Raw genomic sequence first — 72,089 nt, 5'->3', positions numbered from 1 at the left:
TGTGGACAACTAAATATCACAATATCGTAGACACAATCCGTATCACATTCATTTAAACTTTGTTCTTGTACAATTATTGTAATCTACGCCGTAGACACAATTTGTATCACACTGATTTGAATTTGCCCTTGTACAATTATTGTAAACAATAAACAAACCGTGTAATCTTGGTTCTTACCGTAGAAATTGATCAAGCCGACACAATTTCTCCTTCCATAAGCCTATGCTGGAATGATGATCGTCGCGTACTCTTTCTGACGTCTTCATCCGTATTTGTTATTACGAAGAATCACCAAGAATATCCTGTATGACTGTGCCATAGATGTAAGCCTTATTGTTGTGTGTGTGATTTCTTATCTATACATGCACAAGACATACAAAATACGTATGTTCAAATTAAACAACATAACTTGAATGCATGGAAGCAAAAAATTATAAATGTACCAGCAGAGATTAAAAATTTACACACATATCCAAGCAATGAAAACATTCACCCAATATATTATTCTTATTTCACTTTTTGTGGAAAAAGATAAATTTTCTTAACTTTTAAATCAACTTCTTTGAAATATTTATGTATGTGAGATAAATTAACGTGAAATATATTAGCAATAATTTAATACTGCTGCTTCTAACATAACTTTAAATATTTTACTAATGAGGTACTCTCAATTACAGATCAAAAATTTGTACCCCCTGTAGGTAAATTTTAATTGATTGATTTGCTGTTTCAAGTCCACTTTAAGCACAATAAGGCTAATCGGGACTGGACCTACAGTTTAAAGTTTGATCCGAACCACTATGTGCCTCCACCGGCTATCGAACCCCGGACCCCTTGAATACAAAGCGACGACTCTACAACTGCGCCATCGGGGAGGTCCAGGTAAATTTTCAAACAACTATCTACACCATCTTAACAAGTACAAACAGCGCTGGAATCGAATCATTGAATTAGTGCAATGCAAGCTGTCGGAGAATCGTGCTGATCAAATCACTTCCACAAAATGGCCGTGGTCGTGAATGCATGATTCCCTACCTGCACCCTGCCGACCCCATGAGTCGACATCGAGTATCGGCTAGACATTTTGAGCATAGGCGTGCGCACGGAAGGGAGGAGGGGGTAATAATCATGGACGTCCGGAGATTTTTCCAGGGAGGGACAAGCAAGGTAGTTTTCCATGGAGCATAGTACCCCGATAATAGTGTTGCTCCCTCAACAAACACCACTTGAATTTGAAATTGTCGGATTAATGTAAATTACGATGACTGAAATCAAATTATACCTGCGAAATGTATCCTTTTATTTGACATACAATTTCTAAGAAGGAGGTGTGACCATTCTTGACCCACTCCCTTTCCAGACGCCCATGTCCCTATATTATTATAGTCCTTTCACCTAGAAATTTAGTGTAGAGGAATCTTATCGCCGGTATTAAACGATATTATTCTCTTAAAGAATATCAAGTATTTTCAAGCCGATTAAAATTCAATGCAATTACGGGGAAGGGGGTGCATTGGCGCAACCACAGTGGGCATAGACATTGCCCCTACCCAACCTTGGACGGAAATCAATTCTAGGGGGCAAACATTGATGCAAAGAAGGCAAGACTTGTATAATCTAAGAGTAGCAGGTAAAAAGGATACTCAAGATGGAATTGCTTTTCACGTCTTTCTTGCATTATGTCTTCCAGACGATCAAAAGCACCTACAGGGGACACAAAGGGGCAATTACACCCCTCGATATAAAATTTTATTGAAATAAAAAAGAAACGTAACATTTTATTTCTCGCTTATCTGCTTTTCTTACAGTGTTGTCGAGTTCAGAGACGCCAAAGGATTTAATTTTTTTTAAAAAAATGTAAAATCTAATACCATGTCGCCCTGTGAATTATTTTGTGACATATTAAATCAATATTATTCTTAGTTTGCAAAAATTTGGATCTAAAAAATGTCTTGCTCTCTTCGCTCGCAATTTTCTTCGTTTATATAATGCATTGTAAATTACCAGAGAAATAATTTATAACTTCTAAGTACTTCAGATTCTTGCTGCTAAACAGTTTTGGGGTCTTTAATGCAGGGACACAATTGTTTGGAGAAAAAGGAGCGCTGCACATTTCAGAGACAATTTACTTATCCGTTATAGTGCCTGTATGTTGCTACATTATATCTATGCATATACACATCAATGCAATGAAATCCAAACAGTGAGATAAAATGTCCTGCGCACGCGTATGATTTTGAGGGTTACGAAAGGAGCCCACGTAGAAGTGCACTATATTAAAATAAAGGAAAGAAACTATCTGCATAAACGTTGAAGAGTTTCCTCACAATTGTAATTCAAAATCAAGGATGTGTCATGTGGACAACCTATAAATTATCCAAATGTGAAGGATAAGAAGATATGATGAAAGAGGGAAAAAGATCCAAAGAGGGATTCATATAAAAAATAATCGATAGACAATTTTCACTAGTTTTGTATCATGAATTACAATAAATGTGTGCTTTTTGTCTTTGAAATAATACAATTTAATACTGCTGCAACCTTCAGGGAGTGATTTGCACGTCGCGCTACGACGCCATGGATTCCGAGTTCGGATCCTGGTCTGGACATGGAAGTTTGTGAGTGTCCACTCATAATTTTCAACATGTCGTCACTCATCCCCATTTTCGAAAATTTGCTAATTGTAGCACATAAGCAAAGTAAAATAAAGCAAATCAATCAAACCTACCTCCACCCCACCCCCACCCCCTACTTCAAGTTCGTGTTGCACTGCGCAGAGGAGTGCTTTACGTTTACAGCTGTGCTGAGTGTACCCTTTCATCATAAATATTAAAATTATCATCATCATTATATTACTCTCTTTCGTATGTGAACACCATACTAGTTGTAACTTGGAATAGCAGAAAAAATCATTTTCTTCAAATTGCCATAAAAATAGAAACCCAGCAAGAGTTCCACTTTTTCCAAACAATTAGCAGTCGAATGCTATTTGCGAAGCTCACTGTGAGCACCGCAATTTGCTTGAACAATTTCCCGTTAGCCCTGCTAGCATTAATGGAGATATAAGCTTTTCATCGATTGTTGCGTTGAACATGGAGACAAAATATATATACAGAAAAAGAATGAAAGCGTCAAAGAGAAAGGGTTGGGGGGAGAGAGGGTAGAGAGGTAGAGAGATGCAAGAAAAAATAGTGAATACGATATAGAGACAGATACAGACAGAGAGGGAAGGGAATTAGTAAGGAATTTAAAGACTATAAAGGAGACAGGGAAATATAAAATTGGTTAGGAGAGACGAATAGAGAAAGCGTACAAAAGAGAGAGAGAGAGAGAGAGAGAGAGAGAGAGACAGGCATAAGAGAAGAATAGTTTGAGAGGGAGAAATTGTAACAGAGGGAGAGATAAATTATTGTATTGTAAGAAAGAGTTTATCAGAAAAGAGAGACAAGTGCAAGAAAGGGAAAGAGTTTAATGGAGATAGAGAGCATACAAGAGGCAAGTAAATGAATACAGAGAGATTGTTGAAGTTCAAAGAGTGAAATTAATAACAAAGAAGGTGGACATAGTTGAAACTAATAAAGAGATAAGATGCAGAGAAGTAATAGTATAAGACAGAAAGAGAGAGATTCAATGAGAGGGAGCCAGAAATAAAACAAAGAGAAAATACGAAGATAGGGATAGAAATGAAGAGAAATGGAGAGCTAGAGAGAGACAGAGAGTTAGAGAGAGAGAGAAGGGGGGGAGAGGGTGACATGAAAAAAGAGATAGACTTTTGAAGAGAGGGAAGACATATAAAGAAGACAGAAATTGTAAGAGGGAGAATGTAAAAGGAGACAGCAAACATTTGAAAACAGAGAGAGAGAGAGAGAAAAAAATATTGAGTTGTATATAAGAGAAACAAGAAACGTGAGACTTAAAATTAAAAGAGCGTTTGAGATAGGTGAAACAAGTAGGAGAGATAAGGGAAGAACAGAGAGACAACCAGAGAAATGGTGAAAAAAGAAAGAGCAAATGATGGGTTAAGAACAAAAAAGGGAAATTGGTTAGATAGTAGGAGAGAGATAGAAAGAGTTTAAATCACTAAAAGAAAAGCAGATAGGTTAAAGTATTAGACATGCCTTGATACGAGAACAGTATTTTGTAAAAGTAAGCGGATAGATGGCGGTTTCAGCTCAATTTGTTAAAAGGTTTATGTATATATTCTATGTAAAATACATGCTTTATTAACCTACGAAATTAAACCACCTACATTCCATACGTTTTTCGCGAGAATTTTCAAACGAGAACATTGAATATATAGGAGCATGCTTGTACGCAAGTGTTACCTTTAGTTGTATGGCATTGCATTATTCACCTTAATCTCAAAGAAATATTTGGGCATTTTACCTTGAAAGTATATATTAAAAACGAAAGCATATAATGGTGAAATGTGTGAAATCCCATAACTCTCAGTACAATTATTTTTCACATAATATGCACACAACATCTGAAGATATATGAAAAATATCAAACATGTTTCTGTGATATTGGTTGTCAAATCGCACACGAAGATATAATTAAAAGAATTTAACTTTGAAGAATTGTATGTCATTAAACTTACATTTTCTACGTTTTCAATTAAACCACTTGCTTCCTCTTTCTTCAATAGCTAAAAGAACATCGATAGATCATAGAAATGTATATTTATATTCCTATGCCCAACAATGTGGCACATAGATATAAGTAGTCATTATTAACCTTTATTTGGTAGGCCTTGGTTCTCGAAAAGAATGTTTCTCATCAAACTCTATTACTTGCTGAGTAATAGATGAAATTTAAAAGACTGAATTAACAATCGGATTAATTTATACTACATTAGTCTTAAATGCCCTTGACTTTATTTGCCACAATGTGTCAATGCTTTTCGTAAATTTTGAATTATCTAGAAGCACAAAAAAGGACTGATAGAAACTGCGTGTTCAAAGGTTTCTGAGAGGGTGGTATGTTGGCCTCAAAGGCGGCAGAGACGGTAATATGGGATCGAATCCAGGATGCCGGTATAGAATTTAGACATCTTCTGTACGAATCATCGTTGCTGTTAACTATAGCTCTTGTCCTCTCTTACCGCGGGCGACCTACATGTTTCCAAGGGAAGTGGGGAGCAAAGAACACGCCGTCGACCAAGCAGACAACAGCGGTGGAGCCGGGAGTTATGACGCCGCTGCGCGTACCTCGTTCTATAGGCTGCTGCTTCTTTTATCGAACTGGATTGGTCGCTTCCCAGCTCCCCACTTTCCCGGTCCCAACTTCCCTTGTCAGCATGTAGGGCGCCCGTCATAAGACTGGACAAGAGCTGCAGACGGTATCTGAACTGGCAAATGTTATGCAAAGGACGGGTATAGTTTGATACTTCTCCGCGTACTGGAACTGTATCTCCCTGAATATTACAACTAGGATTAAGATTTAGATTATTTTTTTCAAAACTTAATTTCTATTCTGTCATTTGAAGTGACCAGTTTCCTTTCCGATCTTGAACACTTCTTGTTCAAGCATGCCTTATTGAAAGTAAATGTATATATTTTTTGGCGTTATGATCATTGAAATTCTCAGAAAATATTGCATTGTGAAAATATAAAAGTAACGACACAAATCCTTGCCCATTTGTAGCTGAAGTGAGCTAAAGTACATTGAACTGCTTACTAAGAATGTGAATGTTATAATAATAATGTTAATAATAGTAATTTTATTTGAAATCCGTTATGCAAAATGCTGACCTCCATGGGAGAGTTTTTTGCACAACGAGTTACGACGCCAGGGGTCTTGGTTTCGAATCTCATCATGGACATGGGTGTCACCCATCCTCACCTTCGCTTTTAGTCAAAAGTTACAGAAAATAAAAATAAAATGTCAGTTGATCAATCAATCCATTATGGAATTCCAAGGGCAACCTTGGAGACGGTGGTACTGCCATGCTGAAGATTCGGGTTTGATTCCGCGCTGGGTAACTTCACTTTTGAATTTTTCCGGCAATATCACTGCATGGAGTGGCTCTGAGATTCACCCAGCCTCTAATGGGTAACACTTGAGAGTAAAAGAAGCCGGATTTTGCTCCGAGATTGTGAGAGAGAGCTTGTACTTCCACAGTCCCCATGTAACTTCACAGCATGTTTCAATGTGCACGGTAAAACTTTATATTTAACTTGCGCCGTATTTACAGTAAATATTGCCTTCTCTACATTTCAAAGTAACTCACTAAATGGAGCGTAATATGTTCCTTTTAGACTTTTATAGAACGACACCAAGAATTCACTTTCTTTCCAAAGCGTTAGGGAAAGTATTAAAAATGTATGAAAAGAGTGCACCAGGAATCGGAAATCTCTGAATTCTCTGGATTCAAAGCGAGGCATAAACTTGCAGCTTCCCCTGGATGCATTTTCTCAATATCCCGGCCACCTCCAAAGAAAAACGCGAGGAGGAAAAGGAATGTTGGAATTCCTGTCAGGCCAGGAAAGTACGATCAACTTCGGACAAAGAGGATTACGGTTGAAGAGAGAGGGATGGAGCAAAGGCGTGAAAAAGCTGAGTGGACCTGAATGGCTCGAGAGGAAGTCAAAGCAAAATACCAATTCCGGACCACTTTTGGGTTGGGAACTCACATTGAGGCCGAGGACGTCGAATGTCAACGGGATATAATTGATGAATTGCAGCCCCGCTGAGCACGTACGGTCGCCTGCCAAATGTGGGTCGATGTTTCCGGGGCAAATATTTCTGCCACTGGCGTCGTTGTTCCCTAGGATTACAAGTCAGCTGTATCGAACTAAACACATACCGAATAAATTTCTCCTGTGATATTTATTTCTCTGTCTCTTGCTTATTCTCTTGCCATTCCTCAATTTCAATACTTTTCTCTCTATCTCCTCTCTCTTTACCACTCTTTTTCAATTTTACCTCTCAATGTTCTTGTCTCACTCCTACAGATACTGTCTTATTTTACTCTTCCCATAAGTAGTATTTCATTTCTAACCTCTGTCTTTTCCTTATACACTATACCCTTCTCTCTAAACCTCACAAATTCTACTTGCATTTTATGTATTTTTCTTCTTGCTGTGTTTCCCTCTTTCTAATGCTTTATCCTATCTACTTCTCTTTGAGTGATTTAAATTCTTTCTTTCTCTCTCCCACTACCTCCCCAATTTCCCTTTTTTATTCTTAACCCATCTTTTGCTCTTTTTTTCACCATTTCTCTGTTTGTCTCTCTGTTCTTCCCTTATCTCTCATTCTTGTTTCACCTATCTCTAACGCTCGTCAGCGATTTGACAACCAATCTCACAGAAACAAATTTTCTATTTTTCATATATCTTCAGATGTTTTGTGCATATTATTTTAAAAATAATTATACTGAGAGATATGGGATTCCACACATTTCAGCATTAATATATGACTTTCAAGGTAAAATGCCAAAATATTTCTTTGAAATTAAGGTGAATAATGCAATGCCATACAACTAAAGGTAACACTTGCTTACAAGCATGCTCCTATATGTTCAATGTTCTCGTTTGAAAATTCTCGCGATTCGTAAATCGGAAAACGTATGGAATGTAGATGGTTTTATTTCGTAGGTTAATAAAGCATGTATTTTACTTAGAATACTTCGTTAAAACTTTTAACAAACTGAGCTGAAACCGCCATCTATACGCTTAGTTTTACAAAATACTGTTCTCGTCTCAAGGCATGTATAATTATACATATCATTGGATTTAGGATGCTTCTATTTGTATTTTGTATACAATATAAGCTTGTTCGCCTCTAAACAGGAACTAAAATATTATTTCAATTTACTTGTTATACTCAAATAATCTTTAATGTAACATACTTTGAAGACATTTTACCAAAATTGGTGTAAGGTGTTTAGGATTCATGCCTAATTGGCACAAGAACAAGATTATCAAAATTAAATTCCATATACCTAGGTACATATACATGTGCGATTTATTTTTTGCTTATAACATTGTTTGTCATAAGACTCAACTTTGCGGAGGAGAATAATATACTTTTTGGACCTATGAAAGTGCCCTTTCAGATAATTTAACAATTTTAACTGAATAATACAATATACAGTATTTATAGAAAACATTTGTGAGTTCTTCTTCTTTTAGCAGATTACCTCAGCTAGGTTTTTCATGCAAACGAAACGGGTGATTAGAATTGAATACCTCACGAGGCAGGAGGTGCCAACAAAAGTATTAGTAAACAGAACGGATATCTTCACCTCCCGAATTTATTTTTAAATACTTTCCTTATACTTGAAGTTAATATACAGTTACTATATGAAAATATTTGAATCCACTGAAATGTTTTTTATTAAAGTTTTGGTTTGTCATCGCACGCACGCATACAAATGCATGATGTATGCATATTCAAATCCTTTTAGAAGTGTTTCACTACAAATAACAACACCTGAAGCGCAGTGTTGATCCCATTACAACCATTAAAACTTTACATGAATCCAAATCCAGCATTTCTTTACTATAAGTGTAAAGTCATTTTATTTTACAGGAAGAACGTAACTATAGAAAATCAGTTTTCAGTTGTGCTTAAATAAACTCCTCTGAAGAGCTCTATTTGGAACATCTCCACATCTAATCCTTAGCACTCAGGTGGAGTCATGTATCTCAAGTTTACTGACTGGCTCCTTTTAAGTCAAGCATATTAATAAGAGTACTTTCTCTCTCCTGTAAATTTGATAAATTTCAGTTACGTCCCTCTGGTTCTCACACGGCGATTTAGGAATGGAAGGAAGGGTGAAGGGTGTAAATTGAACCAGTCATCGTTGATCAAGATTGATAAAATGCTATTATCACTAAACTGCTTAAGTTAACCATTTGTTATTTTAATGCAATTGTCGCTCGGAAAAACTCTCGTCGTTGCTCGCACGGATCACTATTAGGATCCATGGAATATTTTCTTTTGTACTCATTACTTGTAAAACGTTCTTAGGTTTTATTGCGAGAATGTGCTTTTCGAAGTATTCTGCTTCACGTAACAAAAACATATGAGTTATTTCATTCAATGATTTACAGGATGGAGAAAATTCTAAATCTATTGCATTACATTTGGATGTGATGGAACCAAACAAAGTCATTCTTTTGTTATTATCTTTCCGAATAATTAAAAAAATGGTGGTATGGGCTGCTTACATATATAACAGATTCTAGAAACATGTACTTATTTATATTTAAATATTACATATTAATTATTAAGGCTCCCCTCAATAGACGCGACGATAAATGTTGTGCTCCACAGAAACATGAGCTCAAATAACAAGTCTATAATTGATATACGTATTTCAAATAACAACTAAAAGAAAATAGTTCCTAGTCTGTTCCAGGAAGGTATACTGGAAGCTAACTAAGATCAAGAGTGTTGCCGAACGGCAGTAGTACATGAAACTATACTAGTGGTTCACTTTTGAGACCCACGCGACAAGTGTACTTTTCGTTTTTTTTACAAGAACTCGTAGTTTAACTAATGGTAAATGGTCGCTACTTTGCTTTTCTACAGCACATATTGTGACGGACGAGTCAATGCTTGCCAGTGGTTCTTGCGTTCAATCGAAAGAAAATTAATTAGATCGGATTACTAGGTGAATTAATTTATAAGCTTTCGCAATTGTGTGTGGAAGAAACCGTGAATGCAAATCACTCTGGGTTCATTTTATTCTGTCTCAATCGATTAGCGGGAGGACCTGAAAGGCCAATGGATTCGTTTGCTTTGTGACGTTCAGGCAAACACTTCCTAACGTTAGCAAATTCTGGAGGTGAAGTCTGTTGACGAAAAGTGATGGAGAATTATTTTTATGTTCTTTATTTATCTGTGGTCGAAGATGAATCAAATTTCATGCTCGTACACATACGTTCGTTCGAGCTGATTCGTTTAATATAAATCATGGGATTACAATATCCAGTGACCTGATAGTACAGTCACCGGAAATAAAAATGGGACACCTAGATCCTGAAATAATCGTTACTCTGCAAGGCGTTATGCGTGTTGCCTACATCTACGACGCTGGTAGGAGTTGAATTGAAATTTTGGTATTGAAATACACTTGCTACTGCAGAGTTAGGTAATACATAAAGTCTTGCAGGGAAGAAAATAAAGGATCTAAGTGTCCCATTTTTATTGCCGGTCACTGTACTTCATTGAGTGATTTAATTAGTTTACTTTTACGTCGCTTCTCTGCCACTTTCGGTTAAAGTTGAATGTTGATACGATGGGAAGGATGAAAGGAAAATCACAAACACATATGGACGACAGAACACGATCCCTACAGAGAATTATTCTGGCCGCAGGTCCAGGCGCCAGAGTCTCGTTAGTCTGCACCAGTGGCGCCAGCTTTTTAAATTCATTGGTTTTGCTCAAACACTTAAACTATAAGTTCACAAAAATCTCATATAAACTCCCTTCCATGTATTACTATATTAAATCTTACTGACAATGTATCTGTACGTATATGCTATGTATTATCAGAAATTATTTTATTTACAGATTTTAATAACTACTCCGCCATGCGCCACGATAACAAATAAAACTAATAATAATAACAACAACAACAACAATGAAAGCTAGAGAAATTATTTGCTGGTCACTGGTCCTGCGGTAAGTCGGTGCTACTGGTCAACAATGCACTCCAAGGTGTACTACGAGGGAATGAGGGTGACATTTTGGTGTCTTACATCTCCGCTTTTACGTGCTCTCGCTTGTCCCTCAAAATGGTTTATGTGTAATTTCTACCAATCGAAAATAATATTTTCTAAACATCTAAACGAAACGCCAAAAGTTTCAACGATTTTAAAATTATGTTTTTTTTCTTATAAGAAAAGATATTTTTTTTCAGAGTTCATTGGAATATGGTCAAAAACAATGAGTTTCTTTGTCACGAACAAATCTCATCGCTTTGCATAAATACCTAAATGTTAATGAACTGAACACGAATGCACATCATCCCTGTATTACTTTTTCTATTATCGACATGCGAACAAAAACAACCAGCAGTCGGAAACCACAGATAAAAAACTTTCCTTTCGCAAACTCACAGATTATCTTCACCTGGGCCAAACTTTGCTTTGATTCGCTTTTCCACAGAATCCATTCCAGGAAAGCCAGTTGCAATTAAAACGTTGAATATTCCTCAAAAACCAGTCAAGCAGCCAGCCCGGCGGCCATGATTTCCACCCAAATAGCCTGTTCGGCGTCAACTAGGTCATTCATACTGCAAATCCAGTACCTTGTGCTTCGGCATTTACATAGGTCTTTCTACGTGCACATCCTGTATTCCGATTCAGTTCTGCTTTTTACACCTGAAGTAATTGTGTTATACTTTTTTTGAGTACTTGGGATGATATTCCCCTGTTTAGTTTATACCAATGTATACACTTTTGTACACCAACTCTGTTAGAAGTGTTCATTTCCAAATCTCTATGAAGAGTGGAATCTATCCTTAACAACCTATCTCACTTGCGCCACACCCTGCATGTCCATGCTTCCAAAGCCATCATACGTTTGCTCTCATTTGGGGTTTCTCCACCAAAACACACCCCTGAACCAAAATTTTCCTTATTAGCACAACAGCATCATTATGGACGGCAGACACAGGATCGTCACAATCACAAGAGTGACGTCAGAGGCGCATCAGATGCAACTGAATCGACGATCAAAGTTTCATCAGGCTTTTTTTCGCCAGGCGCCATGTTAAACGCCCATCGAATGACAACACTTGCCTCACAAATCATCCCTCCGGCATGAGTCATCAATCTTCCCATCTGAGAACCTGTTATACCACGGACGGACGAGGAATTTAAACTCTTGTTCTGAATCTAGTGTATCCGCCTACTTTCTCACTTCAGAAGCCACTCTTACGTGAGTGAACGCTCCTCCGTAGAAAAGACTGCGTCCGAACGCACTTTCAGAAGACTGATGGCTTCCATTTGCATGTATATTTTTCCGTGTACAGTCTAGTTCATTATTTTCATTCACATTTAGTTTTCCTAATATAACCCTAGAATGGGGTGGTCTTGCATTGGTGCTGTTTAAGGAGAGAATACTCTTCTTAAGAGGGTTGTCGGAATGATTGCCAAAGGGCAATTTAACACCGAAATATATTTAAACTGTTTGTTATCAAAATCAACATGAAAATGAATGCGTGAATTATTAATTATGGACTGTGAGTTAGAACAAAGAGCGAAACAACAACAAACAAAAGAAAAGCAACATCTATCCCTTCTTCACCCACCTTACTCGCCAAATTTGGCTCCTGCTTACTTCGTCCTCTTCCTGAAAATGAAACTCAAGTTCAAAGGTCGCCGTTTTGATACCATTGCGGAGATCCAGCGCGGATTGCAGAATGTGCTTGACTAGCTTCAAAACTAAGACTTACAAGATACACTTTAGAAGTGGCAGGAACGCCAGGAGTGCTGTATCGCTGTGCAAGGGGACTATTTTGAAAGTGATAGTGTGTAAACCTAGGTAAATTGAGTGATTTCTTGTAAACAGAGCTAGTCTCGAAACCTTTTGATACCTCCTCGCACAACGAAGACCATCTGGTCAGTTTCATGTTTATTACTATTCTCCTCTAAAATTCCTACCAGAATCTGGGCCCGTAGGAGGTCCTCAAAGCTCGATCAAACAGTAATGTAAATTTCAGTATTCCAAATAGGACAACATAATTCACTCCAAGAGTATTATTATTCCAACATATAATTTGCTTAAGTACATTGTCTGGGTTAAACATTTATTTCAGATCCTAATTAACATGATACAAGTTTAGTGAAAGCACTCACTTGAGAGAGAGGTTCCTTTTTTTTATTTTGATGAATGTGATAATTAAAAAATTCAACTAAATTAACTTATTTGGGAATGATAAACTCATCCATTCACACCCTATAACGTTATGCTCAAAAAATAAAGTTGAAACTAATGATTTAAATACTTAACTGAAAACTGAAGATTGGAGACAAAGTGTCCCTCTCTCACACATATCTGCCCATAGACAAAAGCCGTTTTCTTCCTACACGTGCACCTCATCTCGTCCACCAATCAGCGTCCTTCAGTGACGTCACCATTGACGTCCATTCAATGTTCCCACATTTGTTCTATAAACCCGAGCACCTCAACAAATCAAAACATTTGCAGCTGTGACCGAGGTGTTATAGGCTGTAAGTATATAACGAATACATACACACATACACGTATATACATACAGGCAGATATACAGCATCTCCAGATATTATTCAGCCCATAAATGTTATCCATAAAAAGCTTTCAATGCAAGGGGAGTGGAGGTCGTTAGTGTTATCATGAAGAACTTCTCAAACCTTTTCTTCCATGTACTTGGCAACACGCGGAACCATCATGCATTGCGGCAAAACAGTAATACAGTGAAAATGGCGACGGTGAAGGAAAATGCAACTAAATCTCCTGTTACTGTTGAGCGTTAGATTTCATTATATGGGGTTACTTAAAGACCATCGTCTACAACAAGAAAGTTACGGAGTTGGTGGAATTGAATTCCAGGTTCGAGGAGACTGTGGCATCTATCTCCGTGGATATGATCCGCAACACATGGAGTGAATTCATCAATAGACTTGATACTGTGAAAGCTACTCAGGGTGCCCATGTAGAGGTTTATAAATAATGCGATGTATGTTCACTAAATGTTATTTGAGTCAATGAATGTAATTCCATGCCTGTAGTTTCCGACAAACTTTGTATACTAAAAATATTGTGATGAAAAATTTATGTACATCCTATATATGTGATTTTTTAAGAAAATGTTCAAACTGGCCTCCCCGATGGCGCAGTAATAGCGCCGTGGCTTTCTAATCAAAGGGGTTCGACACCCGTTGCAGGCACATAGTGGTTCGGACCCCAGTTTAAACTCTAGGTCCAGTCCCAATTAATCTTTCTGTTAATAAAGTGGACTTACAACGCCGACTCAAACAAAACCAACTCAATGTTGAAACTAGCAGTGCCAAAGTTTCCAACACTACCAGAGTTCTTGAGAAAGTATTGAGCAGTTAGAATTATTTTTGGAGATCAGAAAGTACATAGACTATATGCATCCTCATTCAGTTCTGTAATGAAGTGAGTCCCAAAGCTGGTATCGACCCCACCGGATATTTTACCATACGTCAGTTCCACATGCACTAATTATGATATGTTCAATATCTAACAAGAATAACAAAAACAAGGATTGCCCAAAGGAGGGAATCGTAGAGAACTCAAAGAAAACGACAGGACATATCATTAGCGTTTTCCGAGAAAGTTCGTGAAACCTGGAGTCGAGGCCTGAGGGCATGTTTTGCAAGAGCAGAAACATCTCAGGTAGAAAATATTTCCTCTGATACAGATTGAGAGTAAGCTCTGAACACGGAGTTTTCTACGTCATCATCTCTAGGAGTAGGGATGGAATCAAAATAAAACTTGTCCGAGTCCCAAAATGCATCTCGCTTTCTGTCTCGTCCCCATGTATCCTACTCGTCTCGTTTACGAAAGACAATTCTCGGTCCCATCCCGAGTCTCGAAATAAACAATATATGGCTATAATTGTATTGCTATTGCCTTGATTAGTGAAACGATTTATATTCGCTATTTAATTAAGAAGTCCGTATCGTGGCCGGCGTCATGCTTTGGGCGTAACAACCTTTCTCCTGAGATTTGTGCCTGTGTATGGAACCGATGGCCAACCACCATCCTGATGAAATTGGGAAGCTATGAATGAGTAGCGCAACCCGGTTACGGAAACCTACAACAACGACTGGAGGTTCGTCGTGCTGACCACAGGTTACCCCGAAACTGGTACGTTGATATCCCACCTCTGGGGACAGTGAGACCAGCAGTCGGTAGGTAGGCCTTGGCCTTCACTGGCTGTTGCGCCATGGGTTATACTATTATTATTACTATCTTCATTAAGCATACCACTATGCCACAGAGAACTGCTATTTAGTATATCCCTTCAATACTTGAATATAATATTTTTAATTAAGGATGTTACAATTTTTATTGAATGGATTATTGTTAATTTGAATAGTTTTAGTATTATTATAACAATACTATTTGATTTAATATCTTTATTCTTTTAAATCTTTAATCGTCATTCATTCTAGTCGTCATAAGAGGTAGCAAAGCGAAGCAAAACTATTTCCATGTCGGCAAACAATTCATGTTATCAGTACGACTTAACACTTACTGGACAAATCCACAGACATGTTTTTTCCCATTCATTTTTTAAAGAGGTTTGAGGACTTCCTGGTTCAGCTCAACACAATTGAAGACTAAAATTGATAAACGCTGTAAGTGCCACTAGAATTCAAACACCGTTTTCCACGTTAAACCGTGAAAAGTGCCATGCTTTACAATGTGGTAAACGTGAAATGTGGCTGGTAGTCCTCTAAGTAGTTCAAAGGGCGTGTAAAAAGGCACTAGTGTGAACGTTCGTACGGGCTGATGTGCTGAAGGATGCGATTTCCCAACACATTCGCTTTTGAAACTTACAACGTTTACCACTTTTTGTTCTCATTTCATGTATGTGGCTTACCAAATCCTCTCCCCTGCAAGCAGTGTTTCTAACCTGCTACCGGCCTTGTCTACTCTTACGCAGGCCGATCCTCATGCTGGCAAGGGAAATGAGAATCGGGGAAGCGATCAATCCAACGCGATATAAAATGCAGCAGCCTCAGGAATGAGGTGCACGCAGTACTTCCTCCCGCTGTGTCGTATCTCTCGGCGCCACCGCTGTTGCCTGTTTGGTCTGTCGCGTAATACCTGGTCTCCACTTCCCTTGCCAGAAGGACCGGCTGCCGTAAGAGTAGAAAAACCTAGAGGCCATTTTTAGGGCATTCAGGAGCTTTTGTCTCTACTGATTTTGTTGTCGTACTTTGCACAAATTACCTTTTACATAAATAAATCATACGTACCCTCTCCTGGGAGTGCTGAAACTGCGAGAGTGGAACATATGACAATAAAGAGTATTATCTTGAGTTTTCTAGGAGAGACTGTCTTAGGGAACTGTTTTCTCTCTATATCTCCTTTTTAGGAGGTTCATATTGGGACTCCAGAACTATAACCATATTGTTCATCTTTATATTCAACTTTCCTCATAACTAGTTTAAAAAAAATACTACCCTGGTCCTCTTAAGGCGGGGGGAATCCTTCGCGCCCTGGTGAAATTTTATGTTGAACCGCCCCTGCAAAATTAGGTACCTTTCCTTAGGCTTAATATTTTATCAAAGTTCAGGTACTACTGTACAATGTTCATTACTTTTTTCTCTGATGAGCATGAGCAAACATTAGTCTACTTGAAAACCGTGAACGTTTTCTAGTTGACACGGCACACCAAGTCCAGCGATGATTCATTGCATTATTCTGTACTTACGCTTTGGTCTGAGCTTGTGAGTTTTTTGTCCTCTCCAAGTGGCGTTATCTTTCGACTGCATAATGCTGCATTGGCTTAGGCTTAGACATGAATGTGAATTTGCTCTTCGCATGGATAGCTAGCTCCTCTCTCTCTCTCTCTCTTTCTCTTTGTTGTTTTTTTGTTGCTGGGGAAAATATAAAGCTAGACTTTTGTTTCTCTGGGCATCCCTGGTGTAGTGAGAGAGAACATCAACTTTTTTGCTTTCCTCTCCATCCCAATTCAGAAATCAAAACTCCCATGACATTTTCCTCAAATCTTTCTACAGCGAATATTGTGTTTTCAGAAAAGCAGTTTATAATTTCATGGTTGCACATGATTTCAATTTAATGCTTGCTATTCACTTATTGAGAATTAGGAAAACGAATTATATAAAAACATTTTTCAGTTGCCCTGTTTCAGTGACTGCTATCACCTTTACATTAGAATTCCAACTAACAATTCTAGTGCTTAAATGAGTTTACATAAGTTATTTACTGTAATGCTTAGAGTGGCCAGACGTTCTGTTTCCTAAGATTTCCTTATACTCTATAATCTCTATAATCCCAGATGATAGTTACTGAAACTTCGTTCCGAGCACTCGTGTTATTCTGCTTTTATCTTGTCAGACAATAATGACTTTAGTGTGCTACGGAAACGAAAACTGTGCCACCGTTAGGCGAATAACTATACAGACCTCATGTGCAGTACAGATGATGCATGAAATATCATATACAAAGACAAAATAAATAAATGGCAAGAAATAAGAGCAAGTAAGGTCAATTAAATTTATAAATCTATTTTTTGAAGAAATGTTTTACAACTCTTTCGCATTGAAGTGTTTATATATAGTTGAGATATGTTCAAGATTTTTCTAGTACTCTAGTAAATGTTTCTATACGGATTTGAATCAGAAGAAAAACAACGAAAATATTTAGTAAGAAATTGCGAACACGGTTTTCGTTCATATAAAAATCTTCGAAATTTGTGATAGTCATAAAAATTTTTAACGGAATATTACGTGGCTGGAAGTTTCATACAGTGTGATACTTATACTTTTTGTTGCCATTATTAATGTGCTTGTCCAGCTGTGAAAGTTTACGTCAAATATGAGCTGTGTGAATTCTAATTGCTGAAAATGTAACGCTTGAACATTGTATGAGTCAAACCTTTCTAAATGCAATAATCACTAAAACATACTTTTATAATTAGGGTTAAGGTCTTTCTAAAGCCATGTTAAAGCATAGGCCCAAATTTGAATGGATGAGCGTACAACTAATATAGATTAGGTAAGGAAGAAATTTTCCGATATAAAAGATTGTTTTTTTCACTAGAACATGTGAACCTTATAATTTATATTTAAGTAAATAACAGAAAATAAAAGGTCTCCGTCATGTTCAAACTTCTGCGTACAGATGGCGCTGAAGTGGTAGTTTTGTCAATACCGGTGCATTTTTTTCTTTTATGACTAGTATGGAATATTTCGTGGTGAAACAAAGATCACATGTTCTTCCCGCAAGCATCTAAAATACTATGTGAAAAAATGAAAATATTTCGTACCTTGAGAGAGTAGTGCTTATCATTAAAATTTTTGAAATGGCTTTTCGTCGCAATATACTACGTGGTGCAGATTTTAGCCAACACTGTTGCCGAGATTTCACTCTGTGCTTTCTAACGAAATGATCAATGCAAGTGCTTCGAAATTGTGAAAGTTAAACCAAGTTACCAGAGAATAACGAATCCAGTAAATGTTGGAAGAAGGAAACATCGAAAAAAACGGAAAGGTAAGTCTTCTATTTCAATGTGTGTTGCTTCATCCATCAAAAGCAAAACGTTTGCAATATGCAAGAGCGATGCAGAATGTATGTTTTATTTACATGTTGAGGAAATACCTTCCGATATAATTTCTGTGAGAATAACGCTTCGACGTGTCTACATTTTCAACGCAGCACGCATTTTATTTTTTCCTTACAAACGAAGTTGATAAATCTTTGCAATTGTAAAATCAGAAGAAAATGTTATTTTAAATTAGGCATAATGAAGATATTACAGTTTTGTGAATATTACTAGAGCATGAAATACCTTGATATAGATTATATTCTGGCATTAAATCGATATTGAACAAAATGCTCTACTATCGTTCCAGTGAGATGATATTACTTTCGTATTTCACTGGTGCTATTGAAAACTACGTAGTTACATGGGAATTTGTATTACAAATCAGTCGTTCATTGTAGTTTCACTTTGCCCTTGTACAGTGTCTCTCAAAAGTTTTAGGACAACGACATTTTAAACTAGGCAACCCAATTTACACAAGGCGTTGGTGGGTTGCGTGTAGAGTTAGGCTCAATTTCAGGGTTGCCACATGCACAATAGATATTTATAAAATACGCGAAAGAAATAAAAACAATGACGCGAGAGAAAACGAAAGGTGGCAAAGGAGAGGAAAAAGAGATAGCGAAAGGAGAAGAGGAAAAGTAGAAGAGAGAAGAAAGAAAGGATAGACGAGGAGAGGAGATGTAGTGAGGAGACGAGAAGAGGAGAGTGGAGAGTAAAGTAAAGGAGAGAAAAAGAGAAGAACGAAAAGAAGAGGAGAAGAGTGCAGTGGAGTCGGAAATCTAAGACAGGAGAGGAGATACGAGGTGGAGATGAGTGGGATGGAGATAAGATGCGAGAAAAGTAGGGAAGGCGATATGAGATAAAAGCAGAGCGAGCAGAAGGAGGGGAGAGGAGAAGGAGAAGAGAAGAACAGAAGGGACTTAAGAGAAGAGGTAGTTGCAGAAAATATCGTCTCAGCGTCAAGAGTTGATGCATTGGTCAAATTATCAACATGAAACATTCAATAACATTTTGAAATGTATTAGATCGGTTCGAAATGCCTTTTGGCTTAGTTCAGAGCAAGATAAAATCTTCCATGTAAGATCTTTGATTTTACCTGCGATTATACCACTAAAAACATGAATGTAGTTGAATATTTATAAGAATTATCCAATTTTTGTCCACTTCTCGGTTCGTTGAAATGGAGACTTTACAATTTAATATTTCCCCTCCCCCCCATCGTTAATTCCAAACTGAATCATTCCGTTTCACACGGCGTGGACAATGAACACAATGGGATAGGTCTAAAACTTACGAAAATTTTCTGCCACCGGAAGGGTTTGAACCTACGACCATCAGATTGACAGTCCTGGGCGGTAAACACTACCCTACAAGCTTTCGCTCCTAGAAGTAAGTAGAAGGAGCTGACCAATGTGAAATGTAGATGCAACTCTCCTCCTACATGTAATGTGCAAAGAATACTTGTTTGTAACAAAGAAAACGAAGGTAGTACGACTCGGCGAAAACATTTAATGGAGAATTGCACATGATGAAAACTTTTCAATCGATATTTGCGGAAGTATCCTTGCATTGAACTCGTGTGGGAAAGGGGTAAAATTAGTATGTCCTGAATTGCCACAAATATAAATAGTTATTTCATTAATATTTGTCAATGTCTTTGAAGCAGTACACAATTATCGTTAGAGTATCATAATTCACGATCTTATACACGAAAATATCCCTTTTAATGTGTGTCAATTCATTTATTTGTTTATTTTTTATAAATTCCATATGCAGAACAATGTAGCCACTATACACTGCTATTACAAATAATGTTACCATGATCTTGTTTATAATAAAAGGAGAATTAAAAAAAAAAGAACACCTAGTATGGAGGATCGAACCTGGGACCGCTGGCAGCCCAATCGAGAACTCTAACCACTACACCACGCCCTTACCTTCGATTGGAACAACAATTTTTAAGTATTCTGTCCCTCCAATATTGTAAATGTCGTTGGGTATACATGTAGTTGACCTTTTACTTTAATTTTGAATTGCTTTCTTGTAGTATAGCAGATATCTTCGAGAAATAATTTTCGAACTGATGAAGAAAAACTAGAATATTGGTAGTTGCGAAAATGCGAGTTATTTCTTCTAACTTATTATTGTGATTAGACATTATTAATGGAAAATATCTAGAGGCTTGAACATTGCAGGACGATGTTCTTTTCCTGAGATACTGCAACAGACGAAATGCTTGTTTACTGACGCAAGTGTCGTGTTCAGAACAGTCTTATGAAATGTAGTTGCTGTTGCGTAAGGTAACACGAAATAATTACACCGTTTGCGAACTACCAAACGTTAGACGTAAACAGGCGGAAAATTTTATTCATAAAGTCACTTCATATATTTGACAGTATTAGTCAAGAGAGACTCGTGGGACACTGTGTTAAGGTGCTGGAGTAAATACTTCTTATTTTTCTTCCTCGATCAAGAAGAATTTTTAAACTAGAGTAACAGTCGTTCTGCTCTTTTTATTTCTTTTAAATTCTTCCACATTCCTTTCATTCATTCGGTTAAAAATAAATAATAATATTGCTTGCATTTCTGTCATTGACTTAGACCAGGCCCATACGTAGGATTTCTTTGAGGGAGGGCCCAGACCCAAATATATATATATAAGAGAGAGGGGCTGTTGCGCAAAGGATTATTATTATTATATAAGAGAGAGAGAGAGAGAGAGAAAGAGAGAGAGAGAGAGAGAGAGAGATATTACAAAATAGTTCAAATAGTGCGAGCGCCATTGAAAAGTCATGATAGTTCTATGTTTAGAAAATAATATATTTATAAATTAAATGTTGCGTACTAGGAATTATTATTACAATAAAGAACATGTCTAATTGTGTGTTAAGAATAAAGAGACATTCTCGCATCACGATTGCAGTTCGAAAAAGTCGGGACAGGGATTGAAAGTAACGCACTGTCTGACTAAATCGGTGAATCGGACGTCTGGTAGCCTTGCATCAATTATTATAAAACTAAAACTACCCAATATTGCAGCCTGAAGACTTTTGCGCAAGGAACAGATTCATTTATGTAAGAACAAAATTGGAATTTTTACACACTTCTAATATCGACGATGTTATTTTCGTAGTTATTGATAGGTTCACATTTAAATATTTTTTCAGGGTTCGAGGGGGGCATGACCCTGACGTAGACAGTGGGAGAGAAATGTTGAAGAATCTTTCTATTAACTTTATTATTTACATCCACCTTATGCTCAGATAGGTTTATTGACAATCGTGAACTTTTCGTTTAATATTTGGTTTTAAACGACGGGAGAATATTGGTCAAATTTCCTTTCGTGCTCTTTTGAGAGAATATATACTTCTACAATAGCAATCGCGTTCGGAAACGGTGAAAGAAAAATGACTTGGTTTTCAAAGGCAGACAAGCTTGGTAACGTAGCTTGCTGGCGTTCAAAGTGACTCACTCACGCTATTCAAGGCCGCTTCTTATCGCAAAACGCACCCAGCAAGTTACAAGTGACCAGAGTCGAATTTGAAAGAGAATCTGAAGAATGATAGATTTCATCAGAGGCGGCTAGCTCAACATGCAATAGTTTAAGTCATAATTTCTGACAACCAAGAAACCTTATTCAATAAGTATTGGGATAGTAATACGTGTATCCGCTCCATTTTAACAAAGTAAGCTCGAAGACAATCTGTATTCAATTTGTTTATATTGGCAAATTGGTCAAGCGGAGGTTGTTATAAGGAACTATTTCGTAGATGTTCATGTAACCGTTATAAAATTACAAATAAAGTATATTCATAAGCTTAGATATAATAACAACGAAGAAATAAATTCAGAGTTAAATTTCAAATGCATGTGTATAGAGTAATTCTAGAAGTACAGAGCTATATCAGAGTATTGAACTTCTTTTTGCAGGATAACGTTTACAATATTCACGCGACAGAATAATTAAGAACTCCAAGGGAAACAAGCCTCTACATATTTTCCATTAATAATGTCTAATCACAATAATAAGTTAGAAGAAATAACTCGCATTTTCGCAACTACCAATATTCTAGTTTTTCTTCATCAGTTCGAAAATTATTTCTCGAAGATATCTGCTATACTACAAGAAAGCAATTCAAAATTAAAGTAAAAGGTCAACTACATGTATACCCAACGACATTTACAATATTGGAGGGACAGAATACTTAAAAATTGTTTTTCCAATCGAAGGTAAGGGCGTGGTGTAGTGGTTAGAGTTCTCGATTGGGCTGCCAGCGGTCCCAGGTTCGATCCTCCATACTAGGTGTTCTTTTTTTTTTAATTCTCCTTTTATTATAAACAAGATCATGGTAACATTATTTGTAATAGCAGTGTATAGTGGCTACATTGTTCTGCATATGGAATTTATAAAAAATAAACAAATAAATGAATTGACACACATTAAAAGGGATATTTTCGTGTATAAGATCGTGAATTATGATACTCTAACGATAATTGTGTACTGCTTCAAAGACATTGACAAATATTAATGAAATAACTATTTATATTTGTGGCAATTCAGGACATACTAATTTTACCCCTTTCCCACACGAGTTCAATGCAAGGATACTTCCGCAAATATCGATTGAAAAGTTTTCATCATGTGCAATTCTCCATTAAATGTTTTCGCCGAGTCGTACTACCTTCGTTTTCTTTGTTACAAACAAGTATTCTTTGCACATTACATGTAGGAGGAGAGTTGCATCTACATTTCACATTGGTCAGCTCCTTCTACTTACTTCTAGGAGCGAAAGCTTGTAGGGTAGTGTTTACCGCCCAGGACTGTCAATCTGATGGTCGTAGGTTCAAACCCTTCCGGTGGCAGAAAATTTTCGTAAGTTTTAGACCTATCCCATTGTGTTCATTGTCCACGCCGTGTGAAACGGAATGATTCAGTTTGGAATTAACGATGGGGGGGAGGGGAAATATTAAATTGTAAAGTCTCCATTTCAACGAACCGAGAGGTGGACAAAAATTGGATAATTCTTATAAATATTCAACTACATTCATGTTTTTAGTGGTATAATCGCAGGTAAAATCAAAGATCTTACATGGAAGATTTTATCTTGCTCTGAACTAAGCCAAAAGGCATTTCGAACCGATCTAATACATTTCAAAATGTTATTGAATGTTTCATGTTGATAATTTGACCAATGCATCAACTCTTGACGCTGAGACGATATTTTCTGCAACTACCTCTTCTCTTAAGTCCCTTCTGTTCTTCTCTTCTCCTTCTCCTCTCCCCTCCTTCTGCTCGCTCTGCTTTTATCTCATATCGCCTTCCCTACTTTTCTCGCATCTTATCTCCATCCCACTCATCTCCACCTCGTATCTCCTCTCCTGTCTTAGATTTCCGACTCCACTGCACTCTTCTCCTCTTCTTTTCGTTCTTCTCTTTTTCTCTCCTTTACTTTACTCTCCACTCTCCTCTTCTTTTCGTTCTTCTCTTTCTCTCTCCTTTACTTTACTCTCCACTCTCCTCTTCTCGTCTCCTCACTACATCTCCTCTCCTCGTCTATCCTTTCTTTCTTCTCTCTTCTACTTTTCCTCTTCTCCTTTCGCTATCTCTTTTTCCTCTCCTTTGCCACCTTTCGTTTTCTCTCGCGTCATTGTTTTTATTTCTTTCGCGTATTTTATAAATATCTATTGTGCATGTGGCAACCCTGAAATTGAGCCTAACTCTACACGCAACCCACCAACGCCTTGTGTAAATTGGGTTGCCTAGTTTAAAATGTCGTTGTCCTAAAACGTTTGAGAGACACTGTACATGGTTGGAACGAGTCGTTTCTGGCCTGTTTTGAACAAGATTTTTCTCCTTTATATATACATATATAGCTCGCAAGTGTTAAATGCATTAAGTAGGTTAAGCTAAGTTAGGTTGGATTGGAATAGATTTAATGTCAGATCCCCGAAATTTGTGCAAGTTCTGGACAACGTTATGTTATCTTCTTTCACAGAATCAGGCAAGAAAACCGGTTTTGTAAGCTGTATAAAACTCTTCGGTTTATCGTTCTTTCATAATTTTGAACGCCTTGTAATGGTAATGCAGCATTTCCAATAAGTTCAAGCTTTATGTATTTAAAGTGTAAAAGTACACCCTAACAGCTAAAAGAGTAAAGTCCTAACAGTCTACCAAACAATAGTTTGCGTGTTTACTGAGAATTTACAAATTAGTATAGATTAGGAAAGTGTACTAGTTTACATATTTTATACGTGCAAGGCCAATCATTTATTTGTGGGTAAGATTGATTGATTTTCAGAGAAATCATAATCTGTCCTGATTATGTTACGAATATTTGATTCAATAACCTACTGAAGTCCAAGTCATATTTAACATGCACTGTAAAGATAGATCTGAATCTGAGCTGATATAGTGAATCATACCTTTAATATTTCTGTTATAACAGGACCACTACGTTAACAATTATGGTGTAGTTTAGATCAATTATATTCACATCCACTTACACAACATCTCTAAGTTGTTTTCATTTTATTATTAACTCAACTTGTCTCAGGTGTAACAATGTAATGAAAATGTTTTCTTTTTATCTTTGTTAAGTTCATAGTCTCATACACCATATTAACAATATTTTTATTTGCTCCTTTTGCAGATGAACATTTGAGAATCCATTTGATATGTCTTCTAAGAATACCTTGAAATTTGTAAAAAGTACAACAGATTTGACAGACAATGGCAACCCAATACCGTGGAAGTTTGTGGATATGCTTCTATGAAATCAAAATCGTCTGTGGATTGTTTGACCTGTACACAATTTGCAAATACATGGTTGAATGGTGATGGTTTACAAGATATCAAAAGTCCAAAATATACTCAAGAAATTATGTTGCAAGAGTTCTTAATATCTGGTTGCAAGTAGTCAGCAATTGGGAACGGTATATTAGAGAAACCGAAAATAATGGGATTGGTATAACGTGTGTATCTTGTCTGTCAAGTTATAGCACACATTCCTTGAAATTTTTGCTAGTTCCAATTTTTAAGAGTATTTGCTAATTTGCTTTCTGAATGGGATGATGATTACAAGACAGCAAGAAGCATACGTATCTATGAAAGAACGACATAATGTTTTGCAGGATGAGCAAGAAGGAGAATGAAGTTACATTGAAACAAAAATGTTAATGTGAATTTATACGTATATCCCGAATATATAGTTTTTGTAGTACTTTCATGCAATGATTTTCAATGATTTGAATTTTATTCTAATGGCAATTATTACCATATTGTATCTTAGAAAATTTTTCTTACAATTCTTATCAAAGTAAAGCTGAACTCTAAGATATCAACAGAGTTTGGAAAGTTACTTTTCAAAAGTAATTCAAAGTTAATCACTTGAGAAATTAATTCAGTTATAATTACTGTTGCTTTAAAAAGTATCTAATTTAGTTACTATTACAATAATTGTAATTATTACTTTATTCTAGATTAGTTGTATCTTTTAAGACATGGTTCAAAACATGAAATACAAGCGCACTATTCATTTCATCACAGATGACCACCAACAACTTGGCATTAAGTTTCATATATAATTATAACTGCTGGTCTCTGTGTTGGAGTGGTTAGAACAGCAAGTTACGACGCTAGGAGTCTCTGATTCGAATCCCGGCATGGATATTCTTTGTATGTGATCCTGCATAAGTTTCATCATATTATCACTCATTCTCATCTTTGCGATTAGGCAAAAATGGCAGAAAAGCATATTAAAATAAACTAAATCAATCAACCATATAATTATAACTAAGTTAATATATTTTATATGTAAATACAGAGGCAATAAAATCCACATCTTTTACTTAAAGATGAAAAAATAATATTTTATTATATTTTTTTGAGCAAACAATATATTATTCAAAATTACTGTTGAACTGTGGTATACCAATGAGGATTGTTGGAGATTATATAGCCTTATGTCGAAATTATTCTTATTAAAATACGCTTGGAAGAGATACATTCTGGTTCTTGGCAATAAATAAGATTGTTCTCATGGTCTCACGATTTCAATCCATTGTTTCAGGCGAGGATATGATTCAACAAACTGTAAAAATGGAACAAAAGAAAATTCCTTTCTATGCGAAAAAAATAGTAATTGTACACTTCTGTTCACATCAATTGGTACATACTTCAACTGTTCAACCCTATAAAGAGTGACACTTTATGTGAACAGGAGTGTACAACTAACTTTGAAGTTAGTTACTAGTTAGTTGGAAAAATAACTGAATTTCAGGTACTAATTTCATAAAGTAAGTAGTTTACAGTTACTGTTACACGAAAATGTTACTGTTACTTCCAAAGACAGCTGCAGAACAAACCAGTACATTTCGTGAAACAGGACTTTGGACATTGTGCGGAGGCAACTTGTGTAAAATTGTACTTAAGTATTATGAAACGAACAAATAATCACTCTACTTCTCGTTTACCTTTATTCCCGGATTTAAAATAAAAGCCTCCCCGATGGCGTAGTGGTAACGTCGTCGCCTTGTACTCAAGAGGTTCGATACATGGTGGAGGTGCATTACACAGTGGTTCGGATCCCACTTTAAACTGTAGGTCCAGTCCTGATTAGCCTGTATGTGCATAAAAAGAACTTAAAACACCAATTCAAGGTTTCCAAATAAATAATTTTCTTATAGTATAGTAATTTGAGCTTTAATTTCCATTGTAACACTGTTAAGCCTTGTTTCCATGTTAATAAAACATTAAAATGCTGACCAAGGAAAACTTTTATAGTATAGAAAAATATGCATAAAAACGTAACGTTTCCGCCCTTAATTTTGAATATTCGTTGAAGGAGACCCTGTTAGAGGGTGGAAACGTTACGTTTTTATGTATATATTTTTTAATACTATAAAATTTTAAAAAGTCATGATTTTAATGTTTTTTTTTTAATTTCCATCTTCAGTTTTCTTCCAATATTGCGAATAAGAACTTTTGCAGGTTTTAATATACCCGAAAATATTATACTCTAAAATATTATTTGGTCTTATCGTCATCTGAGACAATGGAACACTTTTTTTGTATCAATTTGAATTCTGCAAGAGAAAATACATTAGGAAACTGAAATTTACGGCCTTGTGGAAAAATTAACATTAGTACTTTTAAGCATTTTTCAATAATGTTTATAATTGAAAAAATTGAAAATGTGTTTTATATTTAATTTCATTTTACTAATACAGTGTGCGGAAAATGGCGTTTCAACAATGAAAGCACAGTGCGTTGCGTTCTACCTAAGAATATTTTGAACGGTTACTTCATACACAAGAAAAGAACTTCGCTGGAGCAAACAAACGAAAACAAGTCTCTGCGCAAGTAGTGACGCGAGAAGGCTCTACCAATGAACACGTGAGAGGGAGCGGGATTGCATTGAACGGGTGAAAGCGGCTGTAGTTACTACTTGTAGCTTTCGCAGCATCGTGTACTGCTTCGCTCTGCCCATTCGATCCCCCCCTTCTCTGCCGATATGTGCAGCCTTGCTGCAGCAGAGATATTCGGGACAGAGTATAAAGTCTCCAATCAATGGTAGAAAGTACTGTCATACAAAATGAAGTGTACAGTCAACGCAGGCACGTATCCAGAAATTCCTTTCGAGGGGGCTGAACAATATATTTTTATGGGGTATAGATATAAACTCACAAGTGTATGTTTAAGGGCAGTGGTGCCCTTTGGTGGCAAAACGGGGTGGGGGCGAGCAAGTAAGTTTACTTTATCTCGGCAGACAAGGCCTAGGTCTAGCATTAAGAGGCCATAGTGCGGAGGCAAAAAAATGGTAAGCAACTGTCCCCTAAATAGCAGCCACCGTTTAAGGCTGCCATTTTTATCACAACGTGTTTGTCCGTTTCTTCTAATCAGGCATCAAAACATTTTTGGTGTCTGAGTGTTTTCACGAAGCTGTTACACAATGGATGGACAATCCACTCGACAATGCGAGATTCAAACTGTGAGCTGCGAACTGATTCGAGCCTGAACACCACTAATGTGTCTTGTCTACCCATGTTTGCAGCTCTTATACAAGCTGAAACCCACCAATTTGTGCATATTCAGGCATAAGCTCTCGCAAGTGTTCGAAATTGTCCGTCACAGCTTCCGCAGTCTTGTCATATATCGGCACGAAACAAAGGAAGTCTTCTCGAATACAGCTGGATCGAGAAACAATTAATGCACAGTGAAAACCCTTCCGTTCCCAACACATCTAATGTTTCGTCTTCCAATATGATAAAATGCTCACTCATTTATCTCCAGTGGCGTGCCCGAGGGAGTGAGTGTTGGTGGGGGTCATAACCCTTCTTTGGCCCAGTATTTCTAAAAAAATGAATGTCAAAAGCAGAGAAAGATGGTAAAATAAGGACTGACTACCGAAAAGAGTATACGTACCCCCCTCCCTTCGAAAATCCTGGGTATGCCAGTATAGCAACGGCACGATATACCAGAGACCCTGGTTCGGGTCCTGGCAGAGCCTGAAAATTCCGCTAAAATATCTACATATGCAACATCTTCCTCCTTTCTCTTCTTGACATTCATAAAATTTTCGGCTGTCCCTTTGTAGTAGTTAAGTGTTTGAGTGTGTGTCAAACCCAGTTGGCTTAAATAAAAGTGATTTTTATCCCATGAAAAACTCGGACTGCATACACGAAATTTGGCCCGGGCACAAATAAAATTACAGTTGATCTGTGAAACTTATTTATGTCTTAATAAACCGCCCCAATATCCGGTACTCGTGAAATGTTCACTTTAGAGACCTTCGATCTCTTCGGTTCATGCCCCGAACTAGCACTACACTGAGGCTCCTAGTCGGCAATATCTTCAACTTTGGACACGTCCTCTTCATTTTCGAATTACTAACAGATTCGGTTGTACTGATCAACCGGGAAATTGAAGCCGGGTATTTATTTAAGTCTTCATTATATTCTAGAATGTTCCGAAGATAAAACCTTTCGTTAATGTTACCAGTAGTTCGACTCCACCTCTTACAAGTATTTAAGAATCTTTCCTTTTCCGCTTTCCAAAGAATAAGTAATACAAAGAATCGTCCTACTCATGGCAGGCTTTGTTGTGCAGCTTCTAAATGATGATAAATCTTTACACAATGATCGCGCTCGCTGCGACAACAAGAATGAAAGCGCAATAAACGTTTACGTGCAATATTGTCAACAAAAGGGTTATAGAACATTCTCCGTCTTGCCTCGATAATTACGCTCCTTAAATTATTGTCACATTATTCAAGAAGCCAAAAAACTAATATATCCACTGTAAACTTATAGATTTCCTGCGGGAGCTCGACCCCCTGATCTCCACCTTGGATACGTGCTATTATCAATAAAACGGTTATGAAACATTCTCTATCTTGCCTCCATAATTATTTCTCTCCTTGAATTATCGTCGTATTTTTCAGGAAACCAAAAACCTAATTCATCTATTGTAAACTGAAAGATTTCCCGGTGGGGGGGTCGACACCCCTCCCTTTTTCCCACCTTGGATACGTGCTATTATCAATAACAGGGTTATTGAACATTCTCCCTCTTGCCTCGATAATTATTTATCTCCATCGTCACATTATTCAAGAAGCCAAAAACCTAATTTTATCAAGTGTAAACTGAAAGATTTCCCTGGGGAGGGGCTCGACCTCCCTTATCCCAATCTTGGATACATGCTATTATCAATAAAAAGGTTATAGAACATTTTCTGTCTTGCCTAGATAATTATTACTCTCCTCAAATTATCGTCACATTATTCAAGAAGCCAAAAACCTACTTTATCTAGTGTAAACTGAAATATTTCCTGAGGGTGTGCTCGACTCCCCTTATCCCCACCTTGGATACGTGCTATTATCAATTACAGGATTATAGAAAAATTTACCTTGCCTCGATAATTATTTATCTTCTTAAATTTTCGTCACGTTATTTTATTTCACACACACAAGAAACCAAAAAGACCCATTTTATCTAGTGTAAACCGAAAACTTTCGGGGGGGCTCGAGGCCCCCCTTGGATACGTGCCTGAGTCAAAGCAGCATTTGCTTCAAACGAATTCACAAAATGTTTTCAATTATTTCAATTACTGTCCTCACTTCGCCCGTTTCGTGTTTGAATTAACTACACTTATAATTGTATTTTCTACTCTGCGTTCTAAATATTATGATAAATACTGAATATAATACAACGGATTTTATATTAATATTTAACTACACTTATTATTGCATTTTCTTCTCTGCGTTCTAAATATTAAAAAAAAATACTTAATATAAAACAACGGATTTTATATTAATATTTCGACTATTACTACCTTCCACTGATGATATATTGCTTATTTCTCTAATAAGAACATATAACTAAAATCTCATTATTATCAATTTCCCTGATTTACTAGTATTTCTTTTAATCCACTAACTCACCTCTAACCAATATGGCTTCATCTCACATCGAGTACCCTTATCGATCAACCTGTATGTATCTGCCTTGATTACGCGGAGATCGTGCAACATGGCCCTCGGTTGCCATTTCAAACGGTGCTGCCATCTGTTATCGAAAAATTACCACAAAATTGCCTTTAGTACGGCCTTAATGCATATTCTACATATTCCACAAGTTTAGATACCTGAGATGTACGAATAGGTAGTGATACGAGCTGCAGGAAGAAGTGAGACGATCAATGAGAAAAAAGCCTTTAATTTGAAAAATAGGGTGTTTTGTGGACCGTTGGACAAACAATTAAGAAATAGACTAATGAAATGTTTTGTATGGAGTGAAGCTGTATGACACCAAAGTGAGGAAAAGCAGCTAGAGGTTTTAGAAATGTGACCATGGAGAGAATGGACCGTGTGAAATGGACAGTCAAAGAAAGAAATGTAATGTGCTGATGAAAGAAGAACAATATAGTATGTAATCAAGGAAAGACAAGAAACTCATTGAGACATTGGCTGGGAATGTACTGCTTGTTAAAAGTACTGGAATGAATAGTTAGCGGGAAAACGTATTCGTGGAAGAAGAAGTTAGATCCTAGATAATATTAAATGAAATGTATCCTTGGCTGACATGATTGGAAAACATAGAATTTGCAGTGAAAATCCTGTTTATGAAAGCAAAGAACGATGAATTTGAAAAGAAAAGAGAAATGTTAATAATTATGGTTATAAATTATTTCTCTTTTATTTTTCCTATATTAGCTCAACTATTTTGACATATAGTAATGAAGCCGTTAGTACAGACTTAAATGCGGTGTATCCTGCATCATAGTACTTATGTATTTCTACTTTAGTCTCATGGAAGAGCACTAGAGGTAAGAATGTAAAATATAACTTTAGGGCCAGCTGTTCGACATAAAATTTAGGCGGGTTATTATTGGTAAATTGAAAGTAAGAAAAAGTTTGACAAATTTCCATTGTGAATTACATGTTAGGTGGAATGGCCTGCTGTATACAATTTTCTGTTTCTACATTTTCATCGGTTTGTTTTTTAGGAACAGTAAGATTTCGGACAGGAAGATGTACAATTTCCCCTCTTTTGTCATCATTCTTGCTCATGTTAACAATGAGTTCTTTATTACTAAAGAAACTCTGTCCCAAATTTCAGTTCAGCAGCAGGTGTGGACATTGTTCTGAAGTCAATTGTTCTGCACTACATTTACGAGAATGGCGTTTTAATGTATTGCTTGAATCACAAAACGGTTGGCTGCAACAAAAATTTTATTGCGGGACAAACAATCCACAGGGCATAGATCTGGCATGCGTATCGTGGAAAACACACAACTGTTTTGTTTAGCATGTTTGGTTCCTTCCTTTATAATAGAGTGTATGCTGCTGCATTGTTTACCGTGAATGCAGAAAAAGATATTACCACCGTGGAAATATGACAAAGGCAATACAAGTGCTGAGGGCAAATATGAATTGTAGGTCCGTTTCCAAATAATACATCATAGTTTTGTTTCGTGCTCATGAAAGAAACAAACGCACATCTACCACTCTAGGAAAATAGTATTTCTTATCCTCTGGAATCATAGGTGCGCGTTCTCTGTACTAAACCACGCAGGAAATGGACAAATATTTCCCGATAATTTATGGATAAACCCTTAAGCAATTCAACATGAATGCAGTGGAAATGATCGACACACACACACCCAGACAATGTAATGAATTTATATCGTACATTATGATGAAGACACGATAAATATTTTTTTATCATGTGTAAAATGTCACGCTATTACCGAACTTAATGCACACATTTGGATTTTTTTTATTATAGAGATTTCTTTACAAAACATACACGGTGTTCATTATGTTCAGTCAACGTTTATTGTTCATTTCTGGTGTAATGCAATATCTACTTGTACGCTTTGGGTCTACAGGGAAACGTGCAGTGCCTGAAGGCATTAAATCTTTTGCATACACTTATGGTTACCCAATCAGCTGTGTGCTTCGGTTGTAAACCAATAACATTCACGGTAAATTTAATTCGGGATGAAGTTACATAATTCAAATTATTCGATTAGCTTAGTTGAGTTATATATTTCTATTAAATATACGTATATTAGATAAACTGGTGTAGTTTATGTACATCTACTGCAAGTGTGTATAGAGGGCCTAATTTGTTACGTTCCCCGCTGAGTAATCACTTACATCCTTGAAGCTCCTTCTATCTCGAGAATAAAGCCCCTAGATAGCCTTCAGAGTAAGGCAGAAGAAATCTCCAACACAGAGGTCCTACAGTTTATTTTCTTCCGTACCTATTTACAATGTAACTACATTCATTTACAATGTAACTAGATTGATTAAGTTGCTTTTTTAAGTCCACTTTATGCACAGTAAGGCTAATGGGGACTGAACGTTTAGTTTAAAATGGGAACCGAATCACGGTATTACAAGTCGATGCCGCTACCCTACCACTACGCCATCGGCGAGTGCAATGTGATTAGAGTGCGATATGTGCGGATGCCAGAAGAGTCGCCATATTTGAGCCCGTTTTAACATCTAATATATCCCGGGTTTACACTTGTACCCTTATTATTTCATCACAATGGTATATCCTTCAAGATAATACATTAAAAATATTATAATACAAGAGATCTAACAAATTTATGTATAGGAGCATAATTATTGTTAACAGATTCCATTAGTGAATTACTTACAGGTTCATTAGGATATTTAAACTTTAATTATGACGTCATCAGACATGAAAATTCCTGCATATGAAAATTCCCAATTAACAGTTTAGTATTATACATTTATCTGAATGTTTAAATGTACAAGGGCGTAACAAATTACGTCATTGCTAGTATTGCACAGTACTAACAATGAAAGGAAAGTTAAGGTTTTATAAGTACTAATGCGGGCTACATAAAAACTATAGTTGGCCGAATGTGGCGGTCCTGATCTTGTGTACGACAATTGCAAGAAAATAAAGATTACATATAATAGGCGTAATGATGAAATTATTGATGGCAACAAAATGACGTATCGTTCCTTTAATGTTCAAAGTTCTAGGAGAACAATAATTCCTATCAGTTAATTATGGAACTTTCCTTAATTGCGTCGTTCTAATTAAACAGATGCCTTCATTCCTCAGGTGCTTCGAATGGCCACGCTTCAAGAACGCGACAGTCAATAGCTTCTGGAAAGACGGTCATGTTTTGTTCATTAACTTGAAATCATTTCAGTCACGAAAACATTCCGTGTCAGAAACATCTGTCTACTCGCATAAAGCCATCACGGAGCTCGGGAAAGCATCTACTTCTCTTGCAGGAAATTAAATGCAAAAGTTTTTAAAGTCTTGTCTCGTAACTTTCTCTGCATGTTTCATGGAGTTTTTTACTCGACTATTTCTCCACAGAAAAAAATATTTCGTATTGTTTTTATTATCCTGTCTTAAACCGTGATAGACAAGGTACTGTTACACATGCACCAACTATCGAGGATATAAACTTGCAAACAAATTTTGAAACAGCACAGACCGTTAAGAGTTGGCCAAATGCATGATTCGAGATATTAACTCCACTGCCTAAATTAAATGAGGAATCGAGGACATTTTATTTGAATTTATGAAGAAGAGAATCCCGACCAAATTCAACCAATTGAAGATTACTGTGTGACTACGATGTACTCCATGTTTGCTAATTAGGACATTGCCATATGACCAAGTAATTAGTTATAGATGTTACACTAATTGACTAATTGGTTAATGAAGATAAGTTATAATATTGAGACGTAATTGTATCCCACACAGCTTGTGAAATAAAAATTTAAAAACTTATGTTACGATGAAAACTAATTTTAAAATGTGGTGGTGATTTGTCTATGACCTAAAAGTCTTGTATTATTATTATTATTTTTATTACCTATTTATTATATATATCATATTATTATCATTATGATTCATTGTTGTTACTTTAAAAACATGATGTTTTCTGTTACAATGAAAGCTTACATTAAGTATACGATTTGATTTGATGTTTTAGGTCCACTTTATGCACAGTAAGGCTAATAGGGACTGGACCTACAGTTTAATGTGGGATCCGAGTCGCATGTGCCTTCACCAGATATCGAACCCGGGACCGCTTGATTACAAGCTGACGAAGGTACCACTGCGCCATCTGGGAGGCCTCATTAAATATACTAAAATGACAATAAAGAAGTTACTACTGCGTTTGCTGTGATATTACAATAAGATCCCCACGTACTAATAAGAAATTAGAAATTCGATATGTCATTCCCTACAGACATTTGATAAAACTCTCTTTATATCTGTAGGGAATGAAATCTCGAATTAAAAATTTCTGATTAGTAAGTGTGGATAGAGTACAGTTTATTACAGGTATATCTGTCCGTGGCGGAATGGTTAGCACAGCGCTCTGCTACGACAGGAATCCCGTTTAATTCCTAACCTGTGCATGGGTGTTCTTTGTGAGTGTTCTTTCATGAATTTCATCATATCATCACTCATCCTCATCTTCGCAATTATCCAAAAGTGGCATAAATGCAAAGTAAAATAAACCAAATCAAATCAAGTCAGCTCTATCGCTATGTTAAAGTACCTTTCTGTGTGATGCCTCAAACAGGCAGGCGATATATATATATTAGGAATTCATTTCTTATGTCATGGATATTTTGTTTCCTCCAATCATGTTTGTAGCTTTAGTTGCTTTTGAGAACTTAACTTTGATTACCTGGCTCTCAGAGACAAACGGACGTACTCTTGTCACACAATTTAGACCACTAAATATTAGCCTTGGATCTATCGTAGGTTTAGAATAGTTTATAGGTATCCGCTGTATTTGAAGTCAACTAAAGATGTCAAATGGAAGGAACATCTGAAAATATCAATAAAAAAATTACTTTTTATAGAAACTCACTGAATTTCATTTTTAAACCTTAAAGAGTTTAAAAAGATTTGGCAATATCCAAAATTAATCTACTCACGTTCCATTTTGTTTACTGACATAGAGAGATGTAAGGGCTAATGGATATGTCAAGTTTCAACTTTTGAAAATATGAGATCAATCAAATTTCCTACACTCTGGGATGTAAACTATTATCTCTCGCAACAATACAAGCGGATCGAACGAATTGATTTGTGATGAGATTATTTTGTAGGTGTAGCAGCCCACAAAATTTTTATTTTGGGGCTCCAGTACTTTGTCAAATACCAATTGTTTACAATTCATTATAATCGGACCGACAGATCGGTTCACTGATTAGTATCTTAAATTGAAGAACATATTCTCATGTGTGAATGACCGAGGCATTGCTATTGCTACTGGTAGTATTGGAATTTCGTGTAAATATCGAATAGTATGGACGTTATTAGTGTTTAGATCTTTAGCATTTATCCTTGCAAAATTTTAGTTTCCGGTACGATTATGATTAAGGTAAGAGATTTTATATATCCAAAATATGTAAAATATGTACGTAGATGTGTAGAAAAATACACTTTCACAAATTTATAATACGTAAAGAAGTATATTGTAGTTTTCCGTCGTTACCTCCATTCTGTGCTATTACTAAATTCGAGTAGATTTCCAGAAAACACCTTCAGAGCAAATATCTTAACTGCGGAATATCTAGTGACTATTCCCTGAATCAGAACTGGTCATTTGTGGCAGTATATAGAAATAAAAAATAATATGTTATTATAATACAAAATAATCGTGGCAGAAGTTATGATTAATTGGATGCTTGATCATTGAAATTGTGACGCATGAAATTGAATTCGAAAGAAATTGTAGCATAAAGTACCTAGATAAGGCAAGGAATCTACATCGTAATCTTTACTACCCTGCGGTGGAACATTACCCTTTTTACACTGTTGATCTCGTATTATTCTCTTTTTCCTGACGTTGGCAAAAGAATAGAAACTATATTTACATTGATGATAGGGTCATAACTCCCCGCCTGTGTATGGTCTTTCCAAAGCGCTCTCTGGTACTGTCCATTCTTGCGTTACGATTGGCTTGAAAGGTTCATAACGCTAGCAGTTTTGAAACGATGGCGTCTCCGCTTGATCAGTTGAGCAGAACAAAACAGCCAACCCATTTTGGGGCATTAAGTGCTTTGTCGATGGCAAGTATGGTCATTGAGCAATGATTGGTGGTAAACCGCCCATGTAAATTACGATTTTATCCGCACCACGGAATAAAACCTGGCTTTGAAGCGGTTGCTTAATACATTTAGCAGTGGGCGGGAAAGCCGTTGTTCTCTCATACGCCTGGATATTGCTTATTGCTTCATTTCTACCGGCTTACGACGCCATAACGATAACCTCCAATTTATCCTGATGAACTGTGTTTACTGTACAAACGGTGTGGAGCATATTTTCAAAATGTCAATACTTAGCCTGACTGTGCATTAAGTGGAATTAAAACACCTATCAATAAAAATGTAAATATAGATTAACGTAAATAAGGAAAATTATATGCATGAATTATGTTGTTAAAAAAAAATATGGACCTCAATAAATGGTACCAATAACGAAGATCACTGAAAGAAACATGGGGGTAAAAGGGGCCCAGACCCCTGAAATACGAAAGTCAACCAAAAATTATACAATATTATATCAAATATTATTTCATTTCAGTCACACTAATTTGTTAATTATTAGAGGGATATTGCAGGAACATGACTTCAAACTGAATGAGTGATGTTTGAAGGGTATACATTATTATGGAAAAGAAATGCATTGTTTGCATCCAATGGAAAAAGATCCTACGAATTTCCTTGGAAAGGAACGAACCTGGTTTAATTCTTAGAAACAACTACATGAGTGGAATGGAGAGCAGAGACGATATAAATGCTTCATTACAAACTTAAACCGAAAACTCAGTTTCAATTAGTCAAATAGTGTAGATGATCTTTGCTCTTGTATTGACAACAAGTGTATTCACAAAAGGCCTCTGTTGATTTGAAAGGTTGTACTGTATTCATACTGGTTATGGGAAAGTAGATAAAAATGTATTTTAATTTGTAGAATTTATCTTTTGACTGATATAAATCATATGTACAGTCTTAGAAAAAAATACCTGGGCCACGGGACGTAGAATTTCGTAACGTTTTAAAGCCTGTTGTTTATGCAACCCAAATAACAAAATATTCGCTTAAATTTGCCTGGTGATTCTGAGTTCTCGGGAAGGATTGAGCTTTGATAGCATGAGTCACATGACTCGTGCCCCAGCCACAACAAACAGCTGGGTGCTACGATGCCTCCAGAAGAAAATTTCAGGAACTGGTTTCTTGACAAGAGCTACTCGTAAGGAAATACTATTCTTTCAAGTGATATTAGAGCCATTGTCAAGAAGGTTCGCTGAAATGATGGTTCTCATCACAGACCACATGCCACACGTTAATTGTTTAAGTCCAGTTCATGCACTGGACCTACAGATTAAAATGGGATCCGAACCAAATGCCTCTCTATTTGGTATTGAATTCGGAAGCCTTTCATTGCATGGCGAAGACGTTACCACTACGACATCAGAGAGGCAATGGAACCCCTTGAGAAAGAGATAAGCGAAAATTGCTACGTGACAAACCATATTTGCCCGTAAATTTTAAAAATAAGACAATATTTTGTACTGACAGTTTCTAACCGTGGGAGAGGCATATATTTTTTTGTACCATCGTCCATTTCACGAGTTTATAATTCTTCCTCACCGACACGAGTAACGCGAGTGGTAGAAGAAAAGCGAAGTAAAATAACTGAAACAGAAATAAAAGGAAAAAGCGAAATAAATTTTATTCATAATATTCTGCAGTCACTTGAGTTGTATTCACGGGATGCTACCTTTAAAGAAAGCCGTGGTCTCTTCCTTGTCTTTTTCGCTTTCTTTGTGCTCTTGCTTCCCCCGTCACGATTGGTCTAAAACTAATTAATGCGACGTTAATTAAACAATCCAAACAACGAAACAATGCACAATCAACTGCACAAAACAACATTCCAAATGTTTTCGAATCGAAAAACAATTGAGATGCTGTAAAATGACTTAAGATGCAGTAATAAAGTGGGAATTCGGTACCGTATAGAATTAAATCGGTAGAGATGTTCGATTTGATTGGATGTTTGTTATTTAGATTTGCTATTCTTTCACTTTTGGCAAATAGAGACGATGAAGATGAGTGATGCTATGATGAAATTGATGAAGGGACACTTACCAAGGACAGCCACGCCCAAGTCGAGATTCTAACCAGGGACCCATGGCATCGTAGCGCGCTATGCTAACCACTCCTCCATGGAGTGGACATTATACCATATTTTGTGTGCTCAATTGGGATCAATCAATGGAATGAATAGGCATATTATATGATTAATAAATTCATATCATAATACCACGTCATATTATTCGGCACGAAGTAACATCAGAGACATTCAATCTTGCATTTTTGCCTTTCAACTAATTCTTTGAATTCAGGTTAATCACAACAATAAGATAAATTATGAAGCAAATGATAGTGAATGTGGGATATTATTACGAATTACCTGACAGAAACAACATTAAGCAGGCCCGGTGGTCAAGCTCATTAAGTGATTGACATTCGATATCGTCGCCAAAGTTCCAGGGTTTGAGTACCGTCCTTGTCGGGGGTGTTTGACTATTTCGTCATCAATTTCATGTAATGGTCACTCGTCCTTATCGTCGCGATCATCGAACAGGGAATAAAAATTATAAAATAAATACGATGGTTGTTGAGTTGGTGTTTTTTAAGTCCACTTTATGCTCAGTAAGGCTAATCGGGACTGGACCTACAGTTTCAAGTGGGATCCGAACCACTTGTGCCTCCACCAGGTATCGAACCCGGGACCCCTTGATTACAAGGCGACGACGCTACAACTGCGCCATCTGGGAGGCCCTAATAAATACGATGGAAGAGTACTTATTTCATCTCTCACGAAATCTCCTACAAAACCGGAATATATAAAATACATGTATATTCATTCACATACATTTTCAATTTCTATATTTAACTAATCGAGACCGAGAACGGGAGAGCAATTTTCAATTCGACAAACCGAGAGACGGAGAAACTGTCAAGTCTCGTTTCTTCTTGGCACCTCCGTAATCGAGTTGTTCTGTTTGTCATTGGCTTTGTATTGGCAATTATTGTCATTATTCTTCCCCTGCAGGTAAACCATAACGATGAATTATGATGAAATGAAGCAGATAAAAGGGCAAGAACAAGAAAGTCATGCCTGTTCGGGACTCCAACCCAGAACCTTATGTAACGAGATTTGAAATTCTGGAGAAGGCGTCCGTGTTTCGCTTGGTTTTCTCTTTCCTCTACTTCTCTTATATTATCATACATGTATAATAAAAATGGATCTGATACGATATGTTGCGATTCATAATTGTGCTGGTTAGATGCTACAGATGTGAACTCCAACCTGCAATATATTATTCCCTTTTGTTTCGTATCTGGTTGAACATGAAATTTTCTTACACTGTGACAATTTCTTTCTTAGTTTTGGTTTGGTGCACAGATATGCTAATCTGAACTCGACCTTCAGTTTAAAGTGGGATACTAACCACTATGTGCATCCACCGTGTATCAAACCCGGGATCCACTGATTACAAGGCGACGACGTTATCACTACGCCATCGAGGAGGCCCCATGACAAAATGTTATTCACTCGATCTCTACCATAATTTATTTCAGCATTTACATTTTCGTTTTCTTCTTCTTTTTTCCTTTTGTTAACTACTCTTATACAACTCTTTTTGCGTCTTCGAATTTCTTCTTGTTTCAGGAAAAAATAATACATGCAGGCTGTATAAAAATCCCCCGTTCAAATAGATAAAACGTTCACTCTCGAGAACTAATTTACATGTTTATCACTAACGTAACCATCAGGAAGGAAACTATTGAAATGTTAACTGATATAACTGCAGATGAAACAATACTTACAGCCACTAACGAAATATCTATTCTTGTGTAGCCTCACAGACAACAAGTATATGGTGAGTCATTCACTCTTGCTGACTACGGGCGAAGGTGACTGAACTAAAGTGTGGTGGCAAGCAAGCAGGCTTCTGCTCTACCAAAGACGAGGTCACGTGTTCCAGTTATCAATGGCGTACGAAATAAGGAGGAACACAGCTATCTGACGTATGTTTTGGTCCCGTCATTGCACATAGAACACTTTATCGTCGTGGCCTTGAAGTTCCCTCAGGGCACTCCTACGTAAAGGCTTCTCAGCTAGAAGGATATCTTCCCCATTGAGTGGAGGAAAAGTGGGTGCGTATAGAGGTCCTTCAACTTTCGTATTCTTTTTCATTTCAGAACCCGTGCTGTATCGTCGACTTAATTCAATCTATCCGATGTAGGTTTTAGGTTCTGTTTCTGTTCGGTTATTTCACGTTGTCTTCCTGCTTATGTTATTCGCGACGAAGGTTCTGGATTCGATAATCTGGACAATAACGGGATTGTGTTGGTTGGTTGATTGGTGTCTTAAGTCCACTTTATGTCCTGTTAGGCTAATCGTGAATGGACCTATAGTTTAAAGGGGGATCCGAACCGCTATGTTCCTCCACCGAGTATCGAACCCGGGATCCCTTAATTACAAGGCGCCCACGATCCCACTGCGCCATCGGGGATTGTGTTCGAAACGAATGAATCAAATTTGAGTGATATGATATGCAACCATTGGAAGACTATTGAAAGAAACGCTATGGGAACCTGCCAGTTTTTCTACTGCAGACAGGAAACCATAAACATGGAAGAGAAGCTTATATTCTATGGAACCTGACGCTATGTGCTCGAATACTGGTTAAATATAATCCATAGAGGCATAGCAACGTTAAACAACCTCTTATATGATACATATAGGTTTAAAAAGGTCGAAATACAAAGATTGTGTGCGCCTCACTGATGGCGTAGTGGTAAGGCCTTGTAATCAAGGGGTCTGGGGTACGATACCAGGTTATCGCACATAGTGGTTCGGATCCCACTTTAAACTGTATGCACTTCAGATTAGTCTCTCTATGCCGGTGACTCAGTTGGTAACGCGTCTGACTACCATGCTATAGGCCCCGGGTTCGATTCCCGGCCGGTTCAAGCCCGGGAACTTTTCTAACGTTGGAAGCGGCCCCAGCGCCCACCCAGCGTCGAATGACATGGGTACCTGGGGGGAAACCCTGGGGGTAAAGGCGGTCAGGGACGTGATGCTGATCACATCACCCTCACTCACGAACGAATCAAGAAAGTGTGGGGCGTTACCCCCACACCCCCTATACGCCTTCATGGCGAAGCGCCAAGCACAGGTGAGAATTTTACCTTTTTTTTCTTTTTTTGCATAAAGTGGACTTACAACAAAATTTGAACTTGTTATAAAGATTATGATAAGGTATTAAAGAATTGGGTCTAACACTTTTTTTTATTGTTTACCAATGACATTGTTAACTAATATTCTTAATTTCAGTTTCAAGATGAAATCGGCTACGAAATAAAAGGAGTCGGTTCATATTTCTGTTACGAAATTCCACTTTTGTAGGAGACCTGTGCCACACTAAGTTGTGACAATAAACAAATCTGAGACACTTTCAAAGTATTAAATTGCTATCTACGTATTTGGGAAAAATCTTTCAATATAATACTTTTTTGGACGCGTCAAATCATAGTATTTAATTCCTGTTTTAGCAGCTTTAAGAAACCTGATTTTTTTGGGGAGGGTTACAAATGCCCTTTCTGCTCCCGTCAAGTTACGCCTATGACAAACAGGAATTCAAAGTAAAGGACTGTCCCGACTAAATCGGGAGACACGTCTGATAGATTTACCATTGGGAAAATCATAATTAAGCGTGTAGTTGAAAACAACCTATTTTCATATATTGCATGCAGCTTTACTTTTTCTGCAATGTGGATCAAGAACTGGGCACGTGGAGAAGCACAACACTCCACGTAACCAATAGTCACGTGACCCTCTTTGCTTTCCTGTCATGTTGACCTTCGCGTGGAACACATTTCTCGGTGTTAAGACAGGCAAAATCACCCGATCATCGAAGGGTGCAATATGTGTTGCCTACCCTCCTGCATTACTTGCTCCTATTAAAGCCTTATGGGGAAGAACTTTTTTCCATGACTGTACCTTGTTTGCCTTTTGAATTGCCATGATTGAGTAGCAGAAAATGAACACTGAGATTTTGATGGTGCTAGCTGCAAAAAAAGTTACAGCAAAACAAAGAAGTCCCTGCAATGTCCTTACGTCACACAGAAACTTCAGTGATTAATCCTGAGAGCAAGGCAACCAAACAACTGAATTGTGACTGGACTGACTGGTTTGCATACCATCAAAGCAACTTCATGCCAGAAGGTGACGAGAATTGAAATTTCTGGAGACAGAAGGACGTTCATCAACGCGATCATCACGTGGATGATATTCTGCTTCTCTGAAAACTATTCTTAGCTAAATCACCATTTTCATTCCCCTCCCTTACGTTAATACATACCGGGTGGTCATAATTCAATTTGCCCTACTCAGAGCATCCTGCAGCCCGTTCGATGCAACTCTGAAATTTGTTACAAATGCTATGGAGACCTCGGGCAAAGCATATGCTTACGACAAACATAGTTCAAATTTTATCCACTAGTTGGGAATATGGCGCTGAAATCTGGTACATAGTGAACATCATCCCGGAAAATGCTTCATGCGACCATTAATCACATTGTCTTACGCTTCCAAATGGTTATTCATTTTGACAGAGCCCAGATTGAGCTGTTACAGATATAAACTCAAATTACTGGTTGCTGTTACGCCTTCAGCGCAACATTTGAATATGGTGGTAAAAATTTGAACTAGTTTTATCTTTCAGCATTTGCGGGAAGTACCTCCAGCACAATCACCTCTCCTGGAGTCAGTTATTCATCTATAGTACACCTCGGAGGAAAACGTAACACTTTACTACGTAGTACTTTGCACATGAAGACAATATTTTATGGGTGTCCTACAAAATATGTTACATCAACAATTCCAAGCTAAGTGGATATAATGAGAACCCTGCATATTGAGTTAAATTCTCCTCAAACAATTTAACAAAGATGTATATATACACTGGGGCCTACAGAGACCACTCACTCAACACAAAATATTGTCTTCATGTGCAAAGTACTACGAAGTAAAGTGTCACGTTTTCCAGAGACCTAATTTTATGTTTACCGCTTGCATATGAAACGATGAAATGACACTGTTGCAATATGCAGATATTAAAAGCCTGAATGAGAATGCGGAAGCCAATAGTGTCATCAAATGGTTGAATGACAACTACAAGTCATTTGTGATTCGTTTGCAGACTCACAAAGAGATTTGATAAATTTTATCAGCTCGTACTGTAGAATACTTTATTTGTATTACATTTTGTGTATTACTGAATATTTCAATTTAATTTAGTTTAGTTAATTTCTTTTTGGAAGACAGAATAAGTCTTATCTCATTTCTACAAAATGAAATTTATGATTTGAAATTCTTACTAAAGCTGGTTTGAATCTTACAACCTCTAAGTTACCAAGCACAAATTGGGCTGTTGATCTAATAAGTTGCAGATATACACGACCATTTATGATCGAATAGCTTATCCTGTTTCGAAATGTTTTGAAGAAATTACTTACTTACTTACTGGTCGGCGCTACAATTCATTAGATCATTGGCCAAACTGACTACCTCTCTCCATTCATCTCGATCCACTGCTTTTCTTCTCCATCCATTAACTCCTAATCTTCTTAGGTCCTCTTCCACGTCCTCTATCCATCTTTTTCTGGGCCTACCTCTTCTCCTTTTCCCTTCCAGTTTTCCATTGAATATGTTCTTAACAACCCGTGCTTCTTCTATCCTCTGAATATGCACAGCCCATCGCATTCTACCCTGTTTGACCTTCACTACAATATCTGGTATATTAAACAATTTCTCTACTTCCATATTTATTCTCATTCTTCATCCCTCTTTATCTCTTACCGCTCCAAATATACTTCTCAGTATTTTCCTTTCCCACCTTAACAACCAATCTTCCTCTCTCACCGACATCACCCAACTTTCTGAACCATACATTACAATGGGTCTTAATATTGTTGTATACATTTTAATTTTTGTGTTCCTACTTTTTGTGCTGCTATAGTAGCATTTTTGAATTTCAATTTTCTAGGAATTAACTAGATATATGCTTACAGGCCGAAACCAAGTGTTAGGTAGTAATTAAAACCTAATTATTGTTAACAACTGATTTGAACCAGTTTATAAATTCAAATTCTTAGTAGTAATATTAACAAATGAAAATGATATTATAGAGGAAATAAAAGTAGTCTTAATTCAGGAAATGCATTTTACTTTTCTATTCATGTAGTTTGTCTTCTCGTTTAATATCTTAGAAACTCAAAGTTAAAATATACAAATCAGTAATTTTGCCTGTGGTATTATATGGGTGTGAAACTTGGTCCCTTACATTGAAAGAAGAACATAAATTGAAAGTATTTGAAAACAAGATCCTTAGGGATATATTTGGACCTAAAAGGAATGAGGAGACAGGTGAGTGGAGAAGGTTACATAATTTAGAACTACATACTTTGTATTCATATCCACATATTATTAGAATAATTAAATCAAGAAGACTTAGGTGGACAGGCCATGTGGCACGAATGGGAGAGGAAAGAGGAGTTTACAGGATTCTTGTTGGGAAACCAGATGGCAAGAGACCTGTAGGAAGGCCAAGACGAAGATGGAGGGACAACGTTGAGATAGATCTAAAGGAAATCGGTAGGGATGGAAAATAGTATAGTATAGATCTTGCTCAGGATAGGGACATATGGAAGGCCTGTGTTGCTGCAGACATAACCGTCGGCTTTAAAAAGGCTAGAGAGTTAGTTAGTTACTGTTCCTACTAACGTTCTTAGATTTTATCATATCTTGCAAATAAAAATATCATCGATTACCACTTGTTATCCTTTCCTATATTTCTGCAGCTGTCTTGTTATCTGTTGTTATTATTGAGCCCAAATTATTTAAAGGCTTCCACTCTTACATATTATTTTTCATTTTTTCTTATGTAAGATTCTCTTCTGCCTCTTTCTGGATCTCCAATCTTCGTACATTTGGTTTTATTGTTAACACTTGCCACTCATCTAACACTTGAAAACTCTCTTCCATAGCGTGCTTATTTTACTGAAATAAACAACCTGTCTGCTCTCGGCACTCTTTACAAATCTTTCGTTTCACCAAAACTTAAATACTGTTCTCCGATATGGTCTATGGCATGTCACTCAAAATTAGATAGTTTAAATTCTGTTCTAAATTTCTTCCTGGCCATTCTTCGCCACCAAATTCCATCCACAAAACATTTACAAAAGTCCTTCCTTCTGAAAATGCTTAATATCCATACCCCTCACGATAGACACATACTTGCAGACCATATTTTCCTCCATAAAATAACCAATGGAAACATAACAAGTGATCTCCTTCTTCAAGAAATTCACTTTCGAGTACCGTCTCGCACCACAAGAAGCACTAAGCTTTTCACATATCAGAAACCCAGATTAAGCTTAATACAGGGTTCTCTCTTCCACAGACTATCCGGCCAATACAACACTCTACCAAACCAAGTTGATATTTTTGAAAACCAGTCACGTTTTAGAAAGCTACTGTGTAACAACATATAATACACTTTATCTCATATGTATGTATTTTAGTTTATGTTATTATTCTTTATTTTTACTCCCATTGTTATTTTTTGTTATTTTCATTGTTATTACATTCCAATGTAAAATGGCCAAATCTGTATTTGGAATTTTCTGGTAAATAAATAAATATTAAAGGTACATCATCTATATATGCTATTATTTGTGTTAGTCTATTTGATATTGTTCCTCCAGGGTTTATTGGCAGTTTTCGGATTACTTTTTCCAATGCTAAATTAAATAGTATTGTAGAAAGTAAATCTCTCTGTCTCAGTCCTTTCTCTATTTTAAACATGTTTCTCATTTCGTGTTCAACTCTGACTTTAAATTCCGTTCTTTTCATTTTCATTTTTGTCAGCCTTATCATTTTCCTTCGAATTCCAAACTCTTCCATTATACTGCAGATCTTATTTATTTCCAGGCTATCGTATGCTTGTTTAAAATCTACGTATAGTTGTTGAAGTTCTTTGTTGTACTCATAGAACTTCTCCAGCACTTGGCGCAGTAAAAATATCTGGTCCATCGTAGAGCGAATTTTTCTAAATCCTGCTTGGTAATTTCCCATTATTCTTTCCATCCAATCTTCCAATCGTGTTGTTAAAATTTTATCAAATACTTTATAAGTTCCATCCAGAAATGTTATCCCGCGAAAGTTTCCACACTTAGCTTTATCACCTTTCTTATGAATCGGGCATATTATTCTTATTGTCCAGTCTCTGGGATTTCTTCTTTTATCCACACTTCTTCTATCACTTCATATATGGCCTTCTTCACTCTCTCTCCACCATATTTCAGCAACTCCGATTCTATGTCATATTTTCCTGGCGCATTATTATACTTTAGAGACATTATTTCATTTTTTACATCTTCTTCCTCTTCTTCACATATGTCTTCTTCTTCATCATCTTTTTCCCTCTTCTTTATCCTCCCCATTGGTTAAGTTAAGTAATTCACAGAAATACTCCTGTCATTTTTCCGTCATTTTTCTTTTGTCTGCAATGAGGTTTCCTTCTTTATCCTTGTAGAAAACTGCTCTGGGTTGGTATCCTTTCTTCAGATCTCTTGCTCTCTTATAAAACTTTTGTATCTCATTTCTGTCTGTCATTTCATCTAACTCTTCTATTCTCTTTCTATCAAACTGTATTTCATTGTCTCTACATATCTTATCTGCTTCTCTCCTATTTTCTCTATATTCTTCCACTGCTTGACTTCTTCTCCTTTGAATCATCCTTTTCCTTGCGTCGTTTCTCTCCTGTGTTTGTAATGAGCATTATTTATCAAGCCACTGTTCTCTCTTCTTGTTTTGTTTCTTTCCCAATGTATCCTCTGCTACATTACCTATTACTGTTTTTAATACTTTCCACATACATTGCAGTTCTCCTTTCTCCCATACCTCCTTTTATGTTTCTAGTGCCTACTTGAGTTTTCCTTAGTATTCCTCTCTTTCTCTGGCACTCCTGAGTTCCTCTACATTATGTGTAATGTTCTTACTTTCCTTTTGTGATCTTATCACATCAATTTGCGGTCTATACTTGATTCTCTTTAGATGGTGGTCTGTGTCTCCATCAGCACCTCTACAACTACTGATCTCCATAATATCTTTGGTATGTCTCCTGTCCATTGTAATATGATCTATTTGGTTTTTTGTGCGGCCGTCTAGAGACACCCAGGTCTCATTTTTATGTCTTTTCGGGGGAGTCAAGTACTTTTAATTACCATTTCCTAACTGCTTGCAAAGTCTGTCAATCTCATTCCGTTATCATTGCTTACTTCATGCAGGCTTTCTTTCACAATTATGCTTCTGTACATCTCTTCTCTTCCTATTTTGACGTTTAAGTCCCCTAGTATGATTTTTACATCGTGCCTTTGTACATGATTTATTTCTTATTATTATTTTTTTTAGTAAAAATCATCTTTCTCCTCCTCCTCTGCTTCTTTTGAAAATCATTGTGATATTAAAGAATTTTGCTCTAACTCTGACTGAGCTCATCCTTTCATTAATTCCTGTAAAGTTAATAATACTTCGTTTGATAGACTTTTGGATTAGGAACCCTGTAACATTATAACCAGTTTCTCCTCAACTACACATCAGTATAGGGGCCTCCCCGATGGCGCAGTGGTAGCGTCGACGCCTTGTAATCAAGGGGTTCCGGGTTCGATACCCGGTGGAGGCACAAGTGGTTCAGATCCAACTTTAAACTGTAGGTCCAGTCCCGATTAGCCTTACTGTGCATAAAGTGGACTTAAAACAACATATCAATCAATATACATCAGTATATGTTTTCCATACGTTATCATTCCTTGTCCTTTCCAGCATGTTTCTTTGTAATGATACCACTTTCACTCCATGCTTTTCTATTTCTTCTCTTATTTCTCTCAGCTTTCCTGGTCTCTTCAATATTCGTACATTCCAGGTTGCGAGCATTATATCGGTTTTCTTTCTCATTAACATTTTCTTTCAACGGGTCGTCAACAAATTATCCAATGTCCTCCAAAGCAATCTTGTGGTATCCGTAACAAGTTCTTTTGACGGGGTAGGGGAGTTAACCCTACGCCCAACCCCCAACCTGGAGGACCAGGATATATTTAAGGTTTACTCCCCAAGGCAGGTTGGTGTTGCATTGCCTTCGGAGCCCTTCCTACCCCTTGGTTTTCTGTCAGGGTATCCTGCCTTAGCCTTTGGGGATTCCTTCCCTCCCTGCAAGGCAGCAGGTGCTGTTCTTACTTAATGGCGGCACTCCTTCGCCATGTCACAGTGCTGTCTGTGAGCATTTCCGGGTTTTAATGGGTGTCCAGAACCTGGTAGCACTGCTGCCTCGGTCTGGGACTATTTATTTGGCTATGTCTTATTCGCAGTCAACCATCATATCTGATGGCCATTCGCTATCCGCCACCTGCGACATGCCCAGTATCTGAGGCCCGCCCTGGGTTTGTAGAAATTAATATGTAATTATTTGATTAGTGTTTTGTGGATATGCAACTTTGGATTCAAGTAGTACTTTGTGTACTTATATTGTAAACAAGTGAAGTACAAATTGTCAAATTGTTCGTTTTAAACATCAGGCTATAGTTTAGACTTCATGTTATATCTATAAAGTTTCCATCCGAGTTTTCAATTACCTGAAGCCAGAAACTGTATGCGGTTTAATGGATGAAGAAAGAATCATGTTTCATCAGAAAATGAACGATTGTGTTTTCGATATCATGCATTCAGTTCTTCTGATATTTTTTAATATCTGCATAGTTAACCACTGTCAAATATATTTATTTCGTATTAGTTCCATGCATTAATACATCTTCTACCGTCATTACAAGAAAAAAAAATTGACATATATGTGAAATAATATTTGGCTCATGCCTTTCCCGCGATTTCACTTGATTATAAATAAGCTCTTATACATGTTCATTTCTGTATATTTTATATACCCTCTTATTATGTACTTTAATTATATTTTTCTTACAATCTCAATTTTGTTTATTTTGGTTCCGAAATTAGTCTGTCTGGTTATTTAATTTGATAAATATTTTCATATGAATATTTGTATTGCGTTTTCATATTTTAGACATTAAGGAAATATGATATGTACCTTTTTGGGTCGCTTACAAAATTCCTTCAGAAGATACTTTACTCTTTAATTTAGGAAGACGGTAATTTCATCTTACATTATGTCCTAAACGTATATAAGGTATATTTAAATTTTTCAGACATTTGAAAGCATTTGCTCTTCTATCAAATGTCATCTTAATTAGTATGAATAACTTGTGATAAGAATTCTGTATAAGAGAGCCATGATTTACTCAATCTATCGAGGCCATGTTAATCCCTTTTGAAAATCTATTTCTCTAGGGAAGGGAGGGGGATGTCTCAAATTTACTTATGATATTCAAAATTTATCAATAAAATATTTAACTCATTTGTTTGTTAAATTAATCTAAATATTTAGTTCAAACGGATTTACGATTTACGCTTATTGTACTGTAAAGTCCTACTTACTTCGTGTTATTTCTACATTTCTTTGCTGTTTCATTGCAATCCTTCAAAAAATTATTTTATATTTGTTGGTTATATTTCGTTTCAAATTAATTCCTCCGTGTTAGGAAACTATAAAAGTAGATACAGTTATTTTGTTACAAGTAATTAAATTATCCATTAATATCTGATTCAAACATGAAAAAAGTATTCCTGTTTGTGAAATTAATTATGGATGACAAAGGGTAGAAAGAAAAAATGTGGGAGGGAGAAGTACCTAATTCAAAACTCCCACCTTGAGCAACCTCATTCTTTCATCCTAAAATTAGCCTCCAGGAATGTAATTAGCAGCAGAATTTAGACGAAAAGAGTGTTTTATCAAGCAACGGATAAGGGAGGAGGTGAGAAGGAATTTCAAAAGGAAGCATTGTGAAGACACTGGTCTTTGATTTCCACGATTCATAAAATTTTGAGTAACATATCCAGGATAATAAGAAATAAGTTACAGTGAGTTCAGGTTTATGAAAGGAGAAATACATTTTTAATGCACTTTCCACAAGCACTGTTGTTCCTCCCCACAAGTATTTCCCTGCTAGAAAAATTAATTAACAGTGGATTGGTTTGAAATTGCAGAATCGTTTGAAATATATGAGTATATTTAACTAAGTTTGCATGTAGTAACATAAATTCTATTGTTCTCCATAACCACACTGTTTTTTTGTTGTTTTTTTGCTGTAGAATAAGTCTCAAAAATATTTTATTTCAATTTTATTAAACAGTGGTCTTCATAATATCAGTTACGATTATCGATAATGTTCCGTTTTTTCTTTCAAATTCTTAATTTCCTTGTGTGAGGTTTTGTCTGACGCTTTTATTTCACCTAACCCTAGTCATGGAATGTATTTAAACGTACATCTCTGTTACGTGATTTCGATATTAATACAGTATAAAATTAATTTTTCGATTTCTGTATGGATTACTGCTATTGATCAAATAATTGCGTATCAACTTGCGTAAATGAAGATCATTAATAGAAATTTAACACAATACACTATAAATTAATTTCAAAATTTCATCCTGATTTTAAATAACTATTTTATAGTTTGCGATCACAATTTTGTCATTTTGCTATTTTGACTTATGATTGCGATAATTTCCCTCATACTATGTCCGGGTGTCTTCATGGGGATAAATAATTTTTGAGAGATCTTCCTCTATTTCCAGGTGGAGTCACATGGTGGCTCTGATCCTACTTTAACCTGTACGTCCAGTACCGATTAGCCTTTTTGTGCATAAAATGGACATAAAACAAAACTCAAGCAAACTCAAACGTATTCTACTTTCATTTGTTTACATAAATATCTTAGTATAGGAAAAATAAATGTATCTTTAGATATTCTGGCAATGATATGAGTATATAAATATGATGACGGCATCTTATGGTTTGTCTCATGGCGGAGGGTTTAGCGAATCGTGCTACGATGATCCTTGTTAGGACTCTGGGTTCACAGCTGCATCATTGTCTTTATCTCATCAATATTTTCATCGGTTCATCATTCAGCTCCATCCCCATGTCTAACACAATGCACAGTGGGCCAGAATTCTTAAAATGGAAACAAAAATTGAAATTCCTACTTTAAAGCAGAGCCTTAAAATCATTAGTTTCATGCGGAGCAATGATTGGGCTGTCAAAATACAAAACGTTCCATCCAGGTGCTAACATAAATTAGGATTTAAGGTGGACGAAACCCATACATTTGTTAAATGCCATTTTACAGCTTTCTCGCACACAGTTTCACGTATTGAGACTGGTGTTGAATTATCAGAAAGTTATCTGTGTGAGATTCTGTGGCACATATCCTACATATCGCCAAGGTATGTACTTTCTGTGGGAGGAGTATGAATTGATTTACTGAATTGTGGGCATTTTTATACAACAAATATGCATGCATTGAAATAGAATTGCATTAAAACGGAGTAATTAACGTAAACATAGCAGAATCGGAATACATTGGAGGTCAGATACAGGATCTCAGTCCTACATACCTCTCAGCTGGCAATAAGGAAAATCTGACAGTTTTTTTTCATTAGTTTGCAACAAAGCGAGGGATACATCATCTGCTCAGGTGAGTTACATTTGTGGCGCTTGCACTGAGAAAAAAGTCTGGTTGGCTGGAACAAATCCTAGTTACAGCAACCAAATCCCTTGTTTGTTATACGCGAGCAAAACGTGAAGGTTCAGAGTACAAAATTATTTGATTGACTTAAATTTGTTCATCCAACCAAATCTTCTGTTTGTTGTATCTAATTGGATGTAGTTCTCTGAGCAAAATGTTTGGTACCATCAACCACATCAATTTGTTGGCAGTAAAGGATCTTTTGTTGGAATTATGATTATTAAAAGTATGAAATCCCCGGGAGGACAGGGGGGGAATTTCCCCCACCAACAATTTTGTCCTAAATAAATCCAGTTGGTAAAGAAATTGGTTGGCTTCTTTAAAAATAAAGGATTTATTTATGTAGGTAATACAAATACCTGATTAAATATATATCAGGTATATATAATATAAATATATAATGTAAGTACCTGATTATACAGGGTGGCTAAATAAGTCACTTAACACCCCCGGTACAAGGCCACTGCAGCGCGCAACATGGAAATGGTGATGACCAATCGTTATGAGGCCAAGGGGGAACCACATTGACGCCACCCACACGGTCGGCGGCCATCTTGATGTCCGCCATCTTGAATTCAACTTCAGAATTTTAAATGGGAAGGGGGTCGTGCGACATATCAAAATGGGCTATAATTTCACGAGAAATGCAATGGTGAAGGTTTTTTCGACGTATCTTTAACCAGTAAAAAGATATGACTGAATTCTTGTACCAATTTGCTCCTTTTCGAGGTGTTAGAAAAATGCCTTAAAATTTGTTTAGCGCTTCGGTAATGCATCGAGATCAAAGTGACGTCTATGGAGAGAAGTTCGCATACCATTGCACATTATTTTAATCGGATACATCCATGAAGAGCTGTGCATTTTGAATGGTTGTCGCGAACAATTTACAGTGTGACGCTTACAACCCAAAAATAGAATTCATGCCAAGATTATCTCCTAGTATCAAACTTACCTTAAAATGCAACTGCTTTTCTAATCCATTGTGATTAACTGTTAACCCATGAATTTCCAATGACACAAGCTCTTTTCTTAGCTCCTTGAATACAGACTCATTGCCAAAAGTACTCCTATCTGCACTGTGAAACAGCAAAGCCAAGAAAATATTTTCTAATGTTGACAAATACTCTGCAGATAATCCACCCACTATATAATACACTGCGCCTAACTTATTTTTACCAGCGTGACCGCTCAATGGGTTATCTACTTCAAAATCATCAAAATATAAAAACAATGGAATTTCATATTCATATTGTTTCTCCCTCTGCCTCCAGAATTGACCTTGTATGTAATGTGTTATAGGTTCCTCGCAATCTGAGAGGGTATACATATTTCTAAATAGATCGTCTAAGACCCCTGGTAATTCCAAGAAGATTTTTAACACTTTACTCATGGAAATGAACTGTCCATAGTGATGCTCAATATCCAAAACTACTTGGCCACATTTTCTTTTGTTACAGATAGATTCACCGAATTTAAACAGGCTAGGTTTAATGAGAAATTTTGATTCTGTAAAATATTTGAACCTGAGATGTTCTGTATGTAATTTATCAAAAGGATCCATCACAGATTGCAATAAACATCTCATATCTTCCGTTGTCTCATTTGATTTATCAACCAGAAGAGGCTCAATTTTACAAGTCAGAAAGTCAAGTAACCCGTAGCGTAAAAGATCTGTACAATATTCTATTGTTTCCTGAACTTGGTTTCTTGTGTAGCTGGAATTACTGTATAGTTTAGCAATAAACGATACAGCAGAAGCATGCAATGAATTTACAAACCTGTTAATAGGTACAGACTTCAGTCAATTTACATTGGTGCTTGTACTTTTAGGACCACTGTTAGCTGCAGGAAATTCTTGACACACTGTCCCAGATATCTGTGGCATAGTATAAGTAACTGCAACATTATTTCTACAATGTTTAATTTCTAGATGTCTCCGAAACGTGTATGCATTTTGGAAACTTCTTTGACAAGTTCCTTCAGCACAATGATAGGCAGTCAAATAAGTGCCAGAATGCTTGTAACTTATGTGCCAAAGAAGCAATTTAGGAGTACCCAAAGTTTTTTTGCACCTATAGCAAGTAAACATATTGATGTGCAAGAATATTACATGGAAGAATCAACTATAATGCACTTACACATATTTACACTACATTTTACACTATCACTACATATTACACTTTCATTACATATTACACTTTCATTACATATTACACAACATATTGAATACTTTTATTTGTTAAGATCAAAATTAGTTTCTCTTTCTCAGCAAACTGCACCTTCACTGAATGCACTGGAGAGCACTGAGTGCTTCAAACACTCTTGGAATTTTTGAATCCCATTTTGTTGTTATGTGATAGATTGCCAGCTGAATAAGTAACCAGATATGTTCTGATTCTGGAGGATATGATGCATTGAGAACATGAAAAGCCTTAAAACATATATCCAAGCTCTTCAAAACTGAAGTCATCTTGTACAATGTGCTGTCAATATTTACATAACAACTCTGAATTTCAGTCACTGATGGCCCAACTACAATTATGTAAGGCTGCACTGTGAGGCCTATATTCTGCATTTTTTGCACCTTGTTGTATTTCAGTCTGTTAATGTCTCCAGGAATCTAATACAGAAAGAAAAAATACAATAAATACACATAGCCGGTTGGTTGGTCAGTTCAATCAGAATTACAAAATTCTATGACCCTCAAACATGTTGAAATAAATATAAAGAAAACATTCAAGACTTACATGTAAGGAAATATTTGCTGCAGAATGTATTTTCAAGATAACATTCTGTAACATAGAGACAGTGGTTCAAATCCCACTTTACACTGTAGGTCCAGTTCAAAATAAACCATATGGAATTTGCATTTTTTTAGCATTTATTTAATCCAAACTGTTATCAATTTACACATATTGTATATACAGTGGGATGCATAAGTATTCCTTGGCAAATCACCCATGACTATTTCCATTCATTTTTCTCTTGCATCCGACGTGTTTTTAAGGACTGGCTGTGAATGTATGCTGGTGTAGAAGTTGTTAGCAGCTCGTTTGGTATTTTGTTTCAATCACTGAAAAAGAGAATAAACACGTTCTGGGACCATTTGCTTGGGAATACTTATGCATCCTGCTGTACATATTGCTTGCATTGTGGTTTCCTTTTCATAACTTAACAGTTATTACAAGTAAATGAACATTTTTTTGTCGTGATGCTTGGAGACACCCCCTCCCCTCAAAACTATAAGAATACCTGTAATACTAAGTTATAAAATGGAAAGTTGAATATATTTGTGATGCCGTATTTAAAATTTTCTAAAAGTGAACACTACATTCCACAAGTGTGACACTGAAGACTAGATTACTTCCTCTCTGTCTCTCTCTTCCTTCTGTATATGTGTCTGTGTGTGTGTTTAATTGTTAAAAGGAATGCAAAAAATATGTGGTTATTTATCTTACGTATTATTGTGACTGGTAATGATATAAGATACCATTCACGTGAAAATTAATTTTCACACTAAGTACACATTCCGAGCTTCCAACTCTGTGAAACAGCAGCCCATTGCATCGAATCTCACTCCCTCTGTTATCTGTCTTTTTTAAAATCAGAGCTCTATTTCTTACGATGTAGATTTCCTATTGACATCACAATGCTGAATCAACACCAAAAATGTTTGCCTCCCACTTGGCTTGCATCAGTTACGTGGGAGATCTGCTAATTGTCAAGCATTATATTAAAATTTGAACCTGGAACACCAACTTGAGTAGTGAGTCAGCCAAGCAGAGGCCATGTAGTTATCAAGCTACTATATGGCTGTCTACTCCAATGCTATGAGTTCTTTACACCAATACCCCTAACTGAGACTACATTATCTATATGGAAAGAATTGTGAACAAAAATACCTTTGCATGACATATAATTCCTTCCTGGCTTTCCAGGATGGATGGTTTCCATTGCTTTCTCACACTCCTGATTCTCCCTGGAGGTGGTTGCATATAAGGAAGCAACATGATTTGCACTGTATGCTTTGAATCTGAAATTATAGTTCCAATAGGGTACTTAGGTAATTGATTACACATCATCAACATTTTCTCAATGCAAAATTTGAAAATGTTTCAAAGGAAAATATTATCCATTAACAAAAATACTTAATATTATCTAGACCTACTGGAAGCATGCAGGCAGAATATGTTACTGAATTAATTGAATAATATAACCTGCATGCTTCTATTTGAAATATTTATATAATTATGGATAAACAGCAGTCCACTAAACTTCTGACTCCTGAGCACTTTCTAGAAATATGGTATATGATTTATGAAGAACTAAACACTATCTCTTCAAAAGCAATGGTGACATGTTATAGTTTAATTAAAAATTGAACGTTGAGTTGAGTTGGTGTTTAAGTCCACTTTATGTACAGAAAGCTAATCGGGACTGGACCTACAGTTTAAAGTGGGATCCGAACCACTGTATGGTTCCACCGGGTATCGAACCCGGGACCTCTTGATTACAAGGCGATGGCGCTACCACTGCGCCATCGAAAAATTTAACCTATCGTGAATAAGAGCACATTTATCTTTATGCCATACTACATTAAGTAAAGTCAAGGGTTCTTTTAAAGAGGCAATCTTGCAAGACAAGTACATCGGTGTAAATGAGTAAATTGTAATGGTGTATATTGCAAGAAAATCAAAAACACTTCCAACAACTTTTAATCCGTTTCGTTTTCACTTATATTTTCTTTAAAAATTTTAAGATTAATAACAACCAACAGTGTATATAATGAAATACGTCCATTCCTTCTCCAATTAGAATTTGATAAAGTATTCATGCCTAGCTTTTGAAATGATTAATTTCTTTCTTTTCATTCTTATTATACAGGTGAAATATGATGAAACTCTGAACTTACCATCACTTAAATTAGCACCATCTAACAACGACACTAGTTTCATATAATTGACATCTGTTGAGCCACTTTTTAAGGATCTTAAATTCTGGAAAAAAGTTTCCCATTGTGTCAGAAGTTCATATACACTTTCTGGATGTGCCTGTTCAAAGTCTGATTCTATCTATATAAAGACCAAAAAAAAGAAGTAGTAATATACATAAGTAGCAATCAAAAGACAGAACAAAAGTAGATGTATTTATTTCTATACAGCTTTGTCCTGTGCTTCTATCCCATATTGTGAAATCGACAATACACCATGACCAGGATTTTTTACATCAAGTGAATGTAAATATCTTACAGTGTCTCAAGTCTTTTAATGTGAATGGTTAGGAGGATATTAATCATACTGCCCACATATACCTTTTGAAATCATGTTAGTTGCATTAAGGCAGTAAGAAAACTGACCCTCGTCACCCAGTCTCTTCCGATATATGATTGTTTCTTTATCTTTTCTTCATTTCCACCACAGCAAAAAAAAAAAAAAAAGAAAGAAAAAGAAACAACAAAAACATAGAGGCACTTCCTAATATTCTGAGATACACTGCCTTCCTTGTCTCATACATTCATCCCATAACTACAAAGTTACAACCTATATGCTATTAGTGAGAGAACTGGAGTCACAGTGGTCTTATGGCATTTTACTGCTACATCAGAGACCCAGGTTCGATTCCTGGGGTGGGTGATGTAAGATCAGAGATCTTTTGGCCTTGTCCCTGCATAAAGTGACTCTGGGGTTCACTCAGCCGAATATAAATAGGTACCTGGGGTAACCCTGGGAAGTAAAGGTGGCCACAGCATGGTGCTGATCACATCACCTTTAAAACTTGGGGGGCAAGGAGAGTTTACTACTTTTTAGTTGACGAGGCTTAGCATTACGAGGCCCTAATACTGAAGCAAAAATGGCTAATCGTCACCACTTTGTAGGGCCCTAACCCCCGCATCCCCTAAATGTGCATTCATGGCACAATGCAATATGCACATGTAACTTTTCCTTACCTACAAACCCCTATGAGAGAATATGTACTGTAGACATATTTTACCAATACGATAACATCATTACGATAAATTATAAAAAGTATAGTCACAAATTATCCTAATATATATAAACAGCACTGGAAATACTGTATACACCAGCAGAAAATATGAAAACGAAGCTCCTGGGAAAGATAGATGTGTGTGGCACCCAAATAATATAACAAAAAATGGTACAATAAAAAGCACAAATGTTTAATTTGTACAAAGCATTGAACACTTCCAATTTTTACAAATCTTTCAACTTATTCATTTATTAAGAAATGAGATGTGTGCTTACCAATGTATATCCCAAGCTGTGCTGTAGTACTGGCCAATCCTTTATAAAATGTTGCACTGTGCTTCCATCACTTTTCAGATTCTGTTCCTGCCTCATGCTCCAAGTATTCTTCCAATGTTTTAGTACTTCTGGCCATGGTTCGCAACTATTTGCCAGCCAGGACTTGCTGTTTTCTTGTTCGTCTTTAAGATAAACAGAGAATATGGAAATATTACACAATAGTTTCCACTCCGATAAATTTCTGAACTTCCATAATGATACACATAATAATGAAAATAATGTAAATTATGTATAATATCAATCACAGTAATGAGAAAACTATAAGAACTGAAAAAATTACAATCTCATAATGCTATTGCCAGTGCACTGTGCCTTATCTGGGAATTGAACCAGATTACAATGTGATGGCATTCCCACCATGCCCTATAAGACTTTGATTTGCACTCTTCATTTCATTTTTCGTCCATGTTATAATTTCATTACAAATGGAACATATCAATGAATAACAGCACATTTAACTCTATTCCATACTACTTTAAGTCAAATCAAGGGTTCTTTTAAGAACCTTTCAAGAACTTTAAAAATTAATATGTATGTCCCCATTTACTAAAAATTAAATCTGCCTTACTCTGCAGAAAATAGGTGACTACATGTAACAGATTTGTTATCACAAATCTTTGTAAAATGGTACAATGGGTTTTAGAGAACATTTACACTGTTAAACAAATAAAAAGGATAAAGAAATGGTAAATGTTTAAGTTGATGAAAAACACATTAAATATCATAATTCAGACAAAATTTATGAAATTACCTGAAATAGTAGTATCCACATCAATTGCTGATTTTTCTGATAGGCCTATTGTCCTGGATACACTGCCTAGAATCCCAACACTTCTCAATTCTCGAAATTTATTTCTGTATTTGTCCACCAACTTTCCCTTTGATATACAGGATTTGTTCACTCTGCTATCTCTCTTTTTAACTGGAGGAATATAATAAACTGAAACACTTTCTGTCTGGAATATAGACACTATACTTTCTGCTATACTTTCAAATTGGTCATTTCGCAGGCGTCTGCAAAATACAAAATTAGAGATGAGATAAGAATGTGGTATCTCCCCTCTGTAGCAATGGTTTAATTATATTTCTACATAATTAAAAGTTTGAGGCAATACTAAAATTTGTTCATTAATAAAATGTGGAGTTATTTTACTTCTGTTCTGTAATATTTGTTTGTCAGATCGAATTTTAGGAAGTTAGAATTCCTGTAGTATCATAATCAAACAAAGCATTTGTGTATGTGTGTGTGTGTGTGTTCATTTCTGTACACTAAAAGTCCGAAAAATAATCATGTATGTGTTTATTTTGTTTGATACTTGACCTGTTCTAGTTAATACTATAGGCAATCGGTACACGATAGTCATGTTTTTCTTACGTTCCACCAAAAGTACACTCATATCACTACTATTAATTAGATTCTTCTTTGGATATCTATCTTTGGTAATGAATATCATGGTGACCAAGACTGTTATCATGCTCCGAGTAGTCATCTCATGAATATTTACATGATGTATCTTTACATAACTAATAAAAAAATAATAAGCCAGCATCCAGTAACCTTGCTGCAAGAAGAAAAGTAACTCTGCTGAACTGACAATAAAGAAATGGGAACAGGTTAAATGGCTGTCATTGTAGATTGAGTTGGTCTTTTTTAAGTCCACTTTATGCACAGTAAGGCTAATTGGGACTGGACCTACAGTTTAAAGTCGGATCTGAACCGATATGTGCCCCACCGGGTATCGAACCAGTGTCCTCTTGATTACAAGGCAACGACGCTACCATTGTGCCATCAGGGAGGCTGGCTGTCATTGTAATAGTACTTACACCTAAATATAAGAATGCTCATAATAAACAATGCGAAATCCATGGTACAGTTCTTCACAAGATTAGAAATAGTGTAAGTGACATTTATGTCCAGGCTATGCTTTATGTGCATAAAATTCTAAAATTTGGGCATAAATTACACACTGGTATGAGTTCTGTAGACGTGAGGTAAAATATGAGTCTATGGCAATGAAATTTCACTATTGTCAGTTCTATTTTTAACTGAAAAAAAAATCTGGTATTCTTCATAAGTGAATTTACTGGGTTAATGCAAATATAGTCTTCCGCAGTCATTTCAGCTATTACATGATGCTGTTGTATTTTCATTTGCAAGTGCAAGTTATCTACACTACACTTCTGTCAAACACAAATGATCAAGATATTTTTGTCAACTACTGAAAAAAGCTACTGGTATTGCATAATGTTCCTTTTCACTAAATAAACACACTAGTCACTGTTTACCAGACGTCTTTTCCTTTTTTTTTTGTTCAAGTGGAATTTGCAAAATGAGCTTTGTCCCTGATAATAGGCATCTCATAAAATATACTTTAGTGGGGTAGTTCTAAAACTCAGAGAGAATGTTTCAAGCAAAAACTTACACATTAGGATTCTGTAATAAATGATTGATGATGGTATCAACGAGCAGACGTCTGGTCTTACGATTTAGTGATTTTTCTGTCTCATATGTCCCAAGGACAAATCTTCCACTTCCACTTCCTTGTAAGATATCCAAAATGTTTTGTGACGTAAATGGTTCTTGTATTTTAACTGGAATGCTTCCAGATGTCTCAGGTACATTTATGCTATATTCTGCTATTCCACCCTCAGGTTTCACATTATTTACACTTGTATCTTCACAGCACACATCAAATTCATCTATGTAGTTCTCACTTATAGTACTACCAGCTGGTGTATTTGTCAAAGTTTCAGCTGATGAAGATTGCACCTAACTTAAAAAAAAAATGTAAAAATAAATATGTAACTTTTATAGTTTACATACAAAAAATGTTTAATGCTTCTTAGTTATACATGAAAAGGAAAAACCATTTGGATAATTCTGATAATTTTTACTTTAATTCATGATTCAATAGAGAAGGAAATCACATAACTTATCTTACATGGTCCCTTCTATTCATCATTATTGTTGTTTTTTATCACCATGTTAGGCTTATCTGTTTATTTTTAGCCTTCACAACTCTTTGGATGCACATTTTATAAATACCCATGCAGTTTAGTAACAACATTAAAATAAATATGTGAACACTATTTCAAAATGTAAAATGTATTCATTTCAAGCTCATCAGGTCACCTTCAGAGCATCATGCCCTGCAGGTTAAAAATGGTATTAAACAAAAAGGATGGACAAGATGAAGAGAAGAATAAGCTGTAACTACATTCCCAGGTGTTCTGGGTTGAAACGTAAAACCTGACATATTTCTTTCCCCCATGCACTCGTATTGCATAATCGAGGTTATAAAATTTAAGTCAAAAAAGAAAGTCACACATAACATTTCTTGTAAATTTAACATGAAATGGAAGAAGAGAAAAGTATATGCATACATTGTAAAGACTCAAAATTGGAAACCTCGGTGTTGAGCAGTTAATGGAGTAGTTCACCAAGTTGGTCCTCAATTTTGATGAGGGAAATATGAGACATTAAATTACATACCTCTGTAGGACTAGCAAGTAAGAAACAAGAAACTGAAGTGTAGAAATATATGACAGTTAGGTTACATACCTCTTTAGGCGTATCAAGTAAGTACCCTGTAGATGATAGTTTTACTTGTTCTCTGTATTCTTCAAGTTTTTTCATAAAAATTGCTCTTCTGCCGATTTTTGGAATAAGTTCTCTGAGATGATCTGCAGTGAGCATGCACAATGCACCTATGTCTATTTCATGCTCTGAAAACAAATATAGCAAAATTTTGGAAGAATAAGTAAGAAAGTTTAATTTAGAAAATCCAGGGCTGTGTCAGAATACAGCATTTCTGTCTCTTTCTTGTTACAACAGAAGCCATCTTTTTCTTCAAATGTATGGTGGTTTGTTTGTTTTTATAAGCACTGGTTATTCCTATTTCATTAATCTTGATGAAAAGGTGAAGGGATGAAGTGCCATGAATGAGGTTCAGCATGAAGCCATTCTTTATGTAACCTAAGTGGCCTTTGCCATTGTTAAAGGTTCTGAATACAAGTTTGTAACCTTAACCACTAACACGAAATTGTTTTGAAAATGAATGGTAAGTGAGGTTATAAAACAGACTCAAGAGTTGACAACAGTGATTTTAATTTATGGTTATTTATGATATTTATGATGTGGTTTCTGTGACGGTGGTAAGGGTGCTATTAGATAGGGATCCAATATTTCTGCAAACAGAATTCAGTACTTTAGTATTATACGTACTACCTGGTTAGGTTAGGTTAAGAGTATTAGCTAGTTTCAGGATCGACAAAATCATGTTTGCGAGGGGAATATAATTTAACATAGGCAAATGAGGTAGTCGGTATAATACTCAAGTACCCAGAATTCTATTATGCACATGATACTAGAAATGAACAATTATCAAAAACAGGAATCACAACGAGTTATTTAATTCCTTCTTTTACATCACTTTTGGCTAATCTCAATAGAAACGATGAATTGTTATTTGATTAAATTGATGCACAGACACTCCCAAAGGAACACTGCCTCGACCAGGACTGGAATATGGAACCCTCAGTTGGCTACCATGGCATCAATTATTTAATGGAACTGATGTTTTAAGTGCATGAAGTAAATTGAAAGTAGAATGACACAAAAATGTCGTTTAAGCCCATTTTGTGCTCAGATAACTTAATCAGCATTTGAACTAAATTTAAAATGCAATCTAGAACAACTGGGCAATGCACCTACACTGGGAATCAAACCTGGAATATCTTTCTTACAAGGTGACAAGAATCGTGGTCAAAAATGCTGTACACCTTATACATCAAATAATTAAGCATGCACCTTGGTCCATAACCTGTGCATATAACGGTAAAAATTTACTATCCTTCGGACACCTCTAATATTTTCGTTTCGTCAATTTTTGACATTCGTACTTACGTATCTGCTTCGCGGAACATTCCTGAAGGTGTATCAATGTTGTTTTGATGAAATTTGAACTATGTTTCCTAACCTAACAGAACTAACCTAACCACGCGCCAAAGGTTCGCAATTATTTCCAATTTCTAGATCATGATACTAACACGACACCAAATTTTAACTATGTTTCCTAACCTAACAGAACTAACCTATCCACGCACCAATGGTTCATGGGGCTAGCTATTCTCCGTTGGAGAATTAATTTTCAACGAACAACATGAATTTCAGCTATGAAACATTTCCACATCACACAAAACACCTTCCCGATGTTCGACAATGCTACAGGAACTTATTACGGTAAGTAGTTTCTTATGTAAAAATAAATAAATGTGTCCGAAGGATAGTAAACAAGTACCAAAACAACTTAAAAATTACCTTACGCAAACAAGCACGCTTGCCATGGACAATGTATTTTCCATTAACAAGCGACTGTAAGTATCGTAGACCAATGGGAATTAATGTAGAAATAATTCGGAAGCTTAGTAGCATGCATTTAGGGACTTTATGTTAATGCTAAGAGAACCAAACCTGACCTGCCTAACAACCACGAAAGCATCTATTGAACAAATCTTAAGTACTCGCTAAAACTCTGCAGTATGTGTTAACAGACGTAAGTGAAAGTCGAACCATGCGCAAATTGCATTCTTAGTATCATGAAATCTGAATAAAACAAAATGAACTTGGGCGGGAAAGGTTCCTGGCCCGAGAATCAAACCCATGTTGTCCGCATGGTAGTAAAGATGCTACGCAGACTGAGCTACCACGCCTATGTAAACGCAAAACACACTTGCGCCACATGTAATGCATTATATTCTCTATACTGTATGATTAGATAGTACATACTTGATTAATTAGTAGAGATTAAAATACGAGAGACAAAACCGACACCGATGTGGCAGACTCGAAAATATGCATTTCAACTCGTACGCCTGTACGCAAATTAATATTTATGTTTTTCACATATTATGATTTCTATTTAAAACTGTTCCACTTACCAGCAAATGTAGGAATTAGACCTTCAAAGCCCCACAACTTCAAAAGAATCGATACTTCGTTTCCGAGATCCGCCATGTTTTTCTTGTCACACTTGCCAGTACGAGAATCACGTTCTTTTTGTTCAAGGAACAAAATATCTGTTTCAAAATAAAAACAGAACGTCAAACAACAAAATGGCTGTTTCAATGGACAAAAATAACTTCAAACAAGTATGATTGTTAAGAGAACTAAACCAAATGGTTTATGTAAACAGTCACTCTGTAGGTGTAACTAAACTTTGTTTAACCGTAAGAAATTTTGTGGAACCAAAGATATTTTGTATCTGCAACTAATCCTTTCTTTCCGTGTGTCTCTGCCGGCTATTCTTTAAAGTGGTCAACAACCAACCTGTAGATGATAAAAATCTACCAAGATGAAACAATTTCGAAATGATATTTCATGAGATTCCATTATTCGCTCTTCAGAAAGATATAAGCAATAAGTTTAAAAAGGAATATCAAATATTACCTAGCAGTTTAGAAGCCACATATCTAGATACGGTTCACTAGCAACGGTGAAGTAAGAATAAGCAAGACTGAAGTTTCCATAGTATCGAATCAGTAAGTAGAGAAGATTTTGACAATAAGGCATCTCTACGACAATACAAAAATGATAGAACCAAGGCTTTGTAATCTAAAAACAAAGACATCTCAGTGGATCCTAGGATATAAACCACTGCGTATCAGATCTTACTGTTCTACATCCTTACCTGGGAAGGTTCTTAGTAGCCTAGTTAAGAGTCTCATAGCTCTCTACATGCGAAGCTACAGTAACTATCTTGTGATACAATACAGCTTTTGATTGTTAACATTTCCTGTTCATTCTTCCTCTCAACAGGAATAACTACATTTTTATTTTCTAACGCGAACGTATTCATGGTGTGGGAAAGTTGTGCAATGATTTGAGCGAGCTGGCCTAGGGAGAGGCCCCGCACATCAGGGGGTGTCCGCGCTAGAAAAAATAATCATGCAGTCTTTATTACGAGTTTATAGAACACTCGTCCGTCCAGTTAAGCAACTAATCTGATTTTTCCTGATCTCATGGATTCTTTTGACACATTTTAAAATATGCGATGAGTTTTAAATCCTAAACAAAATAGTAATTCACAAAAATTTTGTTAATCGAACATAGTTAACATGTACAGTTCGTTATATTTTATAAATATGAGTAAATTATGAACTGAAAATATTATTTTATTTGAAAACATATAAATTCACTACATCGTCAAAATGCAATGAAAAGTAAACAAAACAGAATTTTTAAAGAAACTGTTATTGAATATGATTAAAAAGTGTCATTTTGATAGGTAAACTATGTGCTTGGTATTGAACTTATCAAGTTTTGTAATTTAATGTTATGAACGTCGAACTAGTGGTGCATTAGAAATCTAGATAAATACTAATTTAGATACTTTTATTTGCCTCTCAAAATTCTTGGTTTCTAACCTTTAACATGGTCTGCTTATTGCTCTCAGGTAATAATACGATATAGAAATTAATTTTAATTATCTCGTTCCGTAACATTTCAACCAACCTTTCCCCAAAATAGCCCCTACTAAATAAATCACGTTTGCAACTGGAAATGATGAAATTGCAAGACAAGAGATAACTATGAATATATTAGAAACATAGACTTATTAAAAATGTATTTTATGTCTACATTGTGAATATGTAGGACACCTGTATTCAGAATAAGGGACAACTTTGGTTGTAGACCTCGCATATATTGTATACCCCAGACCCCGTACCCATTTCAGGCCAAGCCTGGTTGGTTCATATAGGTTACTCTTGGTTCTACCTTCCTACGCATATTTTAAAATCTAGTTCCTTCATACAGGTTACTTCATAAAACTAGATATCCATATTAGTTAGTGTGGTTTCATCCAACATTCAATACACATGAAGAAGATAACTGTATTTTACACATATTCCCACGAGTTTCAAGGAGCAATCTATCGATGTGCGTGCGCAGTCTTCTGTGGAACCTGTGGAATTGGCAACAGCTAATACGAGTCAGAATCCGTTGATCCATCCAGTGTGTCCCAGCATTGAAAGCAAACTCGAAGCTGAATCCAGTGACAGCCAATCGCTCAAATATTGAATATGCAACTTAGGTGGTGAGGGGCAGTAGGATTTCTCCGTCTGATGAACGGGTTTTCAACCAACTCTAATATCCGCTCATCGGAATCGCAATTGGGAGCGGGACAGAAAAGGATGCCACGTCATCACAGTTGACAGTTGACGTGTGACATGTATAAGCCGAATCAATGACGAATGAACGATGATCCGATGAACAGGTGTATATTAATCTGAGCAGACAATTGCAGAATGCGTTCATTTCCATCAATCATGATTGCTTTCGTTGCGTTTCGTTGCTTGAGCAAGCAAATTTGCACTGAAGGGTGGAATCGGGAAACTGTAAAAAAATTATGCAATTATAATTCTGATAGCATGCGTAAATGTGAAAGTTGAAATACATATTATTTACTCTGACATTTGCTATTTTGAACGCGTTTGATCATCTCCAAATGCACGCACATGTATATTTCCATTTTGGTTATTTGACGTTGGTGTTCTGTCTCTTGGGTAAATTTTATTCGTAGTTTTGTTATTTAGCGTCGCGTTTCTGAATATTTTGGTTAATCACGACAACGAGAATGTAGGATGATATGATGAAATTGATGAAGGGAAATGGAAAAAGAACGCATATGCCCAGGCAGGGATTTCAACTCAGGAACGTTCTGTAGCACGTGACGCTAATCACTGTACCATAGAGGCTGTCACAAATATGTGCGTTTGTATGCGTGTGTGTGTATGTGCACTGTGTAAGTACACACACAGATATATATATATATATATATATATATATATATATATATATATATATATTGATGCTTTCACTGGTTTCAAGAGCATACACACAAACACACATACACATATTCAACTCCATACATCTTTCATTTGTTTTGTTTGTGTGTGAGGATTATGACAAGAAACTCTTCGAGATAGTGTTGAGTAAAGGAGACTTCAGTCCCAATTTAACCCCCATTTTTTAATAATGTATTATACAATTCTGCATCTTTTGTTTTCAACTAGTTCTAGTATATAAATCATCGTTTAAATATTTTTATCTCAGGACGATATAATAAAAATTGAGATTTTTTTTCTAAGACATGAAATTCAAAGCATTTGTTGTTGCTTTCCAGAAAAAAATATTTGCTCCAAAGCTTCTGAGTTGATACTTTGACTGCTGTGTGTAACACAACATTATTTGTGCCGGGACTTGACGAAGGCGAATGTCGTTTTGTTTCTCTGCACCTTGCAACTTAGCAGACGTACAGTAAAAGCAGACTGTTCTGAGAGTCTATTATTCTAGAAAATTAGTTTCAAATTCAAAATCAGTAAATTTGATATTTTCATTTTATTTTAACAGTGAAATCGTACTATCGTAGAAATTAACAACCAACTAGTAAATATTCTTATATACTTTCCATTTTAATCACGTAAAACTTGTTCTTTACGAATCATTCATCACACAATTGAATCTTCAGTATATTAATTTGATAAACTGTTAGGGCAATGTGTGAAGAGTGAGTGTTGCCATACGACCGAGAATTCTAAGAAAGGGTTCCTCGATTCCTAAAGTAATATAAAATTAATTAGAAGTTGTAATAATCAAGAAAACTAATATAGAACAAATAAATGACCAAATAAACTATAGAATTTAAAGGAATCCCAATCTACGTAAATTCCCCATCATATCGCCACACTTGCCATACAAGTTGTGAGAGCTTAGCTGTTGCTCCTTCCCCCGTGACGGTTGCCTCAAGACAAAGGATGCTCGTTTCGTCCAAGCTGCTCCGAGCATGCCAGCCAATCAGTTTCAGGCATGACGTCAGGCAATGTTAGCAAATACATTTTATGAGCATAGGGTTATAACCTGCAAAAGAAGAAAATACTGTCATTTTACCTCCGAAATTCACGAACAAAATTAAATCCGATCAGACATTGTCCACGCCAGAGACTGAGTGCAGGAGACATTCGTAATGCTTCGTCGATTTCTTGACGATGCAGGAGAAGTTCATTTTATACAGCATATTTTGGTGAATATAGTATCGAAAGTATTATTTTTTCATCTTAAATACAATTCGTATCATTATATATTTTTAAAAAATAATAATGATGAATTGAGCTCCATTTAATTTACAAGGAAAATGTAAATAACGAGGTCATATATTGGTTATCCTGTAAGTAATGTCGTTTGCTGCAAGGCCGGGGAAACATTGCCATGAGAAGGGTGAATTATGAACTACCTCAAGGCTATGATACTATCAATGAATAGGATAGATCATTGTGTATCCAAGCAAAGAGCGAGATCGGTCTGCAGGAAGTTGTGTAGCAATGGCACGTGTTTGAACATGCCGATGTCTGAAGAACATACACAGCATGTTATGGTTGACGAATTAGCCACAGCAAATCAATCGAAGCGTTTTTGCAGGATTTTGGTGGTGTCCAAACTGGGAAAATGTATGTCTCATGAATTTACAAGGCAGCAGAGACAACGGCGTGTGGACATTGTCAATTACAGAAATTAACCATTTTTTGAACGAATGGTGAATGGAGACAAAAAGTGGATCCTTTTCCACAACTTTAAATGGACACGTCAATGGGTCTCTTGGAGTGCTGTGGGAACACTGTCAAGACAAAGCTGCACCCACAAAAAATGATGTTGTGTGTTTGGTGCGATATGCTCTCTATCAACATTTTGAATTGCTTCCACCGAACCAGACAATCACAGCCGAGGTCTACTGTCAGCAGTTGCAACAGCTACTGGCTGCATTCCTGGATAAATGTGCTGAATAGTCAATCGTAAGGGTGTGCTGATCCACGGAGAAAACGACCGCCTGCACATGGCAAAACAACTGTGAGAAATTACCGGAATTTGGATGGAGAAAATGTCCACTCACCTCATTCACCGGACCTTTCGCTAACAGATTGCAGTCTCGTCTGTTTCGAAGCCTCCAAATCATCCTCACGGAAAAACACTGCGAAACGTGAAGGACGTGCAGCGAACTCGGTGTTGAAAAACTGGATGACAGGTGGTAAAGAGTTGCCGAATTAGGGGGCTATTATTATGTCGAAGAACACGCCTTGAAACACGCGTCCGGTCAACGAGGCGGTCAATATCGCTCCATGTGATAACAGATTATATCAATAACAGACTACGTTATACTTCACAGAAAAATAAGAATTAAATACGGAATATGTAAAATTGCAGAATTCGCTTTCTCTTTACATTCTTAACTCTCTCTCTCTCTCTTCTACTTCGCTCTTTCTATCCATATTCTTATCCATAACATCGGATCATTAAGATGGCATAGTGCAGCCCTGCAGCCTTGTAATCAGCGACCCATGTTCGATGCCCGTTGTAAACAGAAAGTGCTTCGAATTCCAATTTTAATTTTAAGTCCAGTCTCGATTAGCCTATCTCTACACAAAGTTTACATAAAGGAATCTTTGAAACATCTATCTCTCTCCCTCCCACCCTCTCGTTCTCTCTGTCTGCTTGCGTGTCCTGAGTTTGTTTGTATTTCCATCGGTTTCATTCATTTACATTCACCTTCAACGTCATCATCAACCTATTAGAGACAGACAGCAACAATTAACTAACACCACACACTCCAAATGAACATAGATTGAAAACGTCTGTAGCAGAATTCCTGTACATGACACAAAGTGTCACGAACTCTATGTAGCTATTTGACATCCTTTAACTCGTGTAATTTCCTTTTCCTTTCTCCAGTCGCGACGCATGTTAGGACGGTAACTCAGAGCAACCATTACGTTTGATAATTGGCATTTGCTTAAGAACCCCTATTCAGAATTCTGAACATCTCAAATCCACGCAACGGGTTTATAATTGATGCAGTCTTCCCCACAGAAAACTCCACCGAAAAAATTTTTATTTCTCTGTAGGAAGGCCACGACCATCAAATTTCAGCTCCGGAGATCATGAGTTGAATTTGTCCTTCGTGATTTTAACCACGTCTACTTAAGCGATTCTGTTTTCGTTGTATAGGGATAATGGCTTAACGAGATTTGGATGACCATCGTATTAGAGAGTCTGCTTCTTCCCATCAGAACTATTCTGTTCTAAATGAAAGCTCCTATACCTTGCAGAATTCCTTAATTACATTTTATGAGGTTACGGGCTGGGTTACAGATATTTAGTGCAGTTTAATTTTTTCGATTAACGAAAAGTTAGTTAATTTCGTGCACTATATACAGGGTGTCCCAAACCAACCTGCCGCCAATTGGTAGGAAATCTTACAGCTAAGGAGAACGGAGTGGTTAGCATATCACGCTACGTCGCCAGGGGTTACGGGTTCGAATCCCGGCCTGGGCATGGATGTTTGTGTGTGTCCATTCATCAATTTCATCATATCATAATTCATAATCATCTTCGCAAAATAGCCAAAGGGTGCATATAAAGTTAAGTAAAATAAAGCAAATCAACCAATCAACTAATCTGTTGAAAACTTCTAAAACGATTTTGACTCGATGGAAAAGAACAACAACAAATGTTTGTTATATCTCTGTTTCACCAAAGCATTACTTCAGTGTCATTGTTGACTGAAAGAAACATTTTGTGCTACAAGTTACAATGGTTTCTTGCACTGTACAGTCATCCGCAATAAAATATATGATATCTCACTTCCCTCAAAGGCGTTATGGGTGTTGCCTAACTTTACGGCGATGGTCGAATTTGGCTTGGTAGCACATGACGAAATGAAGGGAAGCATGTATTTCAGAACTTTGGTGAAAATTGAAATGAGCAAACTTCATTTGCAAGTATTCAAAATGGTATTGATGAAAATAAGGTATGTTCTTTAAAACATAGATATTTTTTCATTAATTGAGATGTTTGAAATCTTAGAGGCAATATCCTCTAAGAATGGCCTTCAGTGTATCTTTTCAAGAGCCCAAAACCTTCATAACTTGAACAGTTTGAATTCCACCATTGTCGACATCCATAACATTGCGCCTAGCACTCACTACTAAGATCTACATTGGGTTGTTCACAATGAAGACAGAAAACTGAGCAAAGGATCGTCGTTTAAGCTCTTTTCTAGTCTTACGACGGGGAATACGCAGCAGAACAACCAGAAACTGCTGTGGCGTCAAGAGTTAAGACG

The 72,089-nt window shown here is 36.4% G+C and overlaps 1 protein-coding gene across 1 annotated transcript; it reads right to left on the bottom strand.

Annotated features, from left to right (window-relative positions):
• Nucleotides 1–54,587: 54,587 nt before the first annotated feature.
• Nucleotides 54,588–57,610, bottom strand: LOC145982825 (uncharacterized). The gene is made up of 3 exons (XM_083116185.1): nt 57,504–57,610; nt 56,494–56,624; nt 54,588–55,211 (listed from the first exon to the last, which is right to left on the bottom strand). The coding sequence occupies exons 1-3, from the start codon at nt 57,544–57,546 to the stop codon at nt 54,873–54,875; spliced, it is 513 nt and encodes a 170-aa protein (XP_082972311.1). The 5' UTR covers nt 57,547–57,610; the 3' UTR covers nt 54,588–54,872.
• Between the last annotated feature and the right edge of the window lie 14,479 nt (nt 57,611–72,089).

The sequence above is a fragment of the Lepisma saccharinum genome, unplaced genomic scaffold (genome assembly GCF_977018435.1).
Source record: "Lepisma saccharinum unplaced genomic scaffold, izLepSacc3.1 HAP1_SCAFFOLD_441, whole genome shotgun sequence".
NCBI classification, from domain to species: domain Eukaryota; kingdom Metazoa; phylum Arthropoda; class Insecta; order Zygentoma; family Lepismatidae; genus Lepisma; species Lepisma saccharinum.
This window is presented reverse-complemented; position numbering and strand designations above follow the sequence as displayed.

Coding starts and splice junctions, on each gene's coding strand:
- LOC145982825 (XM_083116185.1), bottom strand. CDS start 57,546: ATGAAACTAGTGTCGTTGTTAGATGGTGCTAATTTAAGTGATG. Junction 56,625..57,503: donor TGGTGCTAATTTAAGTGATG/GTAAGTTCAGAG, acceptor CTATAATTTCAG/ATTCAAAGCATACAGTGCAA. Junction 55,212..56,493: donor GAATTATATGTCATGCAAAG/GTATTTTTGTTC, acceptor TTTCTGTATTAG/ATTCCTGGAGACATTAACAG.